The sequence below is a fragment of the Nomascus leucogenys genome, chromosome 3 (assembly GCF_006542625.1).
Source record: "Nomascus leucogenys isolate Asia chromosome 3, Asia_NLE_v1, whole genome shotgun sequence".
NCBI classification, from domain to species: Eukaryota; Metazoa; Chordata; class Mammalia; order Primates; family Hylobatidae; genus Nomascus; species Nomascus leucogenys.
Genome location: NC_044383.1, coordinates 108,717,506 through 108,789,594, shown reverse-complemented (window position 1 = coordinate 108,789,594; position 72,089 = coordinate 108,717,506). Strand labels below are relative to the sequence as shown.

At 37.1% G+C, this 72,089-nt stretch overlaps 1 protein-coding gene across 1 annotated transcript; it reads left to right on the top strand.

The window, feature by feature from the left end:
* Positions 1 to 38,713: 38,713 nt before the first annotated feature.
* Positions 38,714 to 64,618, top strand: SERINC1 (serine incorporator 1). The gene is made up of 10 exons (XM_003255646.4): positions 38,714 to 38,921; positions 49,450 to 49,611; positions 51,471 to 51,640; positions 53,829 to 53,908; positions 54,148 to 54,285; positions 55,991 to 56,160; positions 56,305 to 56,395; positions 60,791 to 60,935; positions 61,052 to 61,282; positions 62,789 to 64,618. The coding sequence occupies exons 1-10, from the start codon at positions 38,883 to 38,885 to the stop codon at positions 62,922 to 62,924; spliced, it is 1,362 nt and encodes a 453-aa protein (XP_003255694.1). The 5' UTR covers positions 38,714 to 38,882; the 3' UTR covers positions 62,925 to 64,618.
* The last annotated feature ends 7,471 nt before the right edge of the window (positions 64,619 to 72,089 follow it).

Below are 72,089 nucleotides of genomic sequence, written 5' to 3'. Positions count from 1 at the left end.
TTATTCAATGTTATTCATCTTTACAAAAGACAATTACAAACGTTGGATTGCTTAGAACACCTGAAAAAAATTCAAACAACCACCACTTTTCAGTATTTGAAAATACAAGTGCAGAATAGAGCCATTAAGCCTCAAAAGTTCAAATTTAAAAAAATTCTTTAAAAACCTTAAATAATTTTCAAAAATTGTTAGAAGATATTAATTGAATTCAGCCCAACTTAAAAATCCCTACTTATACTATATCTAATCTCTTCTCAATATTGAGAAAAAATTCCAACTTACACAGTAAAAAAAAACTAACACCCAAGGCCATAAAAGAGTTAAAAGTAATTAAAAAAAAAAAATTCAACAAGCCCAGAACAGTAGGATTGACTCAGACTTGCCTTTACAATTCATAGTGTTCCCTACTTCCCACTACCCAATGGGGGTTATTGTTCAAAATGATGATTTAGTTAAATGGTCCTTTTTGCCACATAATACCATAAAAATGCTTACAGTATATTTAGATCAAATGACAATTTTAAGCCGGGCGTGGTGGCTCACACCTGTAATCCCAGCACTTTGGGAGGCCGAGGTGGGCAGATCACAAGGTCAGGAGATCAAGACCATCCTGGCTAACATGGTGAAACCCCGTCTCTACTAAAAATACAAAAAAATTAGCTGGGCGTGTTGGTGGGCACCTGTGGTCCCAGCTACTCGGGAGACTGAGGCAGGAGAATGGTGCGAACCTGGGAGGCAGAGCTTGCAGTGAGCCAAAATCGCACCACTGGACTCCAGCCTGGGCAACAGAGCGAGACTCCGTCTCAAAAAAAAAAAAAAAGACAATTTTAATTGGATGGGCTCATATACAAATTGTTAAACTTTATGGCACTAAACCCAATAAGATTGTAGTTCCAATAAATAAAAATCAGGTTAAACAAGCATTTATTAACTCAGTTACATGACAAGTTAATTTAACAAAATTTGTTAAATGTATTAATAATCATTATCCTAAATAAAATTTTCCAGTTCTTAAAATTAACTACATGGGTTCTTCCAAAAATTACTCGTAATGCCCCTTTAAAAGGAGCAGTAACTGTTTTTACTAATGGCTCTAGTATGGAAAAAGCGACATATGTGGGACCGTGTGATAAAGTTATCCACACTAACTTTTCCTCAGCCCAAAGAGCTGAATTACAAACAGTAATTACAGTATTAAAAAATTTTAGGCCGGGCACGGTGGCTCACGCCTGTAATCCCAGCTGTGGTGGGTGGATCACTAGGTCAGGAGATCAAGACCATCCTGGCTAACACGGTTAAACCCCATCTCTACTAAAAATACAAAAATTAGCTGGGCATGGTGGCAGGCACCTGTAGTCCCAGCTACTCAGGAGGCTGAGGCAGGAGAATGGTGTGAACCCAGGAGGCGGAGCTTGCAGTGAGTCGAGACGGCGTCACTGCACTCCAGCCTGGGTGACACGGCAAGACTCCATCTCTAAAAAAAAAAAAAATTTTAATCAGCCAGTTAATATTGTTTCAAATTCAACTTATGTTGTACAAGCTACTCAACATATTAAAACTGCCTTAATTAAATATATTATTGGTAAACAGCTTTATGAATTGTTCAACTCTTTACAAACAGCTGTGCGTACTCAGGGTTTTCCTTTCTATATAACTCATATCTGAGCACATACCAATCTTCCAGGACCCTTGACTAAGACTAATAAACAAGCTGATTTGTTGGTTTCCCCCATACTTACTAATGCCCAAAGTTTCCACTCAGTAACACACCTTAACACATCAGGGCTTAAAAACAAATATCAAATTATGTAAAATCAGGCCAAGGACATCATACAACATTGTCCTCAGTGCCAGGTACTACAACTACTGCATCAAAAAACTGGTGTTAACCCTTGAGGGTTGACACCTAACATAATCTGACAAATGGACGTCACCCACGTTCCTACATTTGGCAAACTTTCTTATGTCCATGTGACCATAAATACATATTCTCATTTTATATGGACTACTTGCCAAACTGGCAAGACTGCAACACATATAAAAAGACACTTACTTTCCTGTTTTACTGTCATGGAAATTCCACAAAAATTAAAAACAGACAATGGGCCAGACTACTGTAGTAGATCTTTCCAAACATTTTTAAAACAATAAAACATAAACACAACATAAGTATTCCCTATAATTCTCAAGGACAAACAATTGTTAAACAAGCCAATCAAATCTTAAAAATACAATTACATAAACAAAAAATAAAAAAATTAAAAATATTCCACCCCTCATATACAGTTACAATTGGCTCTTGTTACCTTAAACATCTCCCAAAATCAGGTTATTACAACTAAACAACATTTAACAGGACAAAAGGTAAACGTTCATAAAGAAAAACCTGTGTCGTAAAAAAACTCAAAAACAAAGACCTAAAAAAGAGGAAAAGTTATTACATGGGAAAGAGGGTTTGTTTGTATTTCCCCAGAAAAAAACCAACTTCCAGTTTGGGTACCTACAAAACATCTTAAACTCTACCATAAACAAAATTCCAAAAAAAAAAAAAAAATTAAAACCAAGATTTCCACCCCCCCAACACGCCTGATGGCTCAAATAAACATTTCAGCCAACCAGATAAAGACCAACAAAACCCATCAAATGAGCCCACCAACTTGAAAACAAATCAAATGACTGACTAAACTTAGAAAAAACACCTAAAGACACAACAAAACCCACTAACCTCAAGTAACCTGATGGTGACTATAATTACAGTAATTACTATGACGGTAAGTCTCCCTGTAACTACAACAAACCAAGATTATACCTATTAGATATATGTCCCATTTCTGCCTTTAATTAGGCCTGTTACATGGTTAAAACCCCTGGTTGAGGTTTATGTTAATAATAGTGTTTAGATGCCTGAGCCTACAGATACTCATAAACCCTCTCACTCAGAGAAGAAAGAAATGTTAATAAATGTGTCCATGAGTTACCAGTTCCCTCTCTTTACATAGGGCTGACTATCAGTTGCCTAAAAGACTACTGACAACATTGACTGTTAAAATTCCAGGTCATAATAAAAAACTAGTACCCTATCATTTATTTTCTAAATAGAACCCAGATCATTCACAAAGTTTGGTTCAATTAAAACAATTTAAAACCCCCAAAAAGAGGTATTAACAGCCTCAACAATGGTCAAAAAATTTAAAAATATTTTTAAAAATTACATCTCTAATCACACTGTGGTACTACAAAATGGTTCCTATAAAATCATCATTAATTGGTCTCATAAGGGGACATTTACAGTTAATTGTACCAATCAAAATAATAACTACATGACAGGACTGAAACAAAAACTATACTGTCAAAAAGATGACACTACTTACACTAAAAAACGTGCCCAGTTTCCCATAATTTGGGCCAATTTTAGTACAGCTGGCCCACATCCAAAAATAATTAAACCAATAATAGGCCCTACATCCCAAATTATGGAAGTTAATGATGGCCCAAACTCATATTTGGGTTTAAAAATATATATATTATCTTTAAAAAAAAGATGAGAGACTTCAATTTGTGTATCAGTTTTCTTCCAACCGAACGGTGCCCATTCAAAGTTCTGTCAAACCTCCTTTTATGTTAATGTTTGAAAATATTAATATTTGACCTAATTATCAAACTATTACTTGTCAAAACTGTCACCTTTTCACCTGTATTGATTTCACATTTGGTGAAAAAACATCTGTGCTACTGGTAAAGATTTTAAAAAAAGTTTGGATACCAGTTTTCCTCAATAGACCTTAAAAAGCCTCTCCTTCCATTCATATCATCACAAAAATGTTAAAAAAAAAAAAAGTGTTTACCATAACAAAAAGATTTATTTTTAGCCTTATAACAGTCATTAGGGGCCTTATTGCAGTCACAGCTACTGCTGTGGCTGCTGGAATTACTTTACACTCCCCTGTTCAAACTACAAAATATGTAAATAATTGACAAAAAAAATTCCTCAAAAATTGTGGAACTCAGACCTAAATAGACCAACAATTAACAAATCAAATAAATAATCTTCGATAGACTGTTATTTAAATGAAAGATCATATAATAAGCTTAAAGCATCAATTACAAATACAATGTGATTAAAATACTTCTGATTTCTACATAACTCCCTGTTCGTATAATACTACTAAACATCATTTTAAAAAAGTTAAACATCATCTAAAAAAAGGGATAAAAAATTAATATTAAATGTAGCCAAATTAATAAAATAGGTTTTTAAAGGGTTTCAGGCTCATTCAACTCTCCTGCCTGAGACTGACATTCTTACCAAAACTACTAATGGACTTTCAAACGAAAACCCTCTTAAATAAATTAAGACCATTGGAGGATCAACTATTACAAATTTTACTTTAATGTGTATCTATTTATGCTGTTTACTTTTAGTCTACAGATGCGAAAGACGCCTCTGGAGAGAGACCAGACACCACAAACAAGCCATAATAACAATGACAGTTTTAAAAAAGAAAAAAAGGGGGACATGTTGGGAAAAGGGCTTGTGGGGTGCCTGTATAAACTGGCCATAAAAATATGGGACAATAAGTTGTGGAAAGCCACAAGAGGCCTCTGAGGAGGAAAGCCTCCTAATTGCCATCATGTTCCCATGCTCAGAGCGAGACCTGCTCTCTTATGTGTAAACACTGTGTTCAAGAAAAAAGACACTCCTTTAAAACATTAAAATGTGAACAGATGTACAGGCTCCTAGTTAAGCCCGCTCCCATTAACTACTCTCTGATAAGTTAAAGATACACTGTTTGAACACAAAGAAAATTCATTTAAACCACTATTACTATAGATTACGCCTATGATTGTACCAGCTCCCTTTCACTGTTTCGCCCTGAACATCTGCTTCTTAGATCTAAGTGATTGTACTCAATAAATCGAGTGGAAACCAGAGCTCGGGGCCTTTTGCAGCCTCCATGTTACAACTGGCCCCCTGACTCCCACCTTTAAGAACTCTTAACCTGTCTCTTCTCATTCCTTTGTCACCACTGGACTTCGGATACCCTACGGGTGGTGTTGAGGCTGGCCCCCAAGAGGACATGACCTGAAAAGTGTCTGCATTGAAATCTTTACATATTTCTAAACCAAGACATTTTATGTACTATAGTTATGCAAAATGATTATCCTTCAGTAGATAAACTATATAAGGATGTCTATAACAAAATACAATAGAAATGTGAAAAATATTACATAACAGGGTAAAATTTTAATTTTTAAAATAACTGTTTAAAGCCAGAAAATGCAACACAATTTGTGCTAAATCATTGTTCAAGCTATGGAAAATATCTCTGAGCATCCAGGGATTTCTAACAAACATGCTAAAATTAGACAAAAAATGCATTCAGAGAGACTGACATCAACTTTCAAGGAATCTTAAATGAAGGGTAGCATTTTCTGAGCAACTGCACTCAGCAGATGAACACCAATCACCTAATGGTATAAGTACCATTTGAACCACAGTAAATAAAACATGCCTCATTAAATGCATATTCTTCCCAAGTAGTCAAGGCCCATAGTCCCTAAGATATGGTGAAGTTTATAGTTAAATGAGTTATTTTATCAGAAGGAAAACGCATTTAGTTGATTATAAAGATTCTAAAATAAGGAAGAACCAGAAAGAGAAAGAAGCAAAAACTTTATTTAAGGAAATAATTCAGATTATTAGAATTTTTCAGCCATAATCCCTAAGATCAAAAGACTTGACAACAGTAATAAAGCCTCAAAAAAGAAATATTTATCATTACTGCAAAGTCTGCCACAAAAGGCAACAAATATAGGCCCAGAACACTGAGCCAGCAATGAAAAAAATGCATATGAATATATCTCTCATTAGCATATTTCTGAAGGATATGTATTGTTATCTGTTTTTAACCCCTAGAAAATCCTTGGGGAAGCTTTCATGAAGTGCATTGGAATCAATTCATTATCATTACCAGAAACTAGAATGTAGTTGAACATGTTTGACTAAATATAACAGAAACCACTTTGGGTTTCATTTGTTTTGGTGCTCCTGTATTATTTTCCTCCCTCCTATATTTTATTTGGTGTCAGAATCCCCAATTTATTTGGAAAATTGTTTTACACCCTAGCCTGGGGGGTGAGGTGTTAAAAATCACTGTGTCTCACCAGCCAGGATCCTCCATTGCTCTGGTCCTGGAAAACAGAAGAGGAATGAATAGGACCAGTGCTAGGGTATTCACTTTGCCTTGTAATGCCCCAAAATAAACTAGTCCTCTCTTTCTTTTGGGATACTAACTGGGCTGAGATAAATCCTTCCTGAAGGAAGCTTGTGGTCATGGAAGAAAATGACAGTATAATCATAAAAGAAGAAAGATAAGTGATAGAGAAAGAGATAATCCTGAAGAGCTCATTTAAATCCCTGGACTCAGTCACCCTGAAATATAAAATAAACTCTTCTTAATTTCTTAAGCCAGTTTGAATTGAGTTTTAATAAACAGAAATATACAAATTTTTAACATTGAATAACAACTCTCCATAACAATAATAGCATTTGGATAAATTTACAAGCAATCCATAAGCCAATTATTAGGCATAATTTCTACGTCATCTGTGACTTTTGAATCTCTACAAGAATTGCTACATGAACATTTCAGAGACCCACTACCTGTTATGTACTGAATGTTCATGTCCCCTGCAAATTCATATACTGAAATCCTACCTCCTGATGTGATGGCATTTGGAAGTGGGGTCTTTCGTGGGTAATCAGAATTAGATGAGGTCATTAAGGTGGAGCCCTCCTGAATAGAATTAGTGTCCTTAAAAGAATCTTGAAAGAGACTTCCCTCTTTCACTACATGAAGACACAGAGAGAAGACCGCATATGAAGCAGGAATTAGGCCATCACCAGACACTAAATCTGCCCATGCTTTGATCTTGGACTTCCCAGGCTCCAGAACTATGAGAAATAAATGCTTGTTGTTTAAACCACCCAGTTTGCAGTGTATATTTATAGCAGCCTAAGCTAACTAAGACACTACTCCTGACTGACTCTTTCAAGGAAAATATGTAATTAGCAATGAAAAATTACTGAGATTTGAAAGAAAAAAAACAGGATCTATATAATTCATGAGCTGCAGAATTCACCTCCACAATATCTAGAATTTACTATATTCAGTATGTATATAAAGAAAATGTTTGACACATGATATGGTTTAGCTCTGTGTCCCCAACCAAACGTCATGTGGAATTGTAATCCCCACATGTTGAGGAAGGGCCTAGTGGGAGGTGATTGAATCATGGGGGCAGACTTTCTCCTTTCTGTTCTTGTGATAGTGAATGAGTCTCACAAGATCTGATTATTTAAAAGTGTGTAGCACTTCCCCCTTCACTCTCTCTCTCTTCTGTTCTGCCAAATGAAGATTGTGCCTGTTTCCCCTTTGCCTTCTTCTATGATTGTAAATATTCTGAGTCCTCCCCAGCCATGCCTCCTGTACAGCCTGCAGAACTGTGAGTCAATTAAACCCCTTTTCTCCATAAATTACCCAGGCTCAGGTATGTCTTTATAGTGGCATAAAAACAGACTACTACAGAAAATTGGTACCAGAGAAGTAAGGCATTGCTATAAAGATACCTGAAAATGTGGAAGCAACTTTGGAACTAGGTAATGGGCAGAAATTGGAACAGTTTGGAGAGCTCAGAAGACAGAAAGATGAGGGAAAGTTTGGAACTTCCTAGAGACTTAATTTTTTTTGGACCAAAATGCTGACAGTGATATAGACATTCCAGATGTAAATTAGCTGGGCGTGGTGGTGCAGGCCTGTAATCCTAGCTACTTGGGAGGCTGAGGCAGGGGAATCGCTTGAACTTGGGATGCAGAGGTTGCAGTGAGCCGAGATGTGCCATTGCACTCCAGCCTGGGAAACAAGAGCAAAACTCCATCTCAAAAAAAATTAAATTAAATTAAAAAAAAAAAAGATGTGGCCTGGCTGCTTCTAAAAGCCTATGCTTATTTGCATAAACAAAGAAATGAACTGAAACTGGAACTTATCACAAAAGTTTGGAAAATTTGCAGCATGACTATGCAGTAAAGGAGAAAAATCCATTTTCTGAGGAAGAATTCAAGGCTGCAGAAGAGCTGAATGTTAATAGCCAAGACAATGGGGAAATTGCCTTCAGCACATTTCAGAGACCTTCCTGGTAGCCCCTTCCGTCACAGGCCTGGAGGCCTAGGAGGGAAAAATGGTTTCATGGGCCAGACTCAGGGCCCCACTGCTCTATGCAGCCTCAGGACATGGCACCCTGCATCCCAGGCATTCCAGCTCCAGCCATGGCTAAAAGGCGCCAAAGTAATGCTCGAGCCATTGTTTCAAACACTGTAAGTCCCAAGCCTTGGTGGTTTCCATGTGGTGTTGGTCTGAGGGTGCACAGAAGGCAAGAGTTGAGGTTTGGAAGCCTCTTCCTAGATATCAGAGGATGTATAGAAACACTTGGATGTCCAGGTAGAAGTCTGCTGCAGTGGCAGAGCCATCACAGAGAACCTCCACTAGGGCCTGTAGCCCCTTTGTTTTGGCCAATTTCTCCCTTTTGGAATGAGAGCATTTACCCAATGCCTGTACCCCCACTGTATATTGGAAGTAACTAACTTGATTTTGATATTACAGGTTCATAGGCAGAAAGGACTTGCTTTGTCTCAAATGAGACTTTGGAGTTGGACTTTTAAGTTAATGTTGGAATGAGTTGACTTTAGGGGACTGTTGGGAAGGCATGATTGTGTTCTGGAATTTGAGAAGGACATGAGATGTGGGAGAAGCTGGGGGCAGAATGATATGGTTTGACTCTTCGTCCCCACTCAAATCTCATGTCAAATTGTAATCCCCATGTTTTGGGAGAGGGTCCTGGTGGGGGGTGATTGAATCATGGGGGCAGACTTCCTCTTGCTGTTCTTGTGGTAGTGAATGAGTTCTCACAAAATCTGGTTGTTTAAAAGTATGTAGTGCTTCTGCCTTTGCTCTCCTGCTCTACTATATGAAGACTGTGCCTGCTTCCCCTTCACCTTCTGCCATGATTGTAAATTTCCTGAGTCTTCCCCAGCCATGCCTCCTGTGCGGCTTGTAGAATTGTGAGTTAATTAAGCCTCTTTTCTCCATGAATTACCTAGTCTCAGGTATGCCCTTATAGCAGTGTAGAACAAACTAATACAACATATGACTCATGCAAAATAAATTTCTCCATGTCTAAGAAAATGCAATGCCTACTTGTTTTCTAGGAATTGGCCATATCTAGGATTCTATGCTTGTGAGTAGGGGTGAGTTCTTAATCCTCTGGAGCAGCCAGAAAAATTCTAAGGACAATCCTGGACAGCATTGTTTGTGTAAACTCCTAGTTGCACAGCAAAAAGGTTTATATTTAGCATTACTGGAAATGACTCAAAGGAAATTATTTTTTGTGCTAACTGTGTAAATGTAATGCAAACAAAAATTTATCTATAGAAAAGTGTTAGAATGTAGAAGCAATCTTCTCTTCCCTTCCTCAGTGTTACAATTCTATTTTATTAATATCTACTGAGCATTTAGTATATACTGGATACTTAATATAAAAAAATGTGATATAATCTCTACCACTTAGAAATTCAAACCCTGTTGAGGATTTTTTTTCCCACTATTCTTAATATCTCACTGGGTAGCCAATGACATCAATGCTGAATAGATTAAAGATGCTGATTTTATGCTGAATAGTTTCATAGAAATAGCATTGAATCCATAGATTTCTCTGGGAAGTATGGCCATTTTAATAATATTGATTCTTCCAATCCATGAGCATGTAATATTTTTCCATTTGTCTGTCTCATTTATAACTTCTTTCAGCAGTGTTTCATAGTTTTCCTTGTAGATATCATTCACCTCCTTTGTTAGATGTATTCTTAGGTATTTTATTTTTATGTGGCTATTGTAAATGGAATTGCATTCTTGAGTTGGATCTCCACTTAAATGTTATTGCTACTGATTTTTGAAGATAAATTTTGTATCCTGAAACTTTACTGAAGTCACTTTTCAGCTCTGGGAGGCTTTTGGTGAAGTCTTTAGGGTTTTCTAGGTATAGAATTAGATCATCAGCAAAAAGAGATGAAATTTGGCTGCTTCTTTTCCTATTTGGATGCCTTTTTTTTTCATTCTCTTCCCTCATATCTCTGACTAGGACTTCCAGTACTATGTTGAATAGGAGTGGTGAGAGTGGGCATCCTTGTCTTGTTCCAGTTCTTAAGGAAACTGCTTCCAGCTTTTGTCCATTCAGTATGATGTTGGCTGTGGTTTCTCATAAATGGCTCTCAATATTTTGATATATGTTTCTTCAATGACTAATTTGTTGAGTGTTCTTTTCATGAAGGGATGCTGTATTTTATCAAAAGATTTTTTCTGTGTCTATTGAGAGAATCATTTGGTTTCTGTTTTTAATTCTGTTTATGTGGCAAATCAGATTTACTAATTTCCATATGTTCAACCAACCCTAACTGCTAGGAATAAAACCTACTTGATGTGGTGAATTAATTTTGATGTGGTGATGGATTTGGTTTACTAGTATTTTATTAGGAATTTTTCTGCCTATATTCATTAGGGATATTGACATGAAGTTTGTTTTTGGTTTTCTTTGACAGATTTCAATATCAGAGTGAGGCTGGCTTTGTACAATATTAGAGAAGAGTCCCTATTCATCAATTTTTTGGAATAGTTTTAGTGGGATTCGTACCAACTCTTCTTTGTACGTCTGGTAGAATTAGGCTGTGAATCCATCTGATCCAGGGTTCTTTTTGGTTGGTAGGTTTTTAAATTACTGATTCAGTTTTAGAATTTGATATTGGTTCAAAGTGAACCAATATCAGAATTGGTTCAAACTGAACCAATATCAGAATTTGATATCAGTTCAGACTTTCAATTTCTTCCTCATTCACTCTTGGGAGATTTTGTGTTTCCAGGCATTTATTCATTTCCTCTAGATTTTCTAATTTGTATACACAGAGGTGTTTATAATAGTCTCTGAGGATCTTTTGTATTTCCATAAGATCAGTTCTAATATTGCCTTTGGCATTTCTGATTGAGCTTATTTGAATCTCCTCTCACTTCTCTGTTAATCTAGCTAGTGGTCATCAATCTTGTTTATTCATTTAAAGAACTCACTTTACATTTCATTGATCCCGTGTATGGATTTTTGCCTCTTGGTTTCATTCAGTTCTCCTCTGATTTTAGTTATTTCTTTTCTTCTACTGGCTTTGTAGTTTGTTCTTGTTTTTCTAGTTTCTCTAGATGTGATGTTAGCTCATTACTTTGAAATCCTTCTAGTCTTGATGTAGGCATTTAATGCTATAAACTTTCCTCTTAATATTGCTTTTGCTGCATCCCAGAGATTTTGGTATGTTGTGTCTGTTTTATTTCAAAAAAATATTTTATTCCTGTCTTAATTTTGTTGTTTACCCAAAAGTCATTTGATATGGTTTGGCTGTGTCCACACCCAGATCTCATCTTGAATGGTAACTCCCACAATTCCCATGTGTCCTGGGAGGAACCTGGTGAGTGGTGATTGAATTATGGGGGCAGGTCTTTCCTGCACTGTCCTCCTGATACTGAATGAGTCTCACAAGATCTACTGGTCTTAAAAACGGGACTTTCCCTGCACAAGCTCTCTTCCCTTGTCCACCACCATATGAGGTGTGCTGTACACCTTCTACCATGATTGTAAGGCCTCCCAAGCCACGTGGAACTGTAAGTCCAATACATCTTTCTTTTGTAAATTGCCTAGTCTCAGTTATGTCTTTATCAGCAACATAAAAACAGACTAATGCAGCATTCAAGAGCAAGTTATTTCGTTTCCATGTAACTGGGTGGTTTTGAGAGAATTTCTTGGTAGTGATTTGTATTTTTGTTCCACTGTGGCCCAAAAGTATGGTTGGTATTATTTTGATTTTTTTGATTTATTAATATTTGCTTTATGGCTGAGCATGGGGTCGATCTGAGAGTATGTTTCATGTGCAGATAAGAAGAATGTATATTCTGTGGTTGGTTGATGGGTAGAGTGTCCTGTAGATGTCTATTATGTCCAGTTGGTCAAGTGTTGAATTTAAGCCCAGATTTTATTATTTTCTTCCTTGATGATCTGTCTAATGCCATCAGTGGAATGGTAAAGTCCCCCACTGTAATTGTGTGGTTGTCTAAGTCTTTTCACAGGTCCAGAAGAACTTATTTTATTAATCTGGGTGATCCACTGTTGAGTATGTATACATTTAGGATAGTTAAGTCTTCTTGTTGAATTAAACCCTTTATCATTATGTAGTGCCCTTCTTTGTCTTTTTTTATTGTTGATGTTTTAAAGTCTATTTTGTCTAAGAATAATGACCCCTCATCTCTTTTAGTTTTCCACTTACATGATAGATCTTTCTTCCACCCTTTGAGACTATAGGTGTCATTGCATGTGGGCTGAGTCTCTTGAAGACAGCAGATGAATGGGTCTTGCTTTTCTATCCAACTTGCTGCTCTTTGCCTTCTAAGTAGGGTGTGAATACCATTTACATTCATGGTTAATATTATAATGTGAAGTTTTGATTCTATCATAAAGTTGTTAGCTGGTTGCTTTGTAGTTGCTATTGTGTAGTTGTTGTATAGGTTCTGTGGGCTATATACTTAAGTGTGATTTTATGGTAGTAGGTATTGTTTTTTGTTTCCATGTTTAAACTTCCTGAATAATCTTTTGTAAGGCTTGTCTAGAGGTAACAAATTCCCCTAGTGATTTCTTGTCTGAACAAGATTTTATTCATCCTTCACTTACAAAGCTTAGTTTGGCAGGATATAAAATTCTTGATTGGAATTTCTTTTCTTTGAGAATGCTGAAAATAGGCTCTCAATCTCTTCAAACTTGAAAGGTTTCTGCTGAAAGGTCTGCTTTTAGCCTGATGGGGTTTCCTTTGCATGTATAGTCTGGTGACTATATCCTTTAATAACATTCATTTTGTATAGTATCTGGCAAGTATTCTCTGAATTTCTTGCATCTGGATATAAGAAATCTCCAGCAAGATTAGGAAAATTTTCTTGAATTATTCCCTTAAATATATTTTTCAGGTTTACTTTGTATCCTTATCTTTCAGGAATGCCCATAATTTATAGATTTGGTCACTTTACGCAATCTCATATTTCTTGGAAACTTTGCTCATTTTTTGAATTTTTAAAAATTTTTGTCCGACTGGATTAGTTTAAAAGAATAGTTTTCAAGCTCTAAAATCCTCTCTTCTTCTTGGTTTAGTCTATTGATAAAACTTTCAACTGTATTTTAGAATTTCTTAAGCGATTTTTTAATTCCAGGAGCTCTGATTGATTTCTTTTTAGAAGATTTATCTTTTCCTTAGTTTCCTGGGTTACTTTAGAAGTTTATTTGTGTTGATTTTAAATCTTGTGTTGGATTTCATCAAATTTCCTTGACAACTATGCTTTGAATTCTTTAACTGTCATTTCCGAGTTTCCATTTTGGTTAGGGACCATTTCTGAAAAGAATGATCTTTTGGTGGTGTTGCAACATTCAGATTTTTCATGGTGCCAGAATTCTTATACTAGTTCCTTCAAATCTGGAGATAAATGTGTTGGGTAGGGTCTTTGGGCTTTACTTCTATAGCCCTTTGCACTTCTGTCACTTCAGATTTTATATTGTGCCATGTGGTTTGACCCACAGGCCAGTAGACAGCACTTGCAGGTAAGAGCACTGTGGCACAAGCAGGTAGTTGTGTACCTGATCTTTCTTTACCATGAGATGCTTTCTGTTGTCTCGGGTGAAGGACTGGACAGTGAAGTACCTGGTGCCCTGAGCTTTCCATGGGGGTTGGGGGACACAGCTGGGTTGAGCTGGAGCCCCAAGCTTGCCTATGAATACAGGGATGGCAAGTGTAAACATCAGCTCTGACAAGGGTGGCTAGGAGGATCATCTGGGGAAATGAGTCTCCATGTGGGGGAGAGGCTGCAGCAGCTCCCCATCCTAGATAGGCAAGAACTTGACCTGTTTCCTTGTGAAACTTCTGTTGCAGAGCTTATGATTCTAGCTCAGATGCAAACTGCAGTCTATCTCTGGACCACAATGTGGTTGAAAGCCATGGGAAACACCTGTTTCACCACTCTCTGTGGAAGTGGTTTCAGGGTATAATTTTGTCACCCAACCTGATACATATAGCTTCCTGACTCTCCTGTTCTCCAATGTGACAGTAGTTCTGCTTCTTGTAAAGGAGTGGCTCCACCTTTGGACTCATGCAAGTGGTAGTTGGTTGTGGTGGTATTGGCTGATTTGGTCAGCTTGACCTCAGACACTGGGGGGAATTGGCCAGATGCCAGCTGAGTTGGAATGGGGTAGGTAGTTTCCCCAGTTCCCAGGCCCCAGATGGCCCACTAGATAGCATATATGACTCCTGAAGGGCCCGGACTAGGGTTGGGCTAGCCCAGAAGTCAAGTGCTGGCTGTGATGGGGAGGAGTGGCCTGGTCCCCAGATCACCAACCAAACTCTCAGGCAGGGGCAGATGGAACACTTAAGTGGTGGAGGATCTGAGGGGATATTACAGGCCTGTGGGGGTTGAGTTTTCAGAAGGGCTCTGGATCACAGGTGAAATGTTCAGGTGGGGGCAGGACAGCTGTGCTATGGGCCTTCCATTGAGGAAGGCAGGACCACCTCAGCCGCAGCAATAAAGACTGTAGGGCATGTGATACACTTGCACTTCCCTCCCACCCAAGAGGGTGGACTTTGCTGTTGGTGGCATGCAAAGGTGCTAAACCTTGTCTATTACCTCTGAGAGTTTTGGCTCAGAAGAATGAGGAGCGTCACCAACCACAATGTTTGGATTGGGGGCAGGGCCACTGTGCTGGGAGCCCAAGCTGTAGATCCTGCCTGGCAAGAAATAGCAGGGCAGTCTGGCCACTCCTCAGCACTGTGGCTGCATCCTCTAGCAGCCACACCAAGGGATCGAAGGACTGTGGGGCTTCACATGGGCTTAAACAGTGCCTGTGCAAAGACTCCAGGTGGCTATCTGTATTGGCCTGGAGGAGTGAAGGTGTCAGGGAGGTTCTCCCATGCCCAGGATTGCAAGGTTCATGGAGGAAGTGTGGATCCCCTGGGGACACTCACTCACTCATCATTTCTCCACATTAGGGGGCTTCCGCTGGCTCCACAACAGTTCTGAGTAGGAGGCTGCCTGGCTTCACTTCTGTTTGTTCTTTTTGGTTCCTGTTGCTTCTTTGGTGAATCCAGAAATGATCCCTTTGATGACCCACTTGAAGAGTAAGTGTTTACTCTCTACCCTGTTTCTCTGTGTGAGAGTGAATTAACCTAAGTACACTAGCTGCTTCTAAGTCCGCCATCTTCAAGATTTTCTTAAAGGCAATTTTTTTTCCCATTATTTTTCAACACCTGTTCTGGAACCACAAAATTAGTAAAACTTGCTGATCATCTTCCAGTATTTCACAAGGGGGTATTTTTGGCATTTTGTTGAGACAATTCTCTTTAGTATAAAACTGTCTCATGTTTTAAACCCTTGCCCCATAGCACTCTTCAGTTATTGTGACAACAAAAACAGCCCTACATACTTCTGAACACCTGCCAGCAAGAGGTTCCATATTGTACTATTGGCCCAATGCCTATTGTTTTAGAGGAGGGTAAATAGAAGTCCAGAAAAGTTAGATGGCTCAATTAAAGTCTCAGGACTAGCAACTTCCAAACTAGCAAGCAGAGTTTTCTTACTATTCCAAAGATTAAATGAAAGTCTTTTAATGCCATAGCATTCCTTTCAAGTTTTCTGAACTTTTGGTGTTTGGATTTAATTTGAGTTAATCAAGCACGTTCTCAAATAAGAAAGTTCAAGGTCTGTGTGGAATTAACTTGGCCATATATAAAGTGGGATTTAGTAATTGATTTTAAATTACTAATAGGTTTTTCAAAATTTTCATTTGATATTAACATGGGCATATATGTCTCATGACTCTTAAGGACAACTTAATAAAATAGTTAAATATTTAAAGCAAGCAATAAGGCAAGCAGAGAGGATGGGAAAAGATCCCATTTCTTTCCAGAAGAGCCACAGTAGATAAATGACTGCAAGAACAGGATTAGTGGGAACAATGTGCTCCCTGGCTGTGGTCCAGAATTCAATATAACTAGAGTGAAGGTACAGAGAGGAAGACCAAGGTTAAGTTGGCAAAGACTGGACTAGCTAGACCACCCCTCATGTAAAGATAATTAAAGAAATTTCAGGCGTAGGAATTTTGCATACTACCAAAGCAGAAAATATTTTAGAAAACTCCTTGTAGTTCACAGGGTCATGGAAGAAAACAAAATAGACTCTCAGACAAAAGGTACTACTTATGAGGTACTACCTATATCAAAGTTATAGAACAATAAACATTTATATGCTGAAAAGCACAGCTTCAGATATGCATAATAAAATAAAATCTGTTAGAAACATGAAGAAATTGAGGAAAATCACACAATTTTTCACAGAAGATTTCAACACATCATATATGTTTGGGCTGTTATAACAACATATCATAAACTGTGTATCTTATAAACAACAGAAATTTAATTCTCACATTTCTGGTGGCTAAGAAGTCTAAGATCAAGGTGCCAGCAGATTCAGTGTCTGATGAGGACTCACTTTCTGGTTCACAGATGGTGTCTTCTAGCTGTGTCCTCACACAGCTAGGGATGAAGGAGCTCTCTGGAGCCAATTTATAAGAGCACTGATCTCATTCACCTCCCAAAGGTCCTAACTCCTAACACAGTAACATGATTAAGTTTCAACATGTAGATTTGCAGGGGGGACACAGATATTCAGACCATAGATAGCATCATGCTTTGACAGTTCAAAGGGATTTCTTTTCAAAAACTTGGAAAATATTGGACAGTCTAAAATTAATCTAATTAATGAAGTTGAGTTTAGATAGACAATAGATAACTTGTAATAGAAAATATATCCTTTTCAATAATTCATGAAAGAGAAATTAATTATCTACTGGGACACAAAACCTTATGCCAGAGTAGAAGTAATAAAAGTCGTATCTTCTGACTAAAATGTAATAAAACTGTAATTTAATGACAATGGCTTAAACAAAAAGGCTTGCCTTTGTGGAAAATGGAAAGCATGTCTTAAATAATTATTGGATTAAAAGGAAACCAAAGCTTCCAGTAAAGAATATTGAGAAAATTAAAAAAAATAAAAACTCTTTCTCTTAAAATATATATAAGATATGATAAAGCTATACTGGGGCAAACTCATAACCTCTTATGCTTAAATTACTTTACAGAAAAATATAAAAAGAACGAATGCTTCAACAAAATAAAACATCAAATGTTAGAGTTATAAAAATAATAAGTCAAACTAGAAACTGAGAGAAAAATGTAGTTTGATCACTAAAAGCAAAAACTGGTTCTTTGGGGAAAAATTTTCTTTGAAAGAATATCTCTTAAGTCCATTACTCTGGTCTAGGAATTAGTGGAAAAGCAATATAAATATATATCTGGAAACATTACTGAGGCTATCGTTGGTCCCATATTGTTCCCTGGGTGCTTAATGTTATCAGTGATTTAGAGCCCGAAGTAACCACAGGTCATAGATCCAAAAGGCACACATTCCCTAACAAGCTCATAACTTCCCTATAACCTGAATTCTACTTGCTTTTCCTCCGCTCAGTTTTTGTCCCAAGAACACTACCCACGAACAACCAGAGATTCTCTCAATATGCTTATAATAAATTTTTCTTAAGCCATAACTCCTCCTTCTGTGTTTAGCATGAATAGATAAATGTATTTCTCTCTCTAAAATCAGTATCCTTTCAACTGACATGTTCTCATACCTCTCCCTCACTGTTCTGGTGGCCCTCTGCTGCCCCCTCTTGGTTCTAAGCTACCCTCTCAAGCGCTGAGATGTGTGGCTTAAGCCTCTGAATAAAACCTCCAAGTGTTTTTGAAATACCTGCATAACTAATCCACAGTTGGTAAGTCTTAGCTTTTAGTAATGTAGTGGAATTACAAAGGGCTTTCAGTACTCATAATTCTAACATATAACTAAAGAAAGTTTGCCGACTGTAAAAACAACGTATTTATTTTTACCAAGTAGCTTCAGAAATTCAGCTCAAATCTTTCTAGATTAACCTTAGTTTTCTAGATAAAAACAAGATACAGAAATAATGAATGTTCCCAATAATGCAGTGATTCGTGATATTTTTGAGTCATAAACGGCTATGAAATCAGATCAAAACTATAACTCAGAGGAGTGTGTATTCAAAGGCTATGCACCAGGACACTGAAATGTGCTGCCACAACCTATTTGCAAGAAAGGACTTGTTGCACCAGTAGTGAGGAGTGCTATCTGCAGACATCTTTCAGCTGTTCACTTCTTCAGGAAGACTTGGTTTGCCCAAGGCCACATGTCCCTTCTAGAGGCCTACGTTAATGACTAATTTTTACAGTAGGTAGCTAACCAGGCATGAGCGGGGGAGGAGAGGGCTCCCCCAACCCCAACAGGAATGTCAGGTGACCATCAAGTGATGGTCAGGCAGTTGTCACACTGCCTCTCTAAAATAATAATAGATGCTTCCAAAAAGATCTCAGGAATTGGGCGAGTGAGCTCAAGCATGCACATTAAGAGGCAAAATGGTGGAGTTTAACTGGTATATGACCTTCCAGAAGCATTGCACTGGTAAAGAGAAGAATGCCCCAAGTGAGTATGCATACAACTCCAGTAACACACTGTGCATGAGGACAGGCAGCCCCAAGTGCAGAATAAAGAGATAAGGGATGCAAGACCATGGAAGTATGTCAAGATATAAAACCCCAAGTCAAAAAGTCAAACCCCACACTTGTCCTTCAAGTGGCCTCCTTGGGCCTCTTCCTAGTGTACTTTTCTTCCTGCTGTAAAGCTTTTTAATAAATTTTCACTCCTGCTCTAAAACTTGTCTCAGTCTCTTCTTCTCCCTTATGCCCCTCAAATTTTTTCTTCTGGGGAGGCAAGAATTGAGGTTGCTGCAGATCAGTATAGATTCACTGCCACTAACGTAATCACTGATGGGTGATCTTAGCCCCATTCAGGCAACTCTAAAGGGTCATTCTAGTTCTAGAACTTCCCCATGGATTCAGCTGACGCTAAAGCTGGGCTGTATCACAGCACAACTTCTTCTTCTGCCTACTTGTATTAGGCCATTTTTGCTAGCTATAAAGAAATAGCTGATACTGAGGAATTTATAAAGAAAAGAGGTTGAATTGGCTTATGGTTCTGCAGGATGTACACAAAGCATAGTGCTGCCATCTTCTGGTGAGGGACTCGGGAAGCTTACAATCATGGTGGAAGACAAAGGGGAGCCAATATGTCACATGATGAAAATGGGAGCAAGAAGGAGAGAAGGGAGAGGTCCCAGATTCAAAACAACCAGATCTCTGTGTGAACTGGGAGGAAACTCACTCATCACCGAGAGGATGGTGCTAAACCACTCATGAGGGACCTTTCTCCATGATCCAATCACCTCCCGCCAGTCCCCACCTCCAACACTTGGAATCATATTTCAACATAAGATTTGGAAGGGTAAACAGCTAAACCATAATACTACTACTGTTTTCTTTCCCTCCCTGCCAGTCGTATTGATCTCTTTGGTAAGGGCACACCTTAATAAACATCCTCACGCTAAACTTCATCTCAGAGTCTCCTTCCTGAAGAAGCCAACATGTGACAACTACAAACATAACTATATAAAGCAGCACTTTTTCTTTCTCCTGGAAATTATTCAAAAGCTACAAGAAGATGCTTTTATAAGTTTGAAAAACATTTTTGGAGGACTTAGACGCAATTTGAATGACTCTATAAATCAGCATTTTCCCTTTTTCTTGGAAATTATTCAAAAGCTACAAGCTTTCATAAGTTTGCAAACTATTTTTGAAGAACTTGGATGCATATTTAACTCCCAGACTCCATTTTATATCAAACACTATCAAAAGCAGATGCCATTTTTTTGTATACACAAAAAGGGCAGTGAAAACAAGAATCCCTGGTGATAAATCTCAAGAGCATGGACCCACTGAAAAATAGATCTCAAAAAGCATCAGCAAAATATACTTTCTGAAAGTGTGGGTACACTGTGAAACCAAAAAGTAATATTCCTTTTTTGTGACCCTTAGTACAAAGACTGAATGGATTGAGTTGGCATGTCTTTCTTCTTAAGAAGGCCTGGGGCTATAAAAAGAATTATACAGAAAAATCATATTTACAAGAAGTAACATGACTCTGTAACAGGAAAGGAGAAAGCTTTTGTGCTATGAAAATTAGCCAGAAACTTTATCTTTGCTTCATATCCCAAAAGAAACCTCTTACAAATGGCCAGTCCAGGAAAGCCTAACTCATTCAATGATGAGTAGTATTTTAAAAGGAGAGAATCCATTTTTAAATTACTATTTTGGCCAGGCTCATGCCTGTAATCACAGCACTTTGGAAGGCTAAGGCAGCTGAATCACTTGAGGTCAGGAGTTCATGACCAGCCTTGCCAGCATGGCAAAACCCCGTTTCTATTAAAAATACAAAAATTAGCCGGGTGTGGTGGCAGGTGCCTGTAATCCCAGCTACTCAGGAGGCTGAGGCAGGAGAATAAATTGAACCTGGGAGGCAGAGGTTGAAGTGAGCTGAGACTGTACTACTGTGCTCCAGCCTGGGCAACAGAGCAAGACTTTTCCCAATAATAATAATAATAATAATAAATAAAATACTATTTTTAAAAGTCTCTTCTTTTTCCCCCTTCTTTAAAAAAAATCTATTAATTCCTTTTACTTCCTGTCCTTTGAGGCAGCTAACACAAGTAAAAACTTTAGGACCAAGGAAACTTGGGGCTGTTGAGTTGGGCAGGGCCTAGAAGGCAACTTTCTGGGTCAGTAGTTTGATTATATACAGGAGGAAAAAGCAAGTAAGTGAATAAGTTGAGAATAATGAGAACCAAGTTTCTCACTATTGGATAAAGGACTTACAAATATGAAAAGCCAATGGCCAGAATGATCCCTGTGGTATTAAGGTTCAATTCGAGTTATCACTGGGAACACACAATTTCTTAGACAGATAGACAGATAGATACAGAAGTAGATACAAATGTTTGTGTATGTGAGTGACAGACATTTTCTACCTCTGCCTGGTGAGAAAGCCTAGAAGCAATTAATCCCAAGAGCAGTGAGCAGAAGTAGTGCTCAAATGTTGGTTTCTGAGTATCATTCTTCTCTGATGTAGAACAAGAGCTCCTTGGAGAAATGAAAAAATAATATAAACTGGTTTGAGAACAGCCTCGGCAACATGGCATAACCCCATTTCTACAAAAAAATACAAAAATTAGTTGGCCATAATGGTGTGCCTGTTTTCCCAACTACTCGGGAAGCTGAGGCAGGAGAATCACCTGAGCCCAGGGAGGGAGTGGCTGCAGTGAACCATCATGGCACCATTGTACTCCAGCCTGGGCAACACAGTGAGACCCTGGAAGATCTTGTGCCAGAAAAGAAGAGCTCAAACAAAAGAATATGAAGGGAAAAAGTAAAAGACAGGATTCAGCTTCTAGGTGGGGGGTTTCCCCATTTGCCAAATATGTAGCAAATAGAGCAACAAGATAAATAATTATAACAATAGATTATAAACTCATTAAATAAACAGAAATCTATAAGGAGATGTGTGTGTTTGTGTGTGTACATATATGTGTGTGTGTATATATATATATGAATATATATATATGAAAGAAAAAGCTATTACTTCTAGCCAAATGCAAATTAAATGTAGAAAGAATGATGAAATGAGAAAATTACAATTTGGTAGCCATAATAAGAACATATTGAGGTAAGAACCTTGGATGGATGCTGAAATGAATGGGTAAATAATTATTGAGGAACAGGATATTTACAGTCCAAAAACATATCCTTCCAAAATACTTACTAAAGAGAGAAACAGAAACTTTACGATTGAGAAACCTGGAAGACATCACTTTAAACGAGTGATAAATGTGTTATGATCAGTAGTGGGACAAATCAGCACCATATGTTTACTGATACAGTATTAATACAATGAGAAGAACACAGCATCGCTTCTCTCATATTCCTGTCCTGAATGCCTAAGCTGTGACTTAGTTCATTCAGGCTGCTATAACTAAAAACCCTAAATTGGGTAGCGTATGAACAACAGAAATTTGTTTCTCGCATTTCTGGAGGTTGGGAAGTCTATGATCAAGGTGTTAATAGATTTGGTGTCTGGTGAAGGTCTGCTTCCAGTCAAGACTAAAGGGTCATCCAGAGCTTCCCCATGGAGTCAGCTGATGCTACAGTTGGGCCTGTCTCAAAACACAACAAAACAGCACCTTCTTGCTGTGTCTTCACATGGCAGAAGAGCTAGTTAGCTCTCTTTTATAAGAGCATAAATTCCAATCATGAAGGCTCTCCCCTAACAACCTCATCACCTCCCAAAAGGCCCCACCTTCTAATACCATCACACTGGTAATTAGGTCTCAACATACGAATTTTGGGCGGTGAATACAAACATGAATATTCAGAACATAACAAGTTGAATCTAATCACAAAGAAACATCAGATGAATCTAAACATAAGAGGTATGATACAATTTAACTTGCATTCTTCAAAAAAATAACAAGGTCATGAAAGAAAAGGCTGAATATGGGTTCTAGATTGCCAGATAATCAAGAAACATGACAACTAAATGCAACATGTAATCCTCCATTGGACCCTGGACCAGATAAACTATTTATTTATTTGTTTGTTATAAAATATATCACTGGGACAATTGGCAAAATGTGAATATGCTCAATGTATAGAAAGAAGTATTTTACCTATTAATTTTCTGATTTTGGTACATTGTGGTTATGCAATAAAATGCTTTTACATTTGAAGAAATACATATTTATGTAGTTACATGAAATACAGCATCATGTCTACAACTTATTTTTAATTGATTCAGAAAAAGATAGATAGATAGACAGACAGACAGACAGACAGACAGATAGACAGCCAGCCAGCAAGTGTGGCAAAAGGTTAACATTTGGGGGATTGGGATAAAGGGTAGATGGAATTCTTCATACTATTATAACTTTTCTGCAAATCTAGAGTTATTTCAACTAAGATGTTTTAAACCACAGTACTTTTAAAAAGCAAAAGTAAAATTACATGAAAAATGTCATGGTGCAGATTAAAACTGTCATCAAATACTCTGCCATAAAATTAAAAACATATTAATAAAATTCTCTCTAACTAGAATATCATAAAGCAGAAAGGTTAGAACTTGAGGAAGAAATGGTAAGACAATAAAAGGCGATACACAATATTAGTAGAAAAACTAAAAAGAAATAAGAAATAGAAAAAGAAAAAAAATCATGCACACAACAAACTAATATGAGAAATGAAATTAGAAGGAACATAATGGAAGTTAGATACTATTGGAACATAGAGGATGAAACTTAAAAATGAAAAAGTATAACAGAAATAAACTTAAAATGCATTAAAAATGAAATAATAAATACAGAAGATGAGGGTGGATCAAGCAACTATGGTTGGAATCCTCAAAAAAGAAACCAAAACAAGAGAACAAATAATCACAAAATATTTTTAAATGCCATACTTATTACTCTGAAAGAAAGATAACAATAATTCAATTGAGACTGGTTTAGGGAGAATAAAATGACTGGAGGACTTTTTATTATCTGAAACAACCAGAAATGATGAAACTGGACTCAAGACTTTTTCGATTTCTGCAGAAAGAAGCTAGCTTACAAGTTTAATAGGGACAGTGACGGATTTAAAAGAAAAAAAGTTTATTTTTAAGTTTGGCTATTCAATTTATCAGCTACATTTGTTTTTATTTTTATTTTAGAGTCAGGGGGGTAATGTGGAGGTTACATGGGTATATTATGTGATGAATTAGCCACATTTGTGTATGTGTCTATGAATATGTTATTTCTAGAAAGAAAAAATCAGTTGGCACCAGAAATTTCTCCTAAGAAAAGACATTATGTTGTAAATTTGGGACAAAAAAATAGAGAAGAGACAATTTTTGGTGACAATTACTCCCCATGCAAAAAGACAAAAGGCAAGATGTACAGCAATAATCCAAAAGTTACAGTGAATCCAACCATGCTACCAAAGCACAGTCATCGCTAATTCATAACAAAGACTCCAACAGATGCAACATTCAATCCTCAGGCACTCGACTGCTAATGATTTCTGCCACCATCCTTCAAGTCATTAGCCCGAACTTCATCTTCTGCTTTAACACTGCCTTTGATGGCTCTGCTATTAAACTAGCCATCTTGGCCGGGCGCGGTGGCTCACGCTTGTAATCCCAGCACTTTGGGAGGCCGAGGCGGGTGGATCACGAGGTCAGGAGATCGAGACCACGGTGAAACCCCGTCTCTACTAAAAATACAAAAAAAAAAATTAGCCGGGCGTGGTGGCGGGCCCCTGTAGTCCCAGCTACTCGGAGAGGTTGAGGCAGGAGAATGGCGTGAACCTGGGAGGCGGAGCCTGCAGTGAGCCCAGGTCGCGCCACTGCACTCCAGCCTGGGCGACAGAGTGAGACTCCGTCTCAAAAAAAAAAAAAAAAAAAAAAAAAAAAAAAACTAGCCATCCTTACTAGATTCTACTCTCTTCTAGCTTTGAATTGGAAATGTGTTAACCACTCTCCTTTGTTACTAAATGTGATTTTTGTTTACCACATGTGCTTCCCTTAGATCCTGATTTCTTTATTCCAGTCACACAGGACTGATGCTACCTGAGGCCTAATTATTCCAGAAAATTTAATGTTGTTTTTACCACTGATACATCTTTTACCTAAAGAATGATGCTACTTTGATACATTAGTTTGTTCTAATATTTTAACCTAAACCTTCAAAATAAATACTTTATAGATGACTAGCTCTTCTATTTTCAGCGAGATTCTAATTTTCTTTTGGGAAATAGTTTCAATGTATAAATACTTAGGCCTCTTATTTATATCTCATGTAATAGATTAATTTAGTTTTTCCATTTTGTCTCATTTTATTCTCAGTAAAAATATAGACCACCTAGCTACCACATTCCAGGAAAAAAAAAAAACATTTTTGTTAAAAGAAAAATTTCAGCTGAATTAAATTTAAAGGAGTTTAATTGAGCAATGCATGATTCACCAATCAGGCAGCCCCCAGAATCACAGCAGATTCAGAGACTCTAGAGCAGCCACATGGTGGAAGAAGATTTATAGGCCAAAAAAAGGGAAGTGACAGAAATTGGAAGTGAGGTACAGAAACAACTAGATTGATTACAGCTCAGCATTTGCCTTATTTGAACACAGTTTGAACACTAGGCAGTGTATGAGTGGTTGAAGTTCGGCTGCTAGGATTGGCCAAGACTCATCTATTGTTTCTGGCACATACTCCTAAGCTAGGTTTTCAATCTTGTCTACCTATTAAGTTAGGCTGCAGTTCATCCACGAGGACTCAAATATACAAGTACGGAGTCCTTCTCAGGCCATATTTAGTTTGCTTTAACATTTTACTAGTGTTTTCCTAAATGATGATCCATGGGATGTGATATGTTGTTTTCTTTCAGGGTTTGAGATCATACACATTTAAGAAAAATTGGATTAAACAATATTAAATAATTTTATTTATGGCAGTATTTGTCAAAGTCTTAAAAAAGTAATGTGTGCTGTGAATTTCTGATAAGGAAAGTAGCAAACCTACTGAAAACGATTCCTTCACTTTGGGACTGCCCCTTTTTATTTCAGGATTCTTCTTTTTACAAGAATAAATAACTCCTCTTACTATAACAGTTCTTTACAGAATACATCTTCCAAAAATTAAGTCATATTTATTCCTTGCAATTGTCCTTGTTCCAAGAGTTGACGAAAATGATTCTCAGTTAAGATGTAAAGTGGCCTCTGATTTCTAAGACAAAATCCCACTTTTCAAAACAAGTACATAAACCAAGCATATTAAATTATTTTATACAATTTGGTTGGTGTTCATGTAATTTTCTTCACATTAGCTTTCAGATATTTGATAAAGGCATTTTTGACCTTAGAATAGTATTTTAAAGTATATGAGTATATTTACTACAAAAGTGTTTTTTTTTCTTTTTTCCTTTTTTTTTTTCTTTATTTACTGCAAGAGTGTTGTGTGGAAAATATGGAAGGCACAAGCAAATGCATTAATTCATTCAATTGTTTATCAAGCCCCTTCTCCATGTCAAGCACTAGGTTAGGTGATGGCAGTAAAACTCTACAAATTAATCTGGCCTCTGCCCTCTGGCCTTCGTGTACAGATGTATTCTATCCTAGCTATGGTAGGGTGGCAGAATATGCCACAGCAAACTTTTCCACTTTGGCACAAGGATTACTTTGAGCTGAAGGCAATTGAGAAGAAAAAGATACAAGAAAAGCTCTCTGTTCTTCTGTCATCTAAAAACAGGACATAAATTTACAAAGCTGTCCCCAGCTTTCTACAAGGAAGGACAAAACTTAATTACTAGAGACAGCTTTAGACCCTTACAGCCTGTAGACAGAATCAGAGGACTGTATATAACAAACTTTGCAAACTAGCCTTTATTTACCTAGTTTCCCATATATTTGCCTTCCCACAATCTGCCACTCCTAGAGACTCTTGTCATTTTTCTAAAAATTGTTTCTTTGCTGAAATCCTATATAAGTCCAAGTTCTAACCAAACCTTTGAGTTACTCATCTCTGGGTATATGTTATACGCACAATGCATATGTTAATAAACTTTTGGGCTTTTTTTCCCTTATTTTTCTGCCTTTTGTCAATTTAATTTAGAGGACTCTAACCAGAAAACCTAGGAGTGTATTAGGAAAGAATTTTTCATCTTCTATATGCATACACAAAATTTGTCTGAGGCATTATGATATGCGGCAGATAATTGTAAAAATTATTTCTGTTTTCAGTAGCATTCATTCTAATGTATTCAGGGGATGTTTCAACTTGTAATTAAGCATTATTACTCTCCCATAATCAAAAATTGATATGAATTAATGTATTTATAGTTGTTTAAATTACTTCCATCAAATTCTCAACAAATGTTCTTTATGCTGTATACTGAAACTTTGTCTGGTTTAAACTTAAAAATGAGGAAGCTACACAAGAAAAAGAGATAACTTACTAAAAATGTAATACTTTGACAAATAATTCTTTTAAAAAAATAGTCTCCACGTTCTGGTTTATTAAGATAATTTTAAATAAATTTATATGATTAAGACAAGCAGGCTGGTTGAGTCCCTATTTTAAGATGGTCTAAAGGAAACGATAAAGCCCCTCACTCAAACACTAGCTTATTTAATTTTCAGCCAATCAGTGACAAGAGACCCAGGAAACTTAACAGCAAGCTCCTATTTCAGGGGGGCAGGGATTTCCCCAGAGCCTTGCACGTGCAGTTGGACTTAAAATCCAACCTAAAGTGGCCGGGCACAGTGGCTCACACCTGTAATCCCAGCACGTTGGGAGACCAAGGCAGGCAGATCACGAGGTCAGGAGTTCAAGACCAGCCTGACCAACTTGGTGAAACCCCATCTCTAATAAAAATACAAAAATTAGCCGGGTGTGGTGGCGCATGCCTATAATCCCAGCTACTCAGGAGGGTGAGGCAGGAGAATCACTTGAATCTGGGAGGCAGAGGTTGCAGTGAGCTGAGATTGCACCACTGCACTCCAGCCTGGGTGACAGAGCAAGACTCCATCTCAAAAAAAAAAAAAAAAAAAAAAATCCAACCTAAAGTTACCTCTTCCTCATTTTAATGCTAAAATTCACACACAAGGGTGGAGATTTTAAATGCTAATGCTACATGCAATGTATGGAGAAGCATGTTGAGCTACTGTGCAAGCACTAGAAAAAGCTGTCCTATATATGCCCTAATATAATCTTTCCCTATGAAAAGAGCCTATAAAATTAACCCACACACTATCCTCAGGGAACAGCCAACTCCTTTTTCCTTTCTCAGTGCTAACTCCCTTGTGCACAAGCTGGAATAAAATTAAACTTACCTTTGCTGGCCGGGTGCCGTGGCTCACGCCTGTAATCCCAGCACTTTGGGAGGCCGATCACGAGGTCAGGAGATTGAGACCATCCTGGCTAACACGGTGAAACCCTGTCTCTACTAAAAATACAAAAAATTAGCCGGGCGAGGTAGCGGGCGCCTGCAGTCCCAGCTACGCGGGAGGCTGAGGCAGAAGAATGGCGGGAACCCTGGGGGGCGGAGCCTGCAGTGAGCCGAGATCGCGCCACTGCATTCCAGCCTGGGCGACAGAGCGAGACTCCCTCTCAAAACAAACAAACAAACAAACAAAAAAACCTTACCTTTGCTGCTGTGTTCTGTGATGTCTCTTGATTTCAATATTGCGAGATTACAAAAACCCTGGGTGTTGATAACATAATTAGCATATTTTTGACACAGTTAACTACAGGTAAAATAGGAAGCCAAAGCAATATTTTAAAAAAAATTGAACTAATTTCAGACTTCAGAAAAGTTGCAAACACTGCACAAAAATTGTCTATATATCTTTCACCTCTATTCACCAAATATTAAAATTTTATCTTGTTTACTTTACATAAAGCATATGTACACAGACACACACACACATATACTGTTTTGTAAACCGTTTGAGAACAAATTTCCAACATGATCCTTTTTACTCCTATATGCTACAATGTACATTTCCAAAAATATAATACTTTTCTACATAACCACATTATAACAACCAAAAACAGAAAATCAGTTTTGATATGATACTGCTTTGTAATTCACGAGCCCCATTCAAATTTTGCTAATTGTCTCAATAATGTTCTTTACAGCAGTAACAGTAATTATTTATTATTATTGTTATTTCTGCTCCAGTATCTAATCCATGATTACATGTGGCATTTAGTTGTCAGGTCTCTGGTTTCCTTTAATCTGGGCAGTTTCTTAGTCCTTTTCTTTCATGACCTAGACATTTTGAAGAGTACAGGCCATTTATTTGCATAATGTCCCTTAATTTGGGTTTGTCTGATATTTCTTCATGATTTATTCCCGTTTATATGTTTTTGGCAAAAATGCCTCTGGAGTGATAGTGATCACTCCTCAGTGCATTACATCAGAAGACACATGAAACCTATTTGTTCTGTTACTGGTGATGTTAAAACTTTGATCTTTTGGATAAGGTGTCTGTCAGGTTTTCCACTGAAAAGCTTTCTTTTTAATTTTTTGTGGGCTTTTCTATACACTTATATAATCATGGGCTTGATTTGATGCAAGGAGCTTGACTAAGTGATGTCTTAAGATTTACTCAATTTAACTTCATTTTATGATATTTCTACATTAAGTTTTTTAAAAAGAACACCAAAAGATTATTTTTATATCTCTGATTTTGTGGTATGTACAATATCACTTTATAATCAACATATATGCATGTCTATGATTAGTAATGACGTAGATTTTAGTTATCACTGTGAAAATGAAAGCACACCTACTAAGCTTTAGAGAGTAACCTTTAAATTTAACAGGAAAGTATTTGCACAGTAAGAAACGGAGAAGAACACCACAACCCACTAAAAATTGTTTGAAAAAAAAATTCTTAGAAATATAAGGCAGGCACAGCCATCAAAAAGATCAAAGGGAAGAGATAGAAATGGAGTAAATACTCTAGGCATATAAATAGAACATGACATTTTTCTAGGATCACTATTACTACATTTTCAAAAAATTTATTCCCTTTGGATTAAGTAAATAACTTGAATAGAAAAAAGTACCTGAAGCATTATTTAAATAATTTGTAGTTGTTCTTTATCATTACTAACATTAAAATATTACATATGTATGCATTTATTACTCAAACATGCATAAAATCAGAATTGAAAATCAAAATACTGCATTTGTTATTGGATCTACTAAGTGTAGGTTAGCATTTTTATTAAAAAATTTGACTATGGGCCGGGCGTGGTGGCTCAAGCCTGTAATCCCAGCACTTTGGGAGGCCAAGGCAGGTGGATCATGAGGTTAGGAGATCGAGACCAACCCGGCTAACACGGTGAAACCCCGTCTCTACTAAAAATACAAAAAATTAGCCAGGCGTGGTGGCAGGCACCTGTAGTCCCAGCTACTCAGGAGGCTGAGGCAGGAGAATGGCGTGAACCTGTGAGGTGGAGCTTGCAGTGAGCCGAGATCGCACCACTGCACTCCAGCCTGGGTGACAGAGCAAGACTCCATCTCAAGGAAAAAAAAAAAAATTGACTATGGTTGCCTTACAAATCAAATAGAACTAACTTCACTTATTTCTACAAATATACTCATTGTTTTCTTTAATCTTTTTTTTAACTTTTTATTATTTTTTCTATATACCTTTAAGCTCTGTTGGACCTTTTCACTGTTTATTCATGCCATGGGAAGCTCTTATGGTCAATACTGGCAGTGGCATTGTAGACAGTGAAAAGCAAGAAACAGTATATGCTTTGAGAGAATGTGTCAAGTCTATCTATATACAAAAGAACTTAAAACTTTTGAGATTGCTAGTAGAATATTCAGGGCAATTTTGAGTGTCTCTGATGTTGGGTTTGGGGAATGCCTGATATATAACTGCTCGCCAGAAGAAAATCTTTAAATAAAGCAGAGGGCAAAGAGAGATCACAGTCGAATCAATGTGTCAACTTGATCTTAGCATTATATTAACAGCTAGGAAAGAAGGCAAAGAAAGTAATGAGACTTGTGATGTCTAAGCACTCATGAGTAAATGCACTGTACTCTCATTTCTGTTTCGTGATATTTATCAAAACTATAGAACTGATCTGACTAAAAAGAAAATTTTGAGTTCTAATTGACAGAATTAAAATACATAGTTATAATACTACATGTTGTTTCCTAGGCCACTCAATTAGGATAACAAACTGTTTCCCCCTTTGTTGATTCTCAGTGTCTCAAAACTCTATAAAGTATGAAGTACCTTTCTCAGGGCAGGATTAAGATATTAAGTTGCTAATTACTGCTTTAATGTGTCTGGGACAGAGCTTCTGAGAGTCTGCCTAGAGAAAGCAAGAAGCCCTGGAAAGGCTCTTAAAAATACTCTTGCAATTAGTCAAGATGGCCCAATAGGAACAGCTCTCTGCAGCATTCAGCAAGTTCAATGCAGAAGGCGGGTGATTTCTCCATTTCCAACTGAGGTACCCAGCTCATCTCATCGGGACTGGTTAGACAGTGGGTGCAGCCACGAAGGGCAAGCAGAAGCAGGGTGGGGCATCACCTCACCCGGGAAGTGCAAGGGGTTGAGGAACTCCCTCCCCTAGCCAAGGGAAGCCGTGAGGGACTGTGCCGTGAAGAATGGTGCATTCCGGCCCAGATACTATGCTTTTCCCACAGTCTTCACAACACACTGACCAGGAGATTCCCTCCGGTGCCTATGCCACCAGGGCCCTGGGTTTCAAGCACAAAACTGGGTGGCTGTTTGGGCAGACACTGAGCTAGCTGCAGGAGTTTTTTTTGTTTTTTGTTTTCTTTCTCCAGATTTTAAGCATGTCTCTAAAACACTTTCTCCTATTGGCATTTAATCCATGGTTGTATTCATATAAAGATCCAATGGGAAAAGTTCACTATTTTGGACTCCATTTGTATGTGAAAGCTACTTCTTAAAGCATAATTCCCCCCCACCACCACATAATATGTTAAGTGACTCTAATTATGTTTTTTCTCTTACTAAAGACTACCATTTGGAATTGCTGAACAATGTGCAGTGTCCGGCCATGCCCGTATCAAAGCATAACATAGAATTGAACTATGGAGTACCCTCCCATGGCATCTAAACTGCTGGATGAGTATTGCTGGGAAGTGGAAATGTGCATAGCATTTGTATACATGATGCTGGGAATGCTTTCTCCATGGCAGAGAAAATAGGTAGAGAGAATTCTGCTCTCAGCTCTACAACCACTGAGATGATTTTAAAAACTGGATGATTCCTAGAAAGACTGGATTCTGCCACAAAATACAAGTAAGTCAGGCCAGCTAAGGCAGAAAATTTCCTTCAGGAGATGTCAATTAAAAAAATGGCCTGTGGTTGGTTCATAAGCTTCATCTGACATTACATCTTTAAAAAGATAGGACTTTTCTGGAGAAAAGGGACAGACCCATAAGCAATAATGGAAACTAGTGGAAGCCAGCCTTCGCTATAACAGGACTCTAGATGAGAGCCTGGGAAAAATAATAGAACAAATGATACAGCCAGATGCTACCAAACAGCTAAGCCTAGGATTTCTGCAGGTGATGCAAAGCGGGTTACGGATATGAAGACCTTAATACTAGAAAATATTAGGAAACTTTATGGAGAAATTAAGACCTTACCAGTGACTTATCGGGTTGGTCCTGAAGGGGTGTCCATACTTTGTTGTCATCGCGTTTGAAGTTAAAGCAAATCTTCAACAGGATAAAAACTGCGAGGAAGAAGTACCCAAAGTTCTTGATCACTCAGCAGAAAGAGCTTTAGGTATGAATTTGCCAAAGTGTTATATGCAATAATGGACAATACGGTCAGTGGAGTGAGGTGTAGAGAATTGGGTAAGAATAAAAAATCACTGTCTGAAGTCGCTTGAGATCAGGCCGCTTAAAATGCCAGGGCCTCTGGATATCATTCTATTCTTACAATTAATTCTGGAGGAAAGAAAGCAGCTAAGGCCATAGAAATTCAGGTGAATAAAAAAGAAATCAGGATAAATTGGCTAAAATAACATAATGGAATATATGGATTACTGGAAAATAAAGTCAAATCTGGCAAATTTCATACATATAGTATAGTACTTTGATAGCCTAAATGATTATCAGAATATAACATTTATCCTTCTTACAAATCTCTCATATCTGATTTTTATATAAGAAATCAATTTAGGTTCAATACCTAAAGCAAATGCACAGGCTTAAAACCACTTTATCTGAAATATCTAAATAACTTATACAAAGAAAAATATGATTGCTTGCTTGTTTAGCTTGTATCACCTGGATAATTGCCTCGACTTTCTCCTTCAGCTTACAGACCTGCGTTGTCCAATATAGGGACTATTGGACATTTGAAATGTGCTGGTCCAAATGGACATGTGCTCTTAATTACATAACACAACCAAATTCTGAAGACTTAGTATGAAAAATAATGTAAAACATCCCATTAATAATTTTTATATTAATGTCGTTGAAATATTTTGGATATAGAGTTCAATTAAATACATCTTTAAAATTAATTTCATCTGTTCCTTTTAATACATCTACAAAAAATTTTAAATTTCAAATGTGATTCACATTTCATTTCTATTGGAAGGTGCTGATTTAGACGTTGCCTTAACAACATGCTTAATAAGAATTCAAAAATCTGATGAGTGCCAAATAGAAGTAGTTGATTCCTTTCTGTAGCACAAATAAATAATGTTTTGGGTGAATGAATGTAAAGAATTTCTTCAGTATATAATTTCATTATATTTTATCAAGGTCAATACATCTGCCCTTGAAAAGCCAAATGTTTTAGAAATGCCATTAACACTTTTTCAAGAAGTCACTCCCTTCTCAATGATTATAAAACAGTACATTAAATATTAGATACATATTTGAATTTGCTATCCACTTTATTATTTACACAGTGAATATTTCCTTTTTTCCTGAATTTATGTATGTTCTGCCTGAAATAAACATATTTTTGTAGACATCTATTTCACTGGTATAAACATATCTGCTTGTTATGGAATTACAGGCTTAGATTTCAGCAAAATAAGAAAATCTGTGTGGAAAGAATATTGTTCATTTGCTGTTTTAACATTAAGACCATAATTGAAGAGAGTTTTTGTACATTTGACATTATATCTTAGTTTTTGAATTATTTTCCAAAAATATCAATGTCTGTCTTAACAGATAAAAGCATGTCTTTAATCAGAATATGGTCTCTTCCAATTCTAAGTGTATACTGACCCCTATGGGTTACTGTGTCCTCATCTATTTTTGGCTTATCCTTTCAGAATATCTGTGAAATACTTAAACATGTTTACATTTAAGATATAATTAATTTAGGATGAAAGGCATAAAATACTTTTTATATTTTTGCTCTCCTTGGATTATATAACAAACTATGCACAAATTTTATTCATCCTTTAACTATTGTGGGGGGCCAAGATGTTTCAGTCCTCATTATATTTAGTGTTGATGTACTAAGGACAAGAGAACTAAGCAGTATAATTTCTAATTTCCAGAAAAATATGACCTGATTATTTTCCTTAAAATCTGTTCCACTCTCACAATATTTCAGAGATATAGATCATTTATTAGGATAAAAATTAAAGTTTATACAGAGATTTGTGTAAAGGCAGGAAGGATTATGGGAACAATGATGAGTCTAATTTTAGTCAACCTTGATGGAGACATACTGATTCTAGGTTACACTGGAATTTTTAATGTGATATACACGATTCTAAACCATATCCTTATGGGTTGATTATTTATTTTTACTTGGTTTTTTTTTGAGACAGAGTCTCACTCTGTCACCCAGGCTGGAGTGCAGTGGCGCAATCTCGGCTCACTGCAACCTCCGCCTCCCAGGTTCGAGTGATTCTCCTGCCTCAGCCTCTTCAGTAGCTGGGAATACAGGCGCACGCCACCACACCCAGCTAATTTTTGTATTTTTAGTAGAGACGGGGTTTCACCATGTTGGCCAGGCTGGTCTCAAACTCCTGACCTCAGGTGATCCACCCACCTTGGGCTCCCAAAGTGCTGGGATTACAGGCGTGAGCCACCACACCCGGCCTATTTTTACTTTTATAGAGATGAAGTCTCACTATGTTGCCTAGGTTGGTCTCTAACTCCTGTGATCAAGCTATCCTCCTGCCTCAGTCTCTAGAGTGTTGGAATTAAGATGTGAGTCATTGCACCCAGCATAACCTTATGGATTTCAACAGGAATTACAAGAGGTGGTGAAGGGTTATAGACATTTATTTTCCTTTATGCTGAAGATGTGGTTTCTGAAAATAAAATTATTATTTTTAGTATTCTCTCAAAAATTGAATGGGCCAGGCATTTTGGCACGTGCCTGTAATCTCAGCTCCTCTGGAGGCTGAGGTTGCAGTGAGCTGAGATCAGGCCACTGCAGTCCAGGCAGCGGTTGCGGGAGAATCGTTGGAATTTGGGAGGTGGAGGTTGCAGTGAGCCGAGATCAGGCCACTGAACTCCAGCCTGGGCAATAGAGCAAGCCTATGTCTCAAAACAATAACAACAACAACAACAAACCAAAATGACTGATAACTGACAAATCTGTATTTGAGAGTGACATACATAAACCTAAATTTTGTACCTAAATCATTCTGAAATCACATTGGTTAATATTGATTTTTGTGAATCCATTATTGAAATTTTTACTATGACTAGGATAAGCTTGGTAATCCTGCTTTACATTTTTCTCAGGGTATAATAATCACAACTATAGTTTATCTGGGAGAATTCTTTATTTACCTATATGTGAGAATGAACCTGGACTATCTTCTAAGGAAAATCTTAAGCCTGTCTATAGTACTCCACAGTTCTCCCAGCCCATTTCTGTGCATGTCTATTCTGACAAGTATTTTGGTCTTTCTCCTGAATTTCCCTAAGAGACTATTAATTTTACACACCATTTATTTGAATGTTAAAGTTTATGTCTTGTCCTTAATTGACAACACAGAGCATTCATGCTCTGATTCCTGACAAAGAACACAACCTTCAGCTCTCTGATGCCACATGTGGATCAAATGTTTAATTACGAGAAAAGATATTCTAGGAGGGCTGACAGAAGGCTATGAAGTCCATCCTCCATCAGTATTTCTTTTTTTTTTTTTTTTTTTTTTTTTGAGACGGAGTCTCGCTCTGTCATCCAGGCTGGAGTGCAGTGACGCAATCTCAGCTTACTGCAAGCTCCACCTCCCAGGTTCACGTCATTCTCCTGCCTCAGCCTCTCCGAGTAGCTGGGACTACAGACGCCCGCCGCCACGCCCGGCTAATTTTTTGTATTTTTAGTAGAGACGGGGTTTCACCGTGGTCTCGATCTCCTAACCTCGTGATCCGCCAGCCTCGGCCTCCCAAAGTGCTGGTATTACAAGCGTGAGCCACCGCGCCCGGCCTCCATCAGTATTTCTTAAACTATATTTCACAGAACAATTATAGTGCACATTAATACGTTTCATAAGAAAAAAAGATTTTTTAAGGTCAAGTTTAGAAAACATTAGCAGTGAAGGAATTGAACATGCTAATATGCAACATCAGTCACAAGAGAAGAATGTAACAGGCAGTACCATCCAAGCTTATCTGAAAACTTTTTCCAGCACAGCTACTTAGTAACATTCTCAAAAAAAATCAATATTCCAATTTTTTTGTTTTTTGGCATACTAGCCCTTAATCAAGTCAGAGAACTGAGTTATTAGATAGCATGGCTTTTTTGTTTGTTTGTTTTGAGACAGAGTTTTGCTCTTACCGCCTAGGCCAGAGTGCAGTGGCACGATCTCAGCTCACTGCAACCTCTGTCTCGCCGGTTCAAGCAATTCTCCAGCCTCAGCCTCCCGAGTAGCAGGGATTACAGAGGTGTGCCACCATGCCCTGCTAATTTTTATATTTTTAGTAGAGACAGGTTTTCACCATGTTGGCCAGGCTGGTCTGGAACTCCTGACCTCAGGTGATCTGCCCACCTCAGCCACCTAACATACTGAAGTTACGGGTGTGAGCCACCATGCTCGGCTAGACAGAATGTTTTTTACTAATGTACTTACTTAGACTAATTTGTACTTTGGCATTGTAAGTTATACGTGTGCTACAGGAAGTCACCTGGAGAAATGGGTGCTCCTACTAATTGCTGGTATATCTTGAGAAAACTATGCTTTGAGCTGTGTTTGGGTTGAAATTTGAAAAAGTCATCATTACAATTTTCTTTCATAGTTGGCAAAGAGAAAAACAAGACTGGTGTCGAAGACTTTTCTAACGAATAAAATAGTCTATAATTTATATACTGTCGTGTCTAATTAATGTTGTATATATAACAACTTAAGTGAGCAAATTCCACCCCACATAGCCTACAGGTTAAATAAAAGTAAATTTTTTTAACGTATTTCAAGGCCAAGTGTTACATTCCTGAAAGATTAATAACGACTTTTGTATTTAACTCTGAATATCTCAGGTGAAAAAACTCTATTGAATAGTGTAAGAACTTATGAATATCTCAGAAACCCTCTTGAATGTAGCAAGAGACAAGAATCTGTGTAAATTTAAATTTTAAGAGACCCATTCTCCATTTGGCTAACAAACATATTCTTTACGACCTTAAAGTTACTTGCATATAAGTGTTTTCTGTCTCCTTCTCTGGTACTTTGAAAAGTTTAAGGACTTGAGATAATAGGATTCTCTTCTCCCATAAATAACGTATTACGTTTAGCATAATTAAAAATATTGTTAGGTTTGTAATTTCCATTTCCACAATTCTTTTTTTTTTTTTTTTTTGAGATGGAGTCTCGCTCTGTGGCCCAGGCTGGAGTGCAGTAGCCCAATCTCAGCTTACTGCAACCTCTGCCTCCCGGGTTCAAACAATTCTCCTGCCTCGCCTCCCGAGTAGCTGGGATTACATGCGCATGCCACCATGCCCAGCTAATTTTTTGTATTTTTAGTAGAGATGGGGTTTCACCATGCTGGCCAGGCTGGTCTTGAACTCCTGACCTTGTGACCCGCCCGCCTCGGCCTACCAAAGTTCTGAGATTACAAGCATTTCCACAATTCTTTAAACCTTATGGATGCTCTATTATAATACTTTGCTTTAAGAGTGGTGGATAAAACCATAGATAAGGCAAAGAAGAATAAGGCAAGATTGTGCCTTAGTGGTTACAATAATTAGGAATAGGGATTCTAACATTCTTCCAGATTCTTAGGTGTTTACCCCACTTCAACCCATGCAATTTTTGTAGATTTTACAACACTTTCTTATTATTAGTTACGGGAATGACTATTTCAAGTTTGAGCTGTTTTCCAGAATATTTTCAAGAATCAATAACTCTAAAAAAAAACTGCAACTTTTATAGGAATGCATTCCCTGCAGATGTGCATCATCACCTCATATGCAACGGTTCCACATGCCTCAACAGCTCATGACATTCGAAATCAATGTTTGAGTTTGATAATGTCTTATCTAATTAAAAATAATTTTAATGTGCAAATTTCTTGTAACATCTTAATAGCACAAGAAATTAAAATATAAGTCAATAGCAAACAGAAATGATAGAGAAACTGAAGCACACAGATGAATATAAATATCCCAATAAAACTTGTTCCGGGCAGCGGGCTGCAGGAATACGTTGCGAACGTAAGAGCAAAACAGGATGCAAACATGGGAAAAATGGGAAATAAGTGGAGTTAGGACGGACAAAGACGGAGAAAGAGGAAGCAATCCCCTAAAAAGCAGAGAGGTTCCTCAGATACAGGAGGGCAAAACGTCAACCACCACCTCAGCTCTGTTCCCTACTAATGCCCAAATGCAAGTGAATGGTAGGTAAAGGTGGGTTTTGCTCACACCGTTTTCTTAATTTGGCAAACTACGGTCAGATCCACATTAGCCGTTAAGTTTCCAGCCAGCAGTCCTTCAGAAATTCTCCAGGAAAGAAGACAGCCGTGCCGTCTAGTGATGCGCATGCGCAATCTCAGCGCTGCGCGCTCTGTGTTTTATCTCACCCAGGCCTGGAAGGATGTGACGCGAGGCTGAGGGGCGGGTTGCGCTGTGCGTCCGGAAGTGTCTCGCAGATAGTAAATAATCTCGCAAAGGCGAGAAAGACGCTGTCTCCATCTTGTCTGTATCCGCTGCTCTTGTGACGTTGTGGAGATGGGGAGCGTCCTGGGGCTGTGCTCCATGGCGAGCTGGGTAAGGTGCTTTTTGCGGCCTTTGGGGTGCTAGTGTGAGAGACTAAAGAGAAGGCTACCCGAGCCGGGGCTGGGTGAGCCCGGCGGGAATGTGGTGCCCCACCCAACAGGGAGTGCTCTCTCTGTCCCCGTTTTCTTCCCGTCTCCTCTCGTCACTCAGACTCAGCTTCAGAGCTTTGGGTCTTGCGAAGAACTGATCACTGGCCTTAAGGTGTAGTGGCGATGGGAAGATGACCCAAATTGAGGAAGAGAACTAGAATAGGGCCCCTCCCCCACCCCTGCTTCGTGAACGCTGTCTCCCATTCTTTCAGGTCCCTTTTCGTGGTTTTGTTTGTATCTGCCTAGGCCATCTCTACAAAGGTCTTTGCCCCTTTCCTTCTGTGGGGTACCCACTCCGTTGTCATCTCTTTCCCGGCGACCTCAGACTGCCGCACTGTCGTTCCTGGATTCATGTCGCCCTCTTTGTTCTGTGGCGCAGATTATGATTAAAAATTGCCTGTCGGCATTTGGGACCGCCTGGCAGTAATGTTAATGTAGTAATATTGTTTTTGAAGCAAATAGTCATAGCTCTGCCATAACTGTTTGAAGTGTCAATTTCAAATTTCAACTTAAAATTGAAATTTCAGATGACACACGCATGTTTTGTGCCTGAAGACAAAATTGTCATTAGGCACAAGTCATGCGTGTGTCATCTGAAATTTCATGCTTAATTAGCTGTACATTGCATTTTCATTAAAGAGTTGTTAGAGTAAAACTATTTTCAGTATAGTGGCAAGACTTTGGTCCATGTGGCACAAATTTCAGTTTATTTAAGATAATCTCTGCCCCCTCCAAAATAGTAGGCAAAACATTGACAGTGCAGTTAATAAAGATAATTTGCAATTTTAGGCGAGGCATTTGGATTCAAATCACTTTTCTTTAGTCTGGAATTTGTTAATTCTGTTTCTAACAATTGCTTTTTTGACTTCCCAAATGATTCTGTTATATATACTCTTCAAAAAGGTTTTGATATGTCTTGAACTAACAGTGTTGAATTTTAATCAAATAATAATGTGGAGATTGTTACTCTAGCCAGTCTGTTCTCTTGATTTCATGGTATTTCTTCTTGCACAGAAGCCTGGAATATTTTATCTCAAGATATTAGAGAGTTTAATTATTGACTTTTATACAAGAGGCATATTTAGTGTAATAAACAGTTTTGAAAACTGATAATTATCATATAAGATTGTTTTCATCGGTTTTTTTATTGGAAGATGTTATGCAATTTAATTTGTAATGTCATATCTTGTCGAGTTATGAAATGGGCATGCTGTAGTTTTTTGTATATAATAGAAATTTAAAAGATGAGATACATGTTTTCCGTTTTACAACATAGATCGCCACCTTTAGAAGGTGATTAGAAGAATGTCCGTGATAAAATTGACACTGCCTTTTAGTTTCTGTGTTAATAGCGAAGTACATTAAAAAGGTAGCAGCAGTGAGGCAGTTTTTTAGAGATGGGGGTCTCAGTGTGTTGGCCAGGCTGAAGTGCAGGGGATGGTCGTAGTGAACTGCAGCCTGGAACTCCTGGACTTAAGTGTAACCTCAGCCTCCCAGGTAGCTGGGACTACAGGCAGGTGCTACCGTGTCCAGTGTGGAATTTATTTTATTGTTTGCAGTTTCAGTAATCTTTTTCCCTTTTCTTCCTTGTGCCTCTGTCTCTATTCATTAATTGTTTGATTTTACTGCAGGCCAGTAGTCATTGAAGGGGACCATCTCTTCCACATTCTTAACAGTTAATGTGCTCATTTACTTAGAGGTTTTGATGAAATTAAAATTTATTCAACTTTTCAAAAGTAACATTCAGAGCCTGCCGCAGTGGCTCACGCCTATAATCCCAGCACTTTGGGAGGATGAGGTGGATGGATCACTTGATGTCCGGAGTTGGAGACCAGCCTGGTCAATATGGTGAAACCCCGTCTCTACTAAAAATACAAAAAAAAAAATAGCTGGGCGTGGTGGCACATGCCTGTAGTCCCAGCTACTCGGGAGGCTGAGGCAGGAGAATTGCTTGAACTGGGAGATGGAGGTTGCAGTGGGCTGAGATCATGCCACTGCACTCCAGCCTGGGCAACAGAGCAAGACTCCGTCTCAGAAAACAAAACAAAATAAAAAAAACAAAAATTAGCCGGGTGTGGTGGCGCACACCTGTAATCCCACTCGGGTGGCTGAGGCAGGAGAATCTCTTAAGCCCAGGAGGCGGAGGCTGTGGTGAATCAAGATGGCGCCACAGCACTCCAGCCTGGGCAACAAGAGTTAGACTCTGTCTCAAAAACAAAACAAAAAACAGAACAAAAAAAAAAGTAACATTCAAATCAATAAATTAGATCAGGTAAGCCAGAATTAAAAACAAACCAACCTCATTCTTAATTAGTACAAGTTTCTGCAGGCTTAATCAAATTTAGTAAAAGATTTCTCCTTATTTATAAAATAATTGTAGAAAATGTCTGAACTATAGAGACAAATTATGTGTAATACCACTGAGCAGAAATTGGAGTGTTAAATTGTTCACTTTTTGTTTGCTGCTAAGAGACCTAGAATTAGATTGATCATAATCCTTGGTTCATGGCAGTATGATTTTTTATTCAAGCATGGTTGTCTCTTTTTTTGATTGTTAATTACTTTAAACATTATAAACATCATAGCAACTAATCCTATAAGTATAACATTACCAATCACTAATACCTAATTACGTGCTTTTCCCCATCCCAGTCTCAACATTGGTATTAGTGAGTAGACAGGATTGATTTTTTTTTTGAATGACTGAACCTTATATACAATACCTATCAAGATATTTAGTGTAGTTAAGTCGTTAAGAACTAGTGATTACTGAGTGCGTATTTTTTGCCAACCTCCTAAATTTTTGTTAATACAGTGACTTGTTTTATAGAAATGATTTATAGTTGCTGTGAATGGTCAAGTAATGCAGAGTAGAAGTTAACTAAAAATGTCCCCCCAAAATCTTCCTTCTCTCTCAATGCATGGGTGCATTGTGCATTTGTATACACATGAGTGGATGAATAGACAAAAACACATTCTTAGGAATGGCAGCATCTTAAACATATTTTTAAGCAAAGCATTGAATTTAATTTTCCTTGAATTTAACAAAAAAAAAAAGTAATTCTTGAATGTTAACATTTGTCAGGAGAGTTTCTTAAAAAGATTCTTCTAAGGAGGTGTTTCCATAGCAGTGATTTTCAACTGGACACAGTTTTGCTCCCCAGTGGGCATTTGGCAATATCTGCAGACATTTTTCATTGTCACAACCTGGGGTGAGGGGTGCCACTAGCATCTAGTTAGTTGGTAGAGGACAGGGATGCTGCTAAATCTACAATGTATAGGATAGCCCCCAACAACAAATAATTATTCAGCCCAAAATAGCAATAACAACATGGTTAAGAAAGCCTGTTTTAAGTTTTAAGAAAAACATTGTATAAAACATTGAAGTTGGAGTAAATTTTTAAGGACATTTTAATTTTAGATTGACTTCTCTGAAAGGTGGAAGAAATCAATATTCACCCATTCCCCTAGTTCCCAGGTTTAATTAATTGTATGATTTTTAAATTTTTTAATTCATAATTCTGTATGTACGTATTTCTCTGTGTGCTTAAGAAAAATAGTATACCACTCCCATTTCCATCCTTTGGAGACAGTATTTCTTTTGGTATTTATTGCCATATTTCTAATTCACATACATATAGTGTATTCTTGATTTTGTTTGTTTTGACACTGTCTTCTAACTATGGAAGACGAAGATTTAGCAATCATCCCTTGATTTCAGCTGGCCCTCATCCCTACCCCCAGCAAAATCACACACACACATTGATGTCCCCATAGCTTTCCATAATACTAAACAATTTTGGTAAATGAACATTACTGTGACTATTTAAATAAGTTATATATATAAAATTATAGCAAGCACTTACATGTTCTTTATTTGTGTAATGCTCTTCATAGGTCAGCCTTGTAATAAATATACAATGCCTTTTCCTTTCATGCACGTTTTTTGTTCTTTGGTTTGCTTGCTTTTCTTTTTTTGACAGAATCTCGCTCCATTGCCCAGGCTGGAGTGCAGTGGCGCGATCTCAGCTCACTGCGACTTTGGCCTTCCGGATTCAAGTGATTCGCTTGCCTCAGCCTCCTGAGTAGCTGGGGTTACAGGCATGTGCCACCACACCCAGCTAATTTTTATATTGTTATTAGAGATGGGGTTTTGCCATGTTGGCCGGGCTGGTCTCAGAACTGGCCTCAAGTGATCCACCTGCTTTGGCCTCCCAAAGTGCTGGGATTACAGGTGTGAGCCACCGCGCCCAGCCTATTTTCAGTGTATTTAAATTATTTAACCTTAGACTTTTCCCCAGCTGTATGCATCTCTGAGTAAGTTCAGATACATGTCATGATTGATCGAACTTTGGAGGTTATCTCTCCCAGAATCTTCTGACCTGCTCTGGTCTATAGTCACTGTTTTTATCCTGGATCTCACTTTATCCTCAAATGAGGATGTACATTTCCTCTCTCTTAGGTTGAAACCCTTTTTTTCTTCATTGCTTGTATTCGTTTGGTTGACGACCATGTTTTGGTATAATGCTCCTTGACAGAAGCACATAGGAGGTACACTTTGGTCATAGAATTCTAGATTGGAAGAATTTTTGTTTATCTTAGAAATTAAATAACCAGATAAGTCTGAGTTTAAATCTTTTATCACTTTTTCCCCCTTCTTAAAAAGTAGTGTGCTCTTTTGATGCACACATTATTTTTCCATCTAAGGAATTTTTCTTATATTAGATCTGTGAATATCCTTTAATTCATTTATTTAGAGGATTCTCTATTTTAAGGACTTCTTTTAGTTAAGGTATAATTTACATACAGTAGAATTTACTCTTTGTAATATACAGTTCCATGAGTTTTGAAAAATGCATCTAGTCGTGTAACCCATTTTGGAACATTGATCATCCTAAAAAATTGCACTGTCCTTTCCTTGGCAACCCCTATTTTCTGTCTTAAGGATTTTGCCTTTCTAGAGTGTCATATTAATGGAATCCTACAATATATAGTCTTTGAGTCTGGCTTCTTTTACTTAGCACATAATGAGTTTCATTCTCCATATATTTTTATTGTTGACTATTGTTTTTGTTTGTATGTACCACAATTTATCCGTTCACCATTTGAGGAGCCTTTCTAGGTTTTGATGATTACAAATAAGGTAGCTATAAGCATTCCGATCAAGATTTTTTTGTGTAATTATAAGTTCTTATTTCACTTGAATAAATATCTGAGTGTGGATTTGCTTATTCATACAGTAAGTGCATGTTTGACTTAAAAATAAAAAACAGTCAAACTGGTTTCCAAAATGGTTGTACCATTTTTCATTCCCGCCACCAAAGTAAGAGAGTTCTAGTTGCTCTGCATTCTTGTCAGTAGTTGGTATCATCAGTTTATTTCATTTTAGCTATTCTAATATGCATGCAGTAGTATCTCTGATTTTAATGTACATTTCCCTAATAATGATATTGAGCACTTTTTCTTTGCTTATTTGCTGTCTCTATGCCTTTTATTAAAGTATCCGTTTAAATATTTTGCCCATTTTTAATTGAGTTGTTTGTTTTCTTATCACTGAGTTTTTAGAGTTCCTTTTATATTCTGGATGCCAATGATTTATCATGTACCCGACTTGCAAGTATTTTCAAGTTTATGGCTTTCTTTTTCATTCTCAGCAGTGTGTTTCAAAGAGCAAAAGTTCTTAATTTTGATGAAGCCCAATTCATTTGTTTTTCTTTTGTGAGTCCTGTTTTTTATATGGTATCTAGGAAATCTTAATTCTCATATATGGTTTGATTATGGCTTAAGGTTAACTTTCTAAACAATGTATGAATAGGCCGGGCGCGGTGGCTCACACTTGTAATCCCAGCACTTTGGGAGGTGGAGGCGGGCGGATCACGAGGTCAGGAGATCAAGACCACGGTGAAACCCCATCTCTACTAAAAATACAAAAAGATTAGCCAGGCCTGGTGGTGGGCGCCTGTAGTCCCAGCTACTCGGAGAGGCTGAGGCAGGAGAATGGCGTGAACCTGGGAGGCGGAGCTTGCAGTGAGCCAAGATTGCGCCACTGCACTCCAGCCTGGGCGACAGAGCGAGACTCCGTCTCAAAAAAAAAAAAAAAAAGTATGAATATCCAGTTATTTCAGCACCATTTATTAAAAAGATTATCCTTTCTATAGTGAATTGCTTTGGTATCTTTGTCAAAAATCCTTTGATTATATTTGCATGAACCTATTTCTAAACTTTATTGTGTTCTACTTAGTGTGTCCACCCTTTTCCCTATATCACTCTGTTTTAATTACTGTCACTTTAGTGCTAGTCTTGAAATCAGGTAGCGTGTCTTTTAACTTTGCTCTTTTTTCAGACTTGTTTGAGCTATTCTAGTATTTTTGCCTGTTCAGCTAGTTTATTTCTGTAAATCTGATGTTGGGATTGTGGTTGGAATTGGGCTGAATCTATAGATACTGTTTGGAAAGACCTGATATCTTGAAAATAATTGTCTTCCAATCCTTAAACTCTGTATATTTTGCCATTCATTTAGGTCTTTGATTTCTTTCACCAATGTTTTGTAGTTTTCATTATTGGAGATCTTGTCTATGTTTTGTTAGATTTATAACTATTTTCTTTTTGTTTTCAGTTGTTACTAATACGTAGAAACATGATTGTGTATATTGACTTTTTATCATGTGACCATATTAAACTGATGAGTTAGTTCTAGTTGCATTTTTGTAGGTTCTTTGTGGGGTATTTTTGTTATTTTTATTTGTTTTGTTTTGTTGTCATCCAGACTCGAGTGCAGTGGCGCTATCATAGCTTACTATATCCTTGAACTCCTAGGCTCAAATGGTCCTCCTGCCTTAGCTTCCCAAATTGCTGGGATTACGGGTGTGAGCCATGGTGTATGGCCCTCTTTGGGATTTTCTATATAGACAGTTGTGTTATATGTGAAGAGGGCGGTTTCGTGTCTTCCATTCCAATTTTTATGTTTTATTTTTTTTCTTGCCTCATTATATTGGCTGGGACCTCCAGTGTGAAGTTGAATTCAAATGGTGAGAGAGGTATTTTGCCTTGTTTGATGTCTTAACGGGGAAAGCATTCAGACTTTCGTCATTAATTACGGGTGAGAGCTATAGGTATTTGTAAATGACATTTATCAAGTTAAGGATGTTGTCTTCTATTCTTTGTTTGCTGACAGTTTATATCATGAATAGGTATTGAATTTTGTCAAATGGTTTTTCTATATCTATTGAGATGACCATGTTTTTTCTTTAGTCTGTTTATACGGTAGAGGTCATTGGTTGATTTTTAAAAGTGGAACCAGCCTTGCTTTTCCAGGCTAAACTCTACCTGGTGACAATATATTATCCTGTTTATATACTTTCATATTGCTGTTTTTGACTTGCTAAAATATCATTCAGAATTTTTTTGTTTATCTTGATGAGGGATATCGGTCTATTATTTTCTTATGATGTCTTTGGATTTAGTCTCAGTAATTCTGGCCCATTTTTTTAAATAAGAAGAATATATCTATTTACTATTTCTATTTTTCATTCCTTTGTATGCAAATCCAAATTTCTGTCTGGTATAATTTTCTTTCTTGGAGGATTTCTTTCAGCATTTCTGGTAGTTTAATTCTGCTTGTTTGGATTATTTTGTCTTTTCTGTTCCTGAAAATGTCTTTATTTTGCCTTAATTTTTGGAAGATATTTTCACTGAGTACAAAATTCTGTGTTTATGTATTTTTTTCTTTTGGTACTGATTTTAGGTTTGAACCGTTTCTTACTAGAAGTGTGATTTATTTCTTTGTTCCTCAGTTTATAATGTACATTTTATTTTTCTGCCTATTTTTAAGATTTTTCTGATTATTACTTTTTTTAAGTAATTTGATTATGATGTAACTTGGTGTGGTTTTCATGTTTATTTTGCTAGGGCTTTGTTGAGTATCGTGGATCTGTGAGTTTATTGTTTTCATAAATTTGGAAAAATTTTGGCAATTACTTCCTCAAAAGCACCCTTGTGTCACTTCTCTCCAATTGAAGTTCATTTCAGGGACTCTAATTTCACTTATATTAGGCTATTTAAAGTTGTCTCGCAATGTTCTGATCCTTTTCTTATTTTTATCTCTCTTTCATTTTGGATCATTTACTTATGTCTTCAGGTTCATTATTAATCTTTTCTTCTGTCTTGTCGATATTTAGGGAGCTTATTTTATCATCTGGAGAAGTATGATATGGGTCTTAATTTTAAATTATCTTCCATGTCTGTCCGTATCATGATCAAGTTTTCCTCTACCTCCTTGAGCATGTGAAATATACTTACAATAATACTACAATGCCCTATTTATAAATGAACTCAGTTATCTATATCATTTCCAGGTTGATATTGACTGATTGATCCTCATTATAGGTTGTATGTTTCTGTTTTTTGCATGCTTACTAATTTTTTGTGAGCTTTCCAGTGTAAATTTTTCCTTGATCAATGCTGGATATACTTTTATTTTCAAAAAAATATTCTTGGGCTTTTATCTTTGACTTGGGTGATTTTACTTAGAGACAGTGTGGTCTTTTTATTTGCCTTTAGGTTTCCTTAAGTACAACTAGTGCAGCCTTTAGTTTGGTGGCTGATGTTTCTCCAGTATTAATTGCCTTCTGATACCTCTACCCAATGCCTCATGGATTACAAAGTTTTTCACCTCTGGGTGGTAAAATTCCCAGACCCTCCCTGCAGTGGACATTGTCCCTAGGCAGAAATAAGGGCCAGTTGGCTGGGCGTGGTGGGCCACGCCTGTAATCCCAGCACTTTGGGAGGCCGAGGTAGGCGGATCACCTGAGGTCAGGAGAACATCCAGGCCAACATAGTGAAACCCCATCTACTAAAACTACAAAAAAATACAAAAATTAGCCGGGTGTGGTGGTGCACGCCTGCAATCCCAGCTACTCAGGAGGCTGAGGCAGGAGAATCCCTTGAAACCGGGGTGGGTGGGGGAAGGTTGCAGTGAGCTGAGATCACACCACTGCACTCCAGCCTGGGCGACAGAAGGAGACTGTCAATCAGTCAGTCAATCAATAAAATAAGGGCCAGTCATAGGGCTCACATTGTCTCCTCTTAGAAATTGCTGCTTTACATTGCCCGTTGTTCATTGTCTGAAAAACTTATTTTTTCCATTGTTTAAGTCAGGAGGATAAGTCTGGTCACGGTTTCTCCATCTTGACTTGAGTTTATAGTAATTATCCCAAGCCTTTTTTCATCAGTAATTTTATTTTTACCTATGTCTGTTTTGTTTCTTGATAGTTATTAGTTAAGTCTATTTTTTTGCTTCTCATTTCTTTAGCCCTTTGATTTCCACTTTTCATTGTGTTCTGTTCTTTCTTCATTTTTGAGGCCTCCTTTTTTTAAAAAAAAATTTTTGTTATTTTTCTATAGCTCAAATGAAATACTGGTAGGGGATTTCCTTTTCTTACTGGATTATATTTATTTCAGACTGAATTCTTCATATGCCTTATATTTTCTTCATTCCTTTTTCTGAGGGGAGATGTTTATGTTTAATTTTTGCTAAAGTATATTTACATAGTTGCCATGACATGTATTTCTGTCTTGTCGACGTTTAATATAAAGCAGCTTTATTCTTACCTTATATTGGTTGGTGTAGTGGTCTAGCTTCTACAACATTCCCTTAGTGTGATATCTAAGACTTTTTTCCCCTAGAGCTGTAATTCTAGGGCTGGAAGATCTGGTTCATCCACCTTCTAGAAGTCTGACATCTCAGCCCAGGTTATGATATTATGAGAATATTTACTCTGTGGCTTTCTTAGATACTGTTAAATACTCTGTACCAGTTTTCCTGTCTCCTGGACAGGAAGGTATTCTGTTCCCATGGGGGCATACTGCTAGTTTAGTGTGGTGGTCACTGGAGAAAAACTAGCCCCAGTTGTATTATTATCCTTTTTGCCTCATTCTAGTCGTAGTTTTCATTATTATCACTATCACCAGGTCAAAAGAAGGAAAATAATTCACTTTTTTTCCCTCCCTGGATGTATTTGAGAATCCTCAGAATTTTGTGTATTCATCAGTCTAGTATCTGGGGGCTAAAGGTCAGGGGCTGGAGGTGGGCTTAGCAGCTGTGCTACTCATGAATATTCCATTTCTTTTCTTCTTTAAACTTTGGTTACTGCTGATGATTTTTTTCCCCTTTTTGTTTTAGCTGATTTGTCCGTTTTACTTGGCATAGAGTCCAAGGGCTTTTTTGTTTGTCTTTGCTCCTTCTTAGAAGTTGCTAAGTTTTGTGGTATATAGATAATTTATATGAACCAAATACCTTATGTCCCTTGATGTAATTACTTTTATTTTTTTTCTTTTTTGAACAGATAGAATGTCAATTTTCATTGTATCATTTTAAGATATACTGATTTACTGATTCTTAATAATATTTTCAATAATATTCTTTTTCCCAGATACCATGTTTGTGTGGAAGTGCCCCATGTTTGCTATGCCGATGCTGTCCTAGTGGAAACAACTCTACTGTAACTAGATTGATCTATGCACTTTTCTTGCTTGTTGGAGTATGTGTAGCTTGTGTAATGTTGATACCAGGAATGGAAGAACAACTGAATAAGGTTAGTCTTGTTTCTTGTTTATTGATTAACTGAGGCTATAGGGTATATGTGTATATGTATAAAACTGATTCGGGGATATTGTAAACAGAATAATATAGAATAAGACATTATGTAATCCTAGTTGTAGTTCATAATCTTTTAGGAAAAAGATAATATACATTAGCTTGTTAGTTCTATGATGGTGGTACAGGAAATGTACTGTGGTAATACACAGAAAGAAGTATAATTCTAACCAGGTGTCAGAATCTCAGTGGGTCATGGGAAAAAGGATGTTCTAAGAATGATCAGAACTTGCACATACAGAGATTGAAAAATAGAAAGCATAATGAGTATAAAAGAGCTTTTCGAGCAAAGTATCTGTACTTTAGGAAGATTAATCTTACAATTAATAAAGTATGAAAGTCAAGCAGTTAAATACGGAGGCTGTTGCAGTGGTATAATCAAGAAGAGAATAGAGGACCTGAAATAAGATTTTCTGGATGTAAAATTGACTGAGCCTGGCACTGAAATATTGGCAGTGATGGAATCATAAATAACCAGGTTCTGATCCTAGAAAACTGGGAGGAAAGTATTGCTATTAACCCAGAAAGGAAAATTTTGGGAGAGTCAGGTTGTGGAAGGAGATGGGGAACATATAATAAATTTAGTTTCTAACATGTTGACTTGGTGGTATTGCATCATGTACATGTGTATGTATATACATATATGTATGTCTTACTCAGTTCAGGCTGCTATAACAAGAATATCATAGGCTGGGTGGCTTAAGACAACAAAAATTTATTTCTCAGTTTTGGAGGCTGAAAGTCCGAGATCAGGGTGCCACCGTGGTCAAGTTCTGGTGAGGGTCTTATTCCTGCTTTACACATGGCCATCTTACATTTTTGAGAGAAAGCAGCAGCTCTCTTCTATCTGTTTTTATAAGGGCATTAATCCTATCCTGAGGACTCTACCCTCATGATTTAATTACCACCTAAAGGCCGCATCTCCCACTATCCTCCCATTGAGGGTTAGGGTTTCAGCATTTAATTTTGGGTAGACACGGACACGAAGTCCATAATAATATACAGCAGTAAGTAGAAAACATGAAGGAATTTAAAAGAGAAATCAGAGCTAGAGACTGCCTTGAGGATAGAAATTGAATGTTGAAACCATGGTATCATATGGTGAAGATCATTGAGTGAGCAGAGCTAGAACTTTGCCAAAATCTCTTACTTAAGGGAGTTAGTGGAGAAAGGAAAACCTGGTTCTGATCCTAGAAAACTGGGAGGGAAGGGATAACAGAAAAGAACAAAGAAAATGTACAGGTTCTAGGAAGAAAGTTTTAAGAATGACAGGGATAGTGTCTGTATAAAAATGAGATTAAGGAATGTGATTAAGCAGTAGCCTTTGGGTTTGGAAACCAGTACATGACTAGTGTCCTGGAAAAGCAGTTTTTTTAGAGTGCTGGGACTGGAAAGAGTGGGAGGAAATAATTTATTCTTATATATATGAATAATAGATGTATTAATAGTTCTGAACAGTGGTCTCAGAAATAGCACTTACACTACTAAAACAAGTATATCATGCTATTCAAGTAGAATGCAAGTTTTTAAAATGTAGGATAAATCTATAACTCAAAATAAGCATCCAGCATAGAGTTGGTATTGTAGTTTATGATTTGTGCAGATGGGGATTTAACTCTTTTTTTCCCCACTGTATGTGATTAAAATGTATCAGACTCATCTTGAGTACATATTCATCATAAATTGTAAAGCAAATTCCAGTTTTCTAAACCTTTACTTAAACTATTTGATTACATATAATTTTTATTTTTACTTAATGAAAAAAATGATGGATCATAAACTCTTTTGTTTTTCTAGATTCCTGGATTTTGTGAGAATGAGAAAGGTGTTGTCCCTTGTAACATTTTGGTTGGCTATAAAGCTGTATATCGTTTGTGCTTTGGTTTGGCTATGTTCTATCTTCTTCTCTCTTTACTAATGATCAAAGTGAAGAGTAGCAGTGATCCTAGAGCTGCAGTGCACAATGGGTAAGTTTTTAAATAAGCTTCAATATAAAAGCCTGGGTAGCCTCTTCTTGACAATTGCCAGTTTATCTAAGGAAACTTTAAGGTAAAATAAACTTATACAATTTGCAGAATTACTTTATTCATGAATGACAGGGTAAGAAAATCTTGTTTTTACTGGAGAATGTCAGACTTTGGATATTAAATAATAGGCGTAATAACCTCTGATCCACAGTGTTTTATATTTTCATACTAAAAAAGAGACTCTATTATATTTGTGACTACTAAGGGAATAGCTATTTCTCCTTCTACTCTTAACTTTTGGTGGACCAGTCCACTTACATAGAACTCCTTAGACCCAGAGAGCAGATTTTTCTAGGTTGGTTGTATTGGACAACCCAGAAAGAAACTTCAGGGTTTCTTTTATCAATCTTCCTTCATATAGAGCACTACTTCTGGTACCCTTATTTGACTGTTTTAATATCTGCTGTTGCTTATCTAGTTACATGTGCTACCAAAGACAAAAGGAATAAACAAGTAGAATATAAATATCAATGAGAAAATATGTGATGGGTTGATTTTATTTTATTTTGTTCCTTTGGTCATTGATTATTTTATTAAATTATTAGAGTTATAGATGGAGGCATTTATCATGTGTTTATAAAAATTATTCATTTATACAGTTCACCTTATACTTTGATACATTATCCCACTTATGTGAAATAAGCGTGTGAAATGGAACTAACATTCTCATTTTTCCATAATGAATTAGTGAGAAATACATCTTTCTCAAAATGGTCTTAAAAGCAGTTTATGTAATTGTTGTATTTTCTGATAATCAAGTGTATTAGCGTTCTCCAGAGGGACAGAACTAATAGGATAGATAGATAGATATAAAGGGGAGTTTATTAAGTATTAACTCACATGATCTCAAGGTCCCACAGTAGGCTGTCTGCAAGCTGAGGAGCAAGGAGCCAGTCCTAGTCCCAAAACTGAAGAACTTGGAGCCTGATGTTCAAGGGCAGGGAACATCCAGCACGGGAGAAAGATGTAGGCTGGGATGCTAGGCCAGTCTAGTCTTTTCACTTGTTTTGTTTTTTGCCTGCTTTATATTCTAGCCCTGCTGGCAGCTGATTAGATGGTGCCCACCCAGATTAAGGGTGTGTCTGCCTTTCCCAGCCCACTGACTGAAATGTTAATCTCCTTTGGCAACACCCTCACAGACACACCCAGCATCAGTACTTTGCACCCTTCAATCCAATCAAGTTGACACTCAGTATTAACTATCAGAAGTCTACCCATTGTCAACTTGAACCCGTATACATCTCCTGAGATCATACATAATCTGCAAATAAAGACATAAAAGGTCATACAACTAACCTTATAACTGAAAACTCACCAGTCCCCAACCAAAATACTAATTACATGAAGTTAACAATACTTAAATGCTGATGTGAAGTCAGTAAATCTTACATCACATGATAAAGGAGAATGGAAATAAAATGAAGATATTTTCTTAGTACAAGTATATGCATGCATGAACATGTTTTTGACAAAACAAGGAGGAAGTACTCACAACAATTACAGCCCTTGTTTCTGCAGCTGGACATGTGGTCATAGCTGGTATTGATGACTGCCTTCTGCTACCCATTGTGCATTCCCTTTGCCTTCAGCAAGCAACTCAGCAGGTCGTGGTTTTTTTCCTGGTGGAGTGACCCAATGATTTCCATAAGCGCCTGCTTTAACTGGGGGACCACAGTGATGTTTTGGGTCCCTGGAATCAATGTCAGCTCAGAGCCAGTGTCCAGTAGTCCCCAAAATGTCTTACCATTTCCCTTTCTTTTCCAGCCATTTGCTCTGATGCTTCCTCTAGCGCGGTCTGGGCTTTAATCCATTCCTTTCACATTTTGACTTGCCTTTCTTATCAGATTTTTTTTTTGCTTTGTTTTTTCCAATTGGAAAGATCTGTAATATAAGCTTGGGTTCATGGTAATGGTTAATTTCACTCTCTCCAAACTACATTATCTAAATATGATGTTACCTTGTTTTGTAGTTACAAATATGGCTACACTCCAGATCATAATATCCTCAGAAAGAAGCAGAACATTCACATAAAGTGTAGCTATTTGTTAAGATGCAGTTAAATGATTTCATATATGAAATTATTTGATGAATGTTTATTAATAAAAAATTATATTTATTTTTGTTTTAGATTTTGGTTCTTTAAATTTGCTGCAGCAATTGCAATTATTATTGGGGCATTCTTCATTCCAGAAGGAACTTTTACAACTGGTAAGAAATCCTTTTTAAGTTGTTTGACGTTGATATTTTATAAAGGAATCTGAAATAATTGTTACCTGGAACTATAATTGTTTGTCTTCTTATGGGGGGGTGTGTGTGTGTTTCCCCAGTTGGCAAAATCAAGATGTTCATATAAAATTTTATTTTCCTTTTTGTGTACTGTGATTTTGAAAGGAAATGATAAAAATCAAACTAACCAATCACTTATGTATGCTTTTTTACCCTTTCAGTGTGGTTTTATGTAGGCATGGCAGGTGCCTTTTGTTTCATCCTCATACAACTAGTCTTACTTATTGATTTTGCACATTCATGGAATGAATCGTGGGTTGAAAAAATGGAAGAAGGGAACTCGAGATGTTGGTATGCAGGTAAGCTTTTGTCACAGAACAACTTCAGTATAGTTGAACTTTGAAGTCGAGAATAGATATGTAGTCTAGGTAAATCACTTAGGATTTTTATGGTCTACTTTCCTATGAAGAGGTTTTCAATTTAAACTTTGTGAGTGTCAAAATATCACATTATATCAGCAAGCAGATCTTTTAGCAGATTAACTGGGAACATAACCCAAGAACCAGGAAAGAATCCAAAGAACCTGAATAGCTAAAATAAATGTTCCAAAGCATATTACTGAGAAAGCATGTGCACTTGATAGCCTAATTTTCTAGCCTACAATGGGTTAAAAGTAAAATATTAAAGGGAAGAGGATTGCTAGCAATAGATAAACACACAGTGATACAATTCACAAACAGCAGCAAATAAAAAATATAAAAAGCAACTCGGACGTTTTATGCAAGTGCAAAGGATGCTTTTATGTGCATCAATAACAACTAAAGGAATTCCGATAGTAATGTAATTAATGATTATTTATAATGATGATGTTGAGTTCTTTGGGGTTATACTTGAAAACAGATATCACAATTCAGATGCTTACAGGGCCAAACCAGGTAACAAAAATGAGGGAACAGGAGGACAAAGTTTAAGTGCATAAGCTTTGTGCAAATAGTAGGGACTACAATGAATTGGAGAGTATGAATGCCCCATCTAAAGTGCATTACTACTGCTCAGCTCCATTTATTAGTTGCCTTGTGGGAATGTGAACTTAGTATTGCTTGATTTTTCTAATGTTTTTCAAAAGAAGTCATAAATCTGGATTTTCATGTTAAATGACCTGAGTTTCAGCTAAAAAAATTTTTAAATTGGAGTGCAAGCCAAATCCAATGTGTCTGCTGGCCTAATATTCCTCTCACACAACTAATTTGTGGTGTTTTATCTCAGTGGTTCAAGTTAAAATAATTTGGTGCTCAAAGAAATAAGCTTTAGTCATTTGGAAATTTCACTTACGTTGAATACCTTGTTCTCTAAATGCAAAGTCTAATGCAAGGGTTTCTTTCTCTTTTGTTCCCTGCTGTATCCCCAGGGCCTGGAATGCAGGCATTCAATAAATATTTGTTGGATGGATCCCCTGTCAGCGAGGCAAATCTACATAAATACTTGTATATTAAGCACATATTAGCATAAAGGCTAAACAACTTGTGTATGTTGAAATTTACATAGAAAAAGCATAGGTTGACTTATTAAATAATAATGACTTACCCTTGCATAATATGTATCTTTTAAGATTTTAGTTCATGAGGAAAAGCATCATTGTTTTGAGGGCTTAACATTAATAATGAAAATAATTTTCTTAATGCCCTTGTTTACAACTGAGTGATAATGGTTCTTTAAAAACCTTAAGTAATATTCCTCTTATAGTTTTCTTTATTTTGAAAATAATGGCTAATGTAAACATAGTTTGTAAACTCTAATATATCTATTACTATTAAATCATATTAGTTTCTTACTAACTTGCCATCCTTGCAAATACATAATAGCTATGTGTAAAAACTAGAATTCTTCAGCAATAAAGGTCAGAATTAATTTTCTTTCCTGCTTTTATAGCCTTTATAATGCTGACAAAGTTGTTTAAAATATATTTTTTGACAAAATGACAGATTGTTTATAAAACAGGTCCCATTTCTAATTTTTAATAATTTCTGATAAAAAGCTAATTATCCAATTATATTTCTTTCACAGCCTTGTTATCAGCTACAGCTCTGAATTATCTGCTGTCTTTAGTTGCTATCGTCTTGTTCTTTGTCTACTACACTCATCCAGCCAGTTGTTCAGAAAACAAGGCGTTCATCAGTGTCAACATGCTCCTCTGCGTTGGTGCTTCTGTAATGTCTATACTGCCAAAAATCCAAGTATGTCCTTTAAAGCATTAGCTTTTATGAAGCTTATACCTTTTTAAGTTTTCAAAAATCTAGAATGATGTCAGACTATTTACCTGTGTTGCTATATATATATTTATTTATTTATTTATTTATTTATTTTTTTTTTTTTTGTAGGAATCACAACCAAGATCTGGTTTGTTACAGTCTTCAGTAATTACAGTCTACACAATGTATTTGACATGGTCAGCTATGACCAATGAACCAGGTGTGTTTTATTTATATTACATGTTCCTGAAGGTTCTGCAGTTGTTGTTGTTTTTCCAGAACTTGTCTTTTTGTGAGATTAAATTACTTAAAAATTAGGCTCCTAGAGGAACAAAGTATGAAGTTTTTATCTTTGATGTATTATTTATTTCACTTAGTTTCTTCCATCACTAACAAAATTATAAGACGGTTACATGTATACCTAAGAGAAATTGTGAGTTCAGTTTCAGAGCACCACAATAAAACAAACATCACAGTAAAACAAGTCATGATTTTTTTGGTTTCCCAATGCATGTAAAACTTTTGTTTATCTTACACTGTAGTTCGTTGTGTGCCATAGCATTATGTCTAGAAAAACAAAGTGCATTCCTTAATTTGAAAGTACTTTATTTCCAAAAAATGCTAACAGTCATCTGAGCCTTCATCAAGTTGTAATCTTTTTGCCGGTAGGAGGTCTTGCCTCAGTGTTGACGGCTGCTGACCGAACAGGGTGTTGGTTGCTGCAGGTTGGTCAACGTGGCTGTTTTAGTATCTTTAAACTAAGACAGCAATGAAGTTTGCCCATTGATTGACTCTTCTTTCACAAAATATTTCTCTGTAGCATATGATGCTGTTAGATAGCATTTGACCCAGAGTAGAATTTCCTTCCAAATTGGAGTCAATCCTCTTAAACCTGCTGCTGCTTTATTAAGTAAGTTTATGTAATATTCTAACTCCTTTGCTGTCATTTCAGTAATATTAATAGCATCTTCATCAGGAGTAAATTCCATCTCAAAAAATTGCTTTGTTCATCCATAAGAAGCAACTCCTCATCATTTAGGCTTGATAATGAAATTGCAGCAATTCAGTCACATCTTCAGGTTCCACTTTTTAGTTCTCTTGCTCTTTCCACTGTATCTGTAGCTACTTCCTCCACTAAACTCTTGAAATCCTCAGTCATCCATGAGGTTTAGAATCAACTTCTTTCAAACTCCTGTTAATGTTGATATTTTGACATTTTTCCCATGAATCATGAATGTTCTTAATAGCATCTAGAATGGTGAATCTTTTCCAGAAGGTTTTCAGTTTACTTTGCCCACCCAGATCTATCAGAGGAATTACTCTATGGCAGCTATAGCCTTACAAAATATATTTCTTAAATAATAAGATTTAAATGTTGATATTACTCCTTTTTCCATGGGCTGCAGAATAAATACTGTGTTAGCAGACATGAAAATATTAATCTCCCTGTACATCTCTATCAGAGCTTTTGGGTGACCCAGGTGCATTGTCAGTGAGTAGTAATATTTTGAAAGGATCTTTTCTTTTAGCAGTAAGTCCCAACAATGGGCTTAAAATATTCCATAACCCATACTTTCAACAGATACGCTGTCATCTAGGCTTTTTTCTATTCATAGAGAGGCTGAATAGACTTAATATAATTCTTAAGGGCCCTAGGATTTTTGGAATGGTAAATGAACATTGGCTTTCTCTTAAAATCATTGTCTGCATTAGTCCCTAACATGAGAATCAGCCTGTCCTTTTAAGCTTTGAAGCCAGGCATTGACTGACTTCTCCATAGTTATGAAAGTCCTAGATTATATCTTCTTACAATAGAAGTCTATGTTGTCTTTATTGAAAAATCTGTTGTTTGGTTTGGCGGCTTTCTTTTTTCTTATTTTTATTTTTTTGAGATGGAGTTTCACTCTTGTTGCCCAGGCTGGAGTGCAATGGCACAATCCCCGCTCACTGCAACTTCTGCCTCCTTGGTAAGCCGTTCTCCTGCCTCAGCCTCCTGAATAGCTGGGATTACAGGCCTGTGCCACCACACCCAGCTAATTTTGTATTTTTAGTAGAGATTGGGTTTCACCATGTTAGCCAGGCTGGTCTCGAACTCCTGACCTCAGGTGATCCACCCGCCTCAGCCTCCCAAAGTGCTGAGATTACAGGCGTGAGCAACCATGCCTGACCAGTGTAGCTACTTTCATTAATTTTGTTGGCTAGATTTTTAGGATGACTTGCTGTAGCTTCTGCATCAGCACTTACTGGTTCACTTTATACTTTTATGTTATGGAGACAGTTTCTTTCCTTAAACCTCAAGAACCAACCCCATCTAGTTTCAAACTTTTCTTCTACAGCTTCCTTCTCTCTCTCAGCCTTAATAGACTTGAAGCGAGAGAGAGGGCCTTGCTCTGGATTAGGCTTTGGCTTAAGAGAATACTCTGCTGGTTTGATCTTCTATCCAGGTCACTAAAACTTTCTCCTCCATATCAGCAATAAGACTGCTCTGCTTTCTTATCTCTCATTTGTGTGTTCATGTTCACTGGAGTGGCACTTTTAATATCCTTCAAGAACTTTTTCTTTTCTTTGCATTTGCAACTCAGCTAACTGGAATAGAAGGCCTAGCTTTTGACCTGTCTCAGGTTTTGGCATGCTTTCTTTACTAAGCTTAATCATTTCTAGCTTTTGATTTAAGTGAGAAAGGGGAGACTCTTTCACTTGAACAGTTAGAGGCCATTGCAGGATTATTAACTGGCCTAATTTCCATATGGCTGTGTCTTGAAATAGGCCCAAGGAGAGGGATAGAAACAAGGAAATGGCTGGTTGGTGGAGCAGTCAGAACACACACAATGTTTGTCGATTATTTCACCGTCTTATATGGGTGTGATTTGTGGTGCCCCAAAGAAATTACAATAGTAACATAATAGGTCACTGATGAGAGATCACCATAACAGATGTAATTAATAATAATGGAAAATTGTGAAATATTATGGGAATTACCAAAATGTGAAACAAAGTGAGTACATACTGTTAGAAAAATGGAACCAATAGACTTGTTTAATGCAGAATTGCCACAAACCTTCAATTTGTAAAAAGAACAGTCTGTGAAATGCTAAAAAAAAAAAAAAAAAAAAAGCAAAGCACAATAAAACAAGGTATGTGTATGTAAGAAACTGGGTGAAATTATAAGAAAGGTATCTGATTTGCATAGAGCATATAATCGTATATAGAAAGAAAAGCTCTTCAAATTCCTGTTGATTCAATTGTGAACAGTATAATTTTTTCACATTATTAAATTACTGTTTTAGCCTGTGACTACCTTACAATTGAATTTGATAATTGGGCTTTGTAATGCATCATATTATAGGCTAGTTATATTGCATACCATGAGAATAGAAACATGTTAAAAGGAGACAAATTAGAATAGACAAAAATTATTACCTATTAAAAGGAAGAAAATTATCTCTTTTCCTAAAAAATTTATCTGATGTTATATGAATCTCATTGAGTTTACAAACTGTAGGTGTTTTATCATAGGTACTTTATAACTTGGAGAGCAATTTATTTTTGTTTTTTGTTTTGATGTATTACAGAAAGATTTCCTGTTTTTTTCCAGGTAGGTGGTTAGAAAAAAATTACTAGTAGTTTGCCTTAGAGAAGGAAATAGCCTTACCTAATTGGCTTTAAGATAAGAATCATTTTCATTAGGAAGATGGAGTTTGACAGATCTGGCTTTGCGGGAGAAAAATATGTATTTTGGACACTTAGTGAATATTTTACCAATCCTACTTTTTTTTTTTGAGACAGAGTCTCGCTCTGTTGCCAGGCTGGAATGCAGTGGCATGATCTCAGCTCATTGCAACTGCCTCCCAGGTTCGAGTCTTTCTGTCTCAGCCTCCCGAGTAGCTGGGACTACAGGCACATGCCACCATGCCCCGCTAATTTTTGTATTTTTAGTAGAGAAGAGGTTTCATCATGTTGGCCAGGATGATCTCCATCTCTTGACCTTGTGATCTGCCCGCCTCGGCCTCCCAAAGTGCTGGGATTACAGGCATGAGCCACCGCACCTGGCCTACTTTCTTCTTTATAAAAGAATAAAACTTGAGTAAGCAGTAGGTCGTTATACCTTATTGGGTAATTTCCATGAGGCATTTGCTGGAGTCCTTATAACTGGTTTTTGTGTAAACTGTCTTGCTTTTTTAACAATGTGCTGTATCAAATTGATAAGCTTCATAAAGTCTGTATCATAATCTCAACATACGATAGAAAAGCCAGTGCATTGTGGTTTATAATCTCTGAATTTTCTAAATCTACTAGAATTATACTAACCTTAAAAAGTTCATCTATATTTCACCTCTTACCTGATTGTAGAGGTAATTATCTCTCAGCTATCACATGTTGTTGAAAATTAAATGATTTAACTTTTCCAGGTACTTCTATAAAATCAGAACTATTAACACTTCAAAGGTTTTATTAATAAGTGCAAGTTGTCTTCAATTATTTTTGTTATACTGATGCCTTTTCCAGCAATTGTTTCTCAATTTGCAGGGGTATAGAGAGTTAAAAATAATTTTATTTGCTCTGAAAAACATCTTTTTAATATATTCTAACATTTTAATTTGGCTTTACATTACAGAAACAAATTGCAACCCAAGTCTACTAAGCATAATTGGCTACAATACAACAAGCACTGTCACAAAGGAAGGGCAATCAGTCCAGTGGTGGCATGCTCAAGGAATTATAGGACTAATCCTCTTTTTGTTGTGTGTATTTTATTCCAGGTAGGAAAAACTATGGAATTTTTTCCTTTAAACAAGAAGTCTAGCTGTTTATTTATGAATCATTTCTTTTAAAAATGTTCTTTTCTTTCTCTCCTCCTAAACTCTCTTTCATACAGCATCCGTACTTCAAACAATAGTCAGGTTAATAAACTGACTCTAACAAGTGATGAATCTACATTAATAGAAGATGGCGGAGCTAGAAGTGATGGATCACTGGAGGATGGTGACGATGTTCACCGAGCTGTAGATAATGAAAGGGATGGTGTCACTTACAGTTATTCCTTCTTTCACTTCATGCTTTTCCTGGCTTCACTTTATATCATGATGACCCTTACCAACTGGTACAGGTATTTATATTTCAGGAAAACTCTGGATGTGTGAATTCTGATGGCATTTTATGATTCTCTTGTGAAACCATGATGTGATATGAAGTACTTTTTATCCTCTGATATATTTCAAAATGTACAGCTAAATGAATAGTGAGATCAGCATGAGAAATGCAATCTTTACTTCCTTGCTTTAGAGATTAAAATAAAAATTTTCATGAAACTAATACTTTTTTTTTTACAAAAATCCATGTTGATAGTGGATCTAACATACTTGTTTTTTTCAGTTCTGTAAAGATAGTGAAGTAAAGGATACATCTTTTTTTCTCTTTTGTTTGAACTGTTATTAAAAGCTCTGAAAATTTTTAAATTTAAGTATGAATTCATTAATGTAGATAGATTCTTAGCATTCTTACAAGCTACAATTTATGCTTTTTTTTTTAATCACTTCAAACTTAATCCATAAGTCCTTTTCTGTCAAGAGGAAGGTAGTGATTTATAGTGTTTCATTTTTGAAAGTTGTGGTTTTGTCCAAATGATTACTGAAAGATTTGGTCAAAGATTCAAATTGAACTATGTGGTTTGGGAAGTTCTGTTTTTAATAACTTTTTAATGCATAATATTCATAAACAATTTATAAGAAGGCTTTCAGTATCAGCAAAAGATGGAGGAAGAAGATTATTCTTTGTTGTATTTCTTTGAGTGCAGCCTTTACTGATTTTTATTATTGAAAAGAACATATATTTTTTAATTCTTACACTGCAACGTATTACGCTATAAGAATCCAGCTGGTTTTTGTTGTTGTTGTTGTTGTTGTTGTTTTTTGAGATGGAGTCTCGCTCTGTCACCCAGGCTGGAGTGCAGTGGCTTGATCTCAGCTCACTGCAAGCTCTGCCTCCCAGGTTCACGCCATTCTCCTGCCTCAGCCTCCCGAGTACCAGCTAGTTTTTAATTCAGATCCTTGGCTGTCACGTAATAGTAGATATTAAGGCTTTATACCAGAAGGATTTGGGTATATTTCATTAACTCAAAAATCAGTTAAACTTGAGATATATTTCCTTCCCAGTCTCTTAATTCTTTTTTTAAGGAGATGTCTCTGAGTCATACCAGTCTCTTAATTCTGAGCAGGGAGGGGTGGGGGAGGGGGCGGGGGGGAGTGGAAATCAGGTGAGGAGTTCCATATACACCTTGAACAATCTTATGTAATAGTGACATCTCATTTATCCAGAGGTCACATTCTGTTCCTCTTCTGTCTAATAACATGGCAGACATGCATAAAGTGCTTCAGAGATGATACAAAATAACTATTTCAGAGGCCTGTGTACTTTACTCCATTAAAGGAAATAACAGATTTTTACCTTCACACTAGCAGTGTGAAAGAAAGGGAGCAGATTAGATGCAGCAATGATATATCTGAAATCACAAACTGTATACAAAGCACACTTCTGAATTAATGAAGCTTCATAGCTTGGTGGCTGATAATTCAACCCCCTTGCCCCTTTTTAATAATTTTCCCTGAAATTTTAGGTACGAACCCTCCCGTGAGATGAAAAGTCAATGGACAGCTGTCTGGGTGAAAATCTCTTCCAGTTGGATTGGCATCGTGCTGTATGTTTGGACACTCGTGGCACCACTTGTTCTTACAAATCGTGATTTTGACTGAGTGGGACTTCTAGCATGAAAGTCCCACTTTGATGATTGCTTATTTGAAAACAGTATTCCCAACTTTTGTAAAGTTGTGTATGTTTTTGCTTCCCATGTAACTTCTCCAGTGTTCTGGCATGAATTAGATTTTACTGCTTGTCATTTTATTTGTTACTTTCTTGCCAAGTGCATTGATATGTGAAGTAGAATGAATTGCAGAGGAAAGTTTTATGAATATGGTGATGAGTTAGTAAAAGTGGACATTATTGAGCTTATTCTCTGCTCTATAGTTGTGACATGAAGAGTAAAAACAAAATTGCTTGACTATTTTAAAATTATATTAGACCTTAAGCTGTTTTAGGAAGCATTAAAGCAAATGTATGGCTGCCTTTTGAAATATTTGATGTGTTGCCTGGCAGGATACTGCAAAGAACATGATTTATTTTAAAATTTATAAACAAGTCACTTAAATGCCAATTGTCTGAAAAATCTTATAAGGTTTTACCCTTGATATGGAACTTACACAGGTAGGGAGTGTTCAGTGGACAATAGTGTAGGTTATGGATGGAGGTGTGGGTACTAAATTGAATAACGAGTAAATAATCTTACTTGGGTAGAGATGGCCTTTGCCAACAAAGTGAACTGTTTTGGTTGTTTTAAACTCATGAGGTATGGGTTCCGTGGAGATGTTTGGAACTCTGAAGGATTTAGACAAGGTTTTGAAAAGGATAATCATGGGTTAGAAGGAAGTGTTTGAAAGTCACTTTGAAAGTTAGTTTTGGGCCAGCACGATAGCTAACCCTTGTAATCCCAGCACTTTGGGAGGCTGAGGTGGGTGGATTACTTGAGCCTAGGAATTCAAGACCAGCCTGGGCAACATGGTGAAACCCCGTTGCTATAAAAAGTAATCTAGGCTTTGTAGCATATGCCTGTGGTCCCAGCTACTGAGGAGGCTGAGGTGGGAGGATTGCTTGAGCCCAGGAGGCAGAGGTTGCAGTGAGCAAAGGTCACGCCACTGCACTCCAGCCTGGGTAACAGAGTGAGACAAAAAAAAAAAAAAGTATTGAAAATCAAAGGAGGCAAAATTTTGACAGGGAAGGAAGTAACTGCAAAACACTAGGCTTTAGTAGGTACTTATATAAAATCTAGTCCAGTTCTCTCATTTAAAAAAATGAAGACACAGAAGTACAGACTTAAATAGCTCAGATAGCTAATTAGGAAATTTCAGGTTGGCCAATAATAGCATTCTCTCTGACATTTAAAAATAATTTCTATTCAAAATACATGCATAATTGATTTTACACCTCATTACTGGTGGATAATTTATGTGATGTGGATTGCTGGTGTCCAGCATGACCCATAAACTGGTCAGAAGAATGATGGAATGTTTTAGAATAAACTGCTTATAGTATACTACACAGTTCAAAAGATGTTTAAAATGCTTTTGTATTTACTGCCATGTAATTGAAATATATAGATTATTGTAACCTTTCAACCTGAAAATCAAGCAGTATGACAGTTCAGTTATTTGTATGTGTCACTAGTGTCTAATGAAGCTTTTAAAATCTACATTTTCTTCTTTAAAAATATTTATTCATGTGAATGGAATATAACAATTCAGCTTAATTCCCCAACCTTATTCTATGTGTAGACATTGTATTCCACAATTTTGAATGGCTGTGTTTTACCTCTAAATAAATGAATTCAGAGAAAGTGTGTAGTGTACTGATTATTTAGCAGCTTAACTTTAGGTGGCCCTAACAACATTTAGACCTTTCTTCCTATGTGAAAAAGGACCTGGCACTAGAAAGTAACTGCCTGTTTTCTGTAATGATAATTAAATTGCTTAGAAGGAGATTGTTACCCTTTGGTTAGTCTGTAAGTGACCCCAGAAGTAGGATCTCAAAGGTAAAGAGCCATTCTTCCCCTAGAGTCTTCAGTATATGGACCAGTTTAATTTGGAGAATATTAATATATTTTCAGTGGATATTCTACATCTACTATGTCTTCCAGCTATTTCTTCTGGTTGCCAGTTTTGATGCTTGTCTTGTTTCACAGATACTTCAGATAGTATAAAAATTTTCTTTACTAAAAAAGAATGTACTTTTACTGATAAAATACTCCAACTCATGTTAGTTACCAAGCTTTAGGATATTTTTTTCCATATTTCTTGTGAAGTGGTCTTTCTCCAACATTATCAGCAGCACAATGCCCATAAAAGTATTGAGCATTTATCCCAGATAAAATCTTATGTTCACATAAAAAGCTGAACATAAATGTTCACAACAGCTTTATTTGTAACAGACAAAACTGGAAACAAACCACATGTCCTTCAATGGATGAATGAAGAAACACAACAGTAAACCTATACCATAGAATACTACTTAAAAAAGGAATGAACCATTAGTACATGCCACAACATGAATGCTGGGTTTTAAAAAAATCCAATCCCCAAAGATCACATATGATGTAATTCCATTTATATAGCATTCATGTAATGATAAAATTATAGAAATGGAGAACAGATTAATGGTTGTTTGGGGTCAGAGATGGGAGAGAGACAGCATTGTGGATCATGAACTATGCCTTTGGTGTTGTATCTAAAATGCCACTGTCAAACACAAGACCATCTAAATTTCCTTGTATGTTTTCTTTTAGGAGTTGTATACTTTTACATTTAGTTCTGTGATCCATTTGAGTTAATTTTTGTGAAGGGTGGAACGTCTGTCTCTAGATTCTTTTTTTTGCATGTGGATGTCCAATGTTCCAGCATCATTTGTCAAAATATTTTTACTACATTATATTGCCTTTGTCCTTTCGCTAGGTATCAGTTGACTAAATATGAGTCTGTTTCTGAACTCTGTTCTGTTTCATTGATCATTTGTCTATTCTTTTGCCAATACCACACTATCTTGATTATTATAGCTTTATATTAAATCTTGAGGATGAGTACTATCAATCATTCCTCCTTCAATGTTGGTTTTCTCCTTCAATATTGTGTTTGCTATTCCAGGTTGTTTGCCTCTGCATATAAACTTTAAAATCAGTTCATCAAATATCCACAAAATATTGCTGGAATTTTGATTGGGATTACATTGAATCTATAGATCAAGTTGGCAAGAACTGACACATTGACAATATTGAGTCTTCCTATCCATGAATATGAAATATCTCTCCATTTATTTGGGTCTTTGATTTCTTTAATCAGGTTTGTAGTTCTCATGTAGATCTTACGTATATTTTCTTAATTTTTACCTAAATATTTCATTTTGGGGTGCTAATATAAATGACATTGGGTTTTAATTTCAAATTTGACTTATTACTGTTATATAAGAAAGCAGTTTACTTTCATATAATAACCTTGTATCCTGCAACCTTGCTGTAATTGCATATAGGTTCCAGGAGATTTGTAATCAATTCTTTTGGATTTTCTACATAAATGATCATGTCATCGGCTAGCAGAGACAATGTTAATCTCCTTTCCCAAGTAGTATACTTCTTATTTCCTTTTCTTTTTTTTTTGTTTGTTTTGTTTTTTTGTTGTTTTTATTACGCTTTAGGTTTTAGGGTCCATGTGCACAATGTGCAGGTTTGTTACATATGTATCCATGTGCCATGTTGTTTTGCTGCACCCATTAACTCATCATTTAGCATTAGGTATATCTCCTAATGCTGTCCCTCCCCCCACCCCCTACCCCACAACAGTCCCCAGAGTGTGATGTTCCCCTTCCTGTGTCCATGAGTTCTCATTGTGAGTTCTCATTGTTCTCATGAGTGAGAACATGTGGTGTTCGGTGAGAATGATGTTTTCCAGTTTCATCCATGTCCCTACAAAGGACATGAACTCATCATTTTTTATGGCTGCATAGTATTCCAATGGTGTATATGTGCCACATTTTCTTAATCCAGTCTATCGTTGTTGGACATTTGGGTTGGTTCCAACTCTTTGCTATTGTGAATAGTACCGCAATAAACATATGTGTGCATGTGTCTTTATAGCAGCATGACTTATAGTCCTTTGGGTATATACCCAGTAATGGGATGGCTGGGTCAAATGGTATTTCTAGTTCTAGATCCCTGAGGAATCACCACATTGACTTCCACAATGGTTGAACTAGTTTACAGTCCCACCAACAGTGTAAAAGTGTTCCTGTTTCTCCACATCCTCTCCAGCACCTGTTGTTTCCTGACTTTCTAATGATGGCCATTCTAACTGGTGTGAGATGGTATCTCACTGTGGTTTTGATTTGCATTTCTCTGATGGCCAGTGATGATGAGCATTTTTTCATGTGTTTCTTGGCTGCATAAATGTCTTCTTTTGAGAAGTGTCTGTTCATGTCCTTCACCCACTTGTTGATGGGGTTGTTTTTTTCTTGTAAATTTGTTTGAGTTCATTGTAGATTCTGGATATTAGCCCTTTGTCAGATGAGTAGGTTGCAAAAATTTTCTCCCATTCTGTAGGTTGCCTGTTCACTCTGATGGTAGTTTCTTTTGCTGTGCAGAAGCTCTTTAGTTTAATGAGATCCCATTTGTCAATTTTGCCTTTTGTTGCCATTGCTTTTGGTGTTTTAGACATCAAGTCCTTGCCCACGCCTATGTCCTGAATGGTATTGCCTAGGTTTTCTTGTAGGATTTTAATGGTTTTAGGTCTAACATTTAAGTCTTTAATCCATCTTGAATTAATTTTTGTGTAAGGTGTAAGGAAGGGATCCAGTTTCAGCTTTCTACATATGGCTAGCCAGTTTTCCCAGCACCATTTCTTAAATAGGGAATCCTTATCCCATTTCTTGTTTTTGTCAGGTTTGTCAAAGATCAGATAGTTGTAGATATGTGGCATTATTTCTGAGGTCTCTGTTCTGTTCCCTTGATCTATGTCTCTGTTGTGGTACCAGTACCATGCTGTTTTGGTTACTGTAGCCTTGTAGTATAGTTTGAAGTCAGGTAGTGTGATGCTTCCAGCTTTGTTCTTTTGGCTTAGGATTGACTTGGCGATGCGGGCTCTTTTTTGGTTCCATATGAACTTTAAAGTAGTTTTTTTCAGTTCTGTGAAGAAAGTCATTGGTAGCTTGATGGGGATGGCATTGAATCTATCAATTACCTTGGGCAGTATGGCCATTTTCACGATGTTGATTCTTCCAACCCATGAGCATGGAATGTTCTTCCATTTGTTTGTATCCTCTTTTATTTCATTGAGCAGTGGTTTGTAGTTCTCCTTGAAGAGGTCCTTCACATCCCTTCTAAGTTGGATTCCTAGGTATTTTATTCTCTTTGAAGCAATTGTGAATGGGAGTTCACTCATGATTTGGCTCTCTGTTTCACTGTGATTGGTGTACAAGAATGCTTGTAATTTTTGTACATTGATTTTGTATCCTGAGACTTTGCTGAAGTTGCTAATCAGCTTAAGGAGATTTTGGGCTGAGATGATGGGGTTTTCTAGATATACAATCATGTCATCTGCAAACAGGGACAATTTGACTTCCTCTTTTCCTAATTGAATACCCTTTATTTCCTTCTCCTGCCTGATTGCCCTGGCCAGAACTTCCAGCACTATGTTGAATAGGAGTGGTGAGAGAGGGCATCCCTGTCTTGTGCCAGTTTTCAAAGGGAATGCTTCCAGTTTTTGCCCATTCAGTATGATATTGGCTGTGATATCTATGATATCTATTTGTCACAGATAGCTCTTATTATTTTGAGATACGTCCCATCAATACCTCATTTATTGAGAGGTTTTAGCATGAAGGGTTGCTGAATTTTGTCAAAGGCCTTTTCTGCATCTATTGAGAAAATCGTGGTTTTTTTCCTTGGTTCTGTTTATATGCTGGATTACATTTATTGATTTGCATATGTTGAACCAGGCTTTCATCCTAGGGATGAAGCCCACTTGATCATGGTGTATAAGCTTTTTGATGTGCTGCTGGATTCTGTTTGCCAGTATTTTACTGAGGATTTTTGCATCAATGTTCATCAAGGATATTGGTCTGAAATTCTCTTTTTTGGTTATGTCTCTGCTAGGCTTTGGTATCAGGACGATGCTGGCTTCATAAAATGTGTTAGGGAGGAGTCCCTCTTTTTCTATCGATTGGAATAGTTTCAGAAGGAATGGTACCAGTTCCTCCTTGTACCTCTGGTAGAATTCGGCTGTGAATCCATCAGGTCCTGGACTCTTTTTGGTTGGTAAGCTATTGATTATTGCCACAATTTCAGAGCCTGTTATTGGTGTCTTCAGAGATTCAACTTCTTCCTGGTTTAGTCTTGGGAGGGTGTATTTGTCGAGGAATTTATCCATCTCTTCTAGATTTTCTAGTTTATTTGCATAGAGGTGTTTGTAGTATTCTCTGATGGCAGATTGTATTTCTGTGGGATCAGTGGTGATATCCCCTTTTTCATTTTTTATTGCATCTATTTGATTCTTCTCTCTTCTTTATTAATCTTGCTAGCGGTCTATCAATTTTGTTGATCTTTTCAAAAAACCAGCTCCTGGATTCATTAATTTTTTGAAGGGTTTTTTGTGTGTCTATTTCCTTCAGTTCTGCTCTGATTTTAGTTATTTCTAGCCTTCTGCTAGCTTTTGAATGTGTTTGCTCTTGCTTTTCTAGTTCTTTTAATTGTGATGTTAGGGTGTCAATTTTGGATCTTTCCTGCTTTCTCTGTGGGCATTTAGTGCTATAAATTTCCCTCTACACACTGCTTTCTGCCTTCATTTCACTGTGTACCCAATAGTCATTCAGGAGCAGGTCGTTCAGTTTCCATGTAGTTGAGAGGTTTTGAGTGAGTTTCTTAATCCTGAGTTCTAGTTTGATTGCACTGTGGTCTGAGAGACAGTTTGTTATAATTCCTGTTCTTTTACATTTGCTGAGGAGAGCTTTATTTCCAACTATGTGGTCAATTGTGGAATAGGTGTGGTGTGGTGCTGAAAAAAATGTATATTCTGTTGATTTGGGGTGGAGAGTTCTGTAGATGTGTATAAGTTCCACCTTGTGCAGAGCTGAGTTCAATTTCTGGATATCCTTGTTAACCTTCTGTCTCGTTGATCTGTCCAATGTTGACAGTGGGGTGTTAAAATCTCCCATTATTATTGTGTGGGAGTTTAAGTCCCTTTGTAGGTCACTCAGGACTTGCTTTATGAATCTGGGTGCTCCTGTATTGGGTGCATATATATTTAGGATAGTTAGCTCTTCTTGTTGAATTGATCCCTTTACCATTATGTAATGGCCTTCTTTGTCTCTTTTGATCTTTGTTGGTTTAAAGTCTATTTTATCAGAGACTAGGATTGCAACCCCTGCCTTTTTTTGTTTTCCATTTGCTTGATAGATCTTCCTCCATCCCTTTATTTTGAGTCTGTGTGTGTCTCTGCACGTGAGATGGGTTTCCTGAATACAGCACACTGATGGGTCTTGACTCCTTATCCAGTTTGCCAGTCTGTGTCTTTTAATTGGAGCATTTAGCCCATTTACATTTAAAGTTAATATTGTTATGTGTGAATCTGATCCTGTCGTTATGATGTTAGTTGGTTATTTTGCTCATTAGTTGATGCAGTTTCTTCCTAGCCTCGATGGTCTTTACAATTTGTTATGTTTTTGCAGGGGCTGGTACCAGTTGTTCCTTTCCATGTTTAGTGCTTCCTTCAGGAGCTCTTTTAGGGCAGGCCTGGTGGTGACAAAATCACTCAGCATTTGCTTGTCTGTAAAGTATTTTATTTCTCCTTCACTTATGAAGCTTAGTTTGGCTGGATATGAAATTCTGGCTTGAAAATTCCTTTAAGAATGTTGAATATCGGCCCCCACTCTCTTCTGGCTTGTAGAGTTTCTGCCGACAGATCAGCTGTTAGTCTGATTGGCTTTCCTTTGTGGGTAACCCGACCTTTCTCTCTGGCTGCCCTTAACATTTTTTCCTTCATTTCAACTTTGGTGAATCTGACAATTATGTGTCTTGGAGTTGCTCTTCTCGAGGAGTATCTTTGTGGTGTTCTCTGTATTTCCTGAATCTGAATGTTGGCCTGCCTTGCTAGATTGGGGAAGTTCTCCTGGATAATATCTTACAGTGTTTTCCAACTTGGTTCCATTCTCCCCATCAGTTTCAGGTACACCAATCAGACGTAGGTTTGGTCTTTAAACATAGTCCCAAATTTCTTGGAGGGTTTGTTCATTTCTTTTTATTCTTTTTTCTCTAAACTTCCCTTCTCTCTTCATTTCATTCATTTCATCCTACATCACTGATACCCTTTCTTCCAGTTGATCACATCGGCTACCGAGGCTTCTGCAATCTTCGTGTAGTTCTCGATACTTGGCTTTCAGCTCCATCAGCTCCTTTAAGCCCTTCTCTCCATTGGTTATTCTAGTTATCCATGCGTCTAATTTTTTTTCAAAGTTTTTAACTTCTTTGCTATTGTTTTGAATTTCCTCCCGTAGCTCGGAGTAGTTTGATCGTCTGAAGCCTTCTTCTCTCAACTCGTCAAAGTCATTCTCCATCCAGCTTTGTTCCATTGCTGGTGAGGAACTGCGTTCCTTTGGAGGAGGAGAGGTGCTCTGCTTTTTAGAGTTTCCAGTTTGTCTGCTGTTTTTCCCCATCTTTGTGGTTTTATCTACTTTTGGTCTTTGATGATGGTGATGTACAGATGGGGTTTTTGTGTGGATGTCCTTTCTGTTTGTTAGTTTTCCATCTACCAGACAGGACCCTCAGCTGCAGGTCTGTTGGAGTTTGCTAGAGGTCCACTCCAGACCCTGTTTGGCTGGGTGTCAGCAGCGGTGGCTGCAGAACAGCAGATTTTCATTGAGACCACAAATTCAGCTGTCTGATAGTTCCTCTGGAAGTTTTGTCTCAGAGGAGTACCCAGCTGAGTGAGGTGTCAGTCTGTCCCTACTGGGGGATGCCTCCCAGTTAGGCTGCTCGGGGGTCAGGGACCCACTTTAGGAGGCAGTCTGTCCATTCTCAGATCTCCAGCTGCGTGCTGGGAGAACCACTACTCTCTTCAAAGCTGTCAGTCAGACAGAGACATTTAAGTCTGCAGAGGTTCCTGCTGAATTTTTGTTTGTCTGTGCCCTGCCCCCAGAGGTGAAGCCTACAGAGGCAGGCAGGCCTCCTTGAGCTGTGGTGGCTCCACCCAGTTCGAGCTTCCTGGCTGCTTTGTTTACCTAAGCAAGCCTGGGCAATGGCGGGCACCCCTCCCCCAGCCTTGCTGCCGCCT

What these genes read in the sequence shown, in the direction of transcription:
- SERINC1 (XM_003255646.4), top strand. Translation starts at nt 38,883, where the DNA reads ATGGGGAGCGTCCTGGGGCTGTGCTCCATGGCGAGCTGG. An exon ending in AGAGCTGCAGTGCACAATGG is followed by an intron (nt 51,641 to 53,828) that starts GTAAGTTTTTAA and finishes TTTTTGTTTTAG; the next exon opens with ATTTTGGTTCTTTAAATTTG. An exon ending in CTCGAGATGTTGGTATGCAG is followed by an intron (nt 54,286 to 55,990) that starts GTAAGCTTTTGT and finishes TTTCTTTCACAG; the next exon opens with CCTTGTTATCAGCTACAGCT.